Source organism: Arachis ipaensis, chromosome B9 (genome assembly GCF_059453495.1).
Source record: "Arachis ipaensis isolate K30076 ecotype BB chromosome B9, ASM5945349v1, whole genome shotgun sequence".
NCBI classification, from domain to species: domain Eukaryota; kingdom Viridiplantae; phylum Streptophyta; class Magnoliopsida; order Fabales; family Fabaceae; genus Arachis; species Arachis ipaensis.
Genome location: NC_142444.1, coordinates 127,556,931 through 127,629,019, shown reverse-complemented (window position 1 = coordinate 127,629,019; position 72,089 = coordinate 127,556,931). Strand labels below are relative to the sequence as shown.

Genomic DNA, 72,089 nt, shown 5'->3' with positions numbered 1-72,089 from the left:
AATCAAACCGAACTGAAAAGAAGGCAGAGGAAAAAGTATACCTTGCTGGGTTTGTCGTCCTCAACAAGAAGTGGGGTTGAGGAAAGTTGTCCTATTTCAGTGTCATCAAGGGTCGCTCTGGTTCTCGTTCTTTCTCTGCGAAATTTAACAGGGTGGTGATACTGATAGTTCGTTCCTCCGAGTCTGTGAGGAGCGGCGGCGGACGCAGGGAGCGGCGGCGTCTGATGCGTGTTGTGGCGGCAAGAATAGGCGAACCAGAGATACAGCAGAGGAAGAGGATGAGAAAATGGCATTGATTGAAATTGATTCTATAAACCCTAGCAAACCTCTCTTCTTCTTGAATCTGAAACTAAAAGATAAAGGGAAAAAGTGTAAATAACAAAAGTTAAAGGGATCAAAATCTATTTAATAAATTTTTCAAAAAAAAAAACGGAATACATTTTGTAATTATTTTTATGATGGTTAACGATAAACCTACAAAAAAGTAGGAGCAAGGAATCCATAGCCCAAAAACTAACCCTAAGTTTAACAATAACAGAATAGCCCTTTTTATTTTTATATTGAATAAATATACAAATTAATAAGACACACTTTGATTTTTGAGTAATTTCAACATTTCCAAACACGAGGACGGCCGAAATGTTAGCTTTCTATCTCCTCGGCAGAACTAAACAACCTAGCTTAGAGATGGTTGGAACCATTCTAAAAGGATAATGACAGCACTGACTTAGAACATAAGCAACAACACTAGAGAAGAGAATTATGCAGCAAAAAAGAACAGAAGAGATGAGTATTTTGCAGAGGAATAATATGGTGACTCTTGGAAACAAATCCTAAATTGTTATTAGAAAGTTATACACCTTAAATCACACTTGGCTAAAGCCTTATATATTTCCTCTAGTTCTAGAATGAAATCTGAAATCACTAAACAATCTAAAGATTAAACAAAGCTAACTAACACAACGGCCTTCTTGCAATCTTGTTCTTGATCATCTTGATTCTTTAAAGAAAAAGAGTTATTCCCTTTACACCCCCTTCAAACTCGAGTCTGGTCTCGAAATAACTCGAAGTTTGCTCTTCAACTTCTCAAACGTGGTAACAGTCAAAGGCTTGGTTAGAAGATCAGCCACTTAGTCAGCCCCTAGAATATGCATGACATGTAGCTGTTTCTAGTTTATTTTTTCTCGAATAAGCTGAACTTCAATATGAAAATGTTTGGTCTTGTCATGCAAAATTGGATTTGCCATAAAAAAAACTGTGCTTAAATTATCAAGTATATAATGGGGGCTGTTTGAAGCTGGACATCCAACTCTTCTAAGAGATTTCTTAGCCATTACAACTCTACCTCACAAGCTGCTAAACTTCTAAACTCAGCCTCTATGAAAGACCTACTGATAGTTGCTTGTTTTCTACAACACTAAGAAATCATATTAGCTCCAAAATAGACACAAAGACCTAACATAGACCTTCTATCTTCTAAATCTACAACTTAATCAGAATAAGAGAAACCATATAAGCTAAAGTCCTTGCTGCTGTGCAAAATTAAACCATGACTCTTTGTGCCTTTGATGTATCTCAACACTCTTTTGGTAGCCTTTCCAATGAGCCAATAAAGGAGAATGGATAAATTGACTAAGCTTGGCTACAACAAAAGAAATATTTGTCCGTGTAATACATAAATACTAAAGTGAACCAACAACCATTCGATACAGCTTTGCATCTTCAAATTTCTCTGAACTTATAGAGAATAAATGAAGAGAAGACACCATAGGAGTTGGCATTGGACTTGCTTGAGCCATGCCCAATTTTAACAATAAGTCTAAAACATAGCTTGAGAGAGATGAAGTTGGTTTGAGTTAGTTCTATGTACTTCTATTCCTAAAAAATAACTTAATTTCCCTAAATCCTTGAGTGAAAAACTAGTGTCAAGCTTCTTGATCATATCAGCAACAAGAGTGACATTATTCTCAGTTATAATGTTATCATTAACATAACATAACATATAAATAACAGAATTAATGAACAATGAAGTATCTAACTTTGCATTCACAAAACCAAAAGGTATGCAGTGTGTTACTGAGTTTACAAAACCACTCTCTAAGAGCTTGTTTCAAGCTATAGAGAGATTTATTTAATTTACAAACATGAATATCAATTTTATCTTTAAAGCATATTGGCTGTTAATCAGAATTTGATGTAAATCACCATTTAGAAATGCATTGTTAAAGTGAAATTGTCATATCGACCAACCTCTAGATAGAGCTAAAGTAAGGATTAATCTAACTATAGTAGGCCTAATTACAGGACTAAAGACTTGTTCAAAGTCAAAACCCTCTTGTTGATGGAATCCTTGTGCCACTAATCTAGCCTTATACTTCTGAATAATTCCATTTGGTTTCTTTTAATGGTGAAAACCCATTTACATCCTACCACTTTAGCATTTTCAGGTTTAGGCAGTAAAGTCCATGTATTAGTTTTTTTTAGAGCTTGAAACTCATCTATCATAGCCTATTTTTAATGTGGTATAGTTAAAGTTTGAGCATTCTTAGGAGGTTGTTCAACCTCAATATGAGTTATGATAGAAGAAAATAAAATTTTGGGTTTAGAAGAACCTGTCTTTAATCTTGTCAACATGGAATGAGTATTTTGATGAAGTTGATGTATCTGACTTGGATTAGAGGATGAAGAAGGATCAGATAAAGGACCCTGCTGCTGCCTTTGTGTAGAATTTACATTGTCTGCTATGGTGTTCTCTTGATGAGGAACAATATTGTCACTAGTAATGACATGTTGACTATTGTTGCTTAATGGTGAGGAAGAAGAAGTATTATCATGCTCTAAAGAGGTTTTGTCATGTAAAAAAAGAGGTATAGAGATCTGTCTTGGTAAGTCATTATTTAAATTAATACAATCTGTAGTAGAAGAAAGAGTATAGTATCTAGGCATAACAAAATCAGATGCAATATCTTTTTTAAGATCATCAAATTGAGCAAATGATGTATTAGTCAAAAATAAATCCCTATAGAAAAATTTATATTCATCAAACTGAACATGTTTCGAAATATATACCTTACCATTCGGGGACAGACACTTATATCCCTTATAGTTGGGTGCATAACCCAAAACGACACACTTTGTGTGATCTAAAGTCTAACTTATTGTGATTATAAGGTCTGTGAAGAGGGAAACAAACACTGCTAAAGGCTTTTGAAGAGAGATAATCAGGTTTATTGTGAAATAAGACTTCAAAAGGAGACTTATTTGACAAAATTGGTATTGGCAAACGATTAATCAAATAAGTTGCTGTAATAACAGCTTCATCCTAAAAAGTTATTGCCATTTCGACAGTTGATAGCATAGCTAGGCTCATCTCTATTAAGTGCCTATGTTTCCTCATTGCTCGACCATTTAGGTGAGGTATATATGGGCAAGAAAAATGATGTGAATTCCTTCTTGAGTAAAAAAAAAAAAAAGGCTTTAGAAGTGTACTCACATCCATTGTCTGATTGTAAAGTCTTCAATTTGCAATTTTTTTCATATAAGATTTATATTGAAGGAAAGCTCTAAAAATTGAGATTTATTGGTGATAAGCAAATAAATGCAAGTATATCTTGAATAAGCATCAATGAAGGTTACATAAAACCTATAACCAAGATAAGAAACTATGGTATCATGTCCCCAGACATCTGTATAGACTAACTGTAGAGGAGCAGTATAAATGGTTAAAGAATCATGAAAAGGTGTAGCATGCATTTTTGCCTCAGCACCATTTTCACAAAGTGGGACAATCTTATTATTAATTGAATCACTAACTGGCAGATTTCATTTGATAGAATGAGTTGTACAGTTTTAGTGGCTGAATGTCTTAATCTTCTATGCCACAAAGCAAAAGATGAAAAAGCAATAGAAAAAATATGTAGAGAAGAATCTAATTATTGACAAGAAAGAACAACAATATTGGAGAATTGATATAAGCCTTCCTTTCTAAAACCTTGTATCAGCACTTTCTTTGTGAAGTGGCATTTAACAAGGCAGTGATAAGTATGAAATTAAAAGTATATAAAGTTATCTTTAGCAAACTTAGATACACTAATCAAATTCTTAGTGATATTTGGACAGTGAATTCATTGCTATAAGAGAAATAATCTTTTAGAGTTTAAATCATATAAAAAAGAATGGCCAATATGTGAAATAGAAATACCTATACCATTACCAACTTGAACATGTTCTGGACCAGAATATTCAGAGGAAGAAATCATATTAGACTTTGATGAGGCCAGGTGACATGATGAGAAGCCTCAGTGTCTGGGTTCTAAGCTGGGTCAGAAACTGTAGAAGGTGCAGCCAAGAAAGTAATAGGATTGTGAAAAGAATTTGTAGGAGGAAGAGGAGGTGGTGAAATTATTGAACTTGCTGAAGAATTAGAAGATGTGGAAGATAGAGAATTATAGTTATGCATTCTTGTATCTGAATTTTGAGAGGGTGGAGAAATTTGTTGATCAAATCGATGGAATTGAAGCAATGCCAAACAATATGCCCAATTCAGCCACATACTTGACATTGAGGTCTTGGAGATTGATAAAAAGATCTACCACCTCTAAAAAATCTCCCTCCATTTCTTCCTCTTCCTTGAACAGAATTACCTCTCATGGGAGTAGGCATAGATGGAAAAGAAGTCTAAGCAATGTTAGCTTGAAAAATCATATTTTCAGTTTTCTGAAATTTGTTCAACATGTCATCATGTGTGAGTACCAAAGTCTAAACTTTACAAAGATTATACATATCAGGTTTAGCATTAATTATAGTTAACAAACTCTCATAATCTTTATTCAATTCTTCAAGTATAGCATCAACATGTTCTTTTGTGAAGAGAGGATAACCCAAAGCTGCTAAGGAATCAGAGACATTCTTGATTTTGGAGATGTATTCTTGAGCAGTGATCACATGTTTCTTGACAAGTTTCAGTTGAGCTTTGAATTGTTTAAAGATTGTAATTACTATAATATGAAAAGAAAATTCAACAAAATCACAATTGCAGATTGTACGATAACAATTTTTTGTGTGCAAAGATTTAATTCTGGAAATTTTATGCTATATTACTGGAAGAAGGTTTAAAATAAGAATTTACATAGTACTTGCATTCAATTTCTGATTATGTGGATATCAAAGGGGGCTTCATGGGTTGCAATTTTGTTGATTTTTTCATTATGATTCTATTGTTTGTAGAAGATGTTAATTACTTTATTGTGATTTTCCTCCTTTGTGTTAGAATAAATTGTAAATTTCTATGGTTACCTACCTACCTTGTTTCAATAGTTAAATCTGAACAGTCAAATATGACAGCAAAACTATTATGGTCAACTCCTTTGAGCCTTGCCATGGAAATTTGAAAGTCCACTACTCTTGAAATATATCCCCTCTGACCATTATGTCCCAAATGCTTCTTACTATTCAGAGAACTAGGAAAAATAACTAAATGCATGAACATTAAGCTTGGTTCAGTATTCTCTCATTTTGACTTATTGGCTTGTTTTTACTTTTGTGTGGTTTAGGTCTATTAAACTTCTAATTTGGTGAGTCTAAGTTAAGTCCATGACAATAAAGGCATCAGAATCAAGAGTGAAATTTCATTCACCAATGGAAATTGGGAGCAGGTGGTCATAAAACCTTTTAGCATATTTTTGTGTCATTCTACTAATAAATTTTTGGCACAGCTGGAGCCTGAATTCCAACCACCAATATCAGAAGTGGTTAAAGCCTTAGTACTTTTGGATCTGATCAAGGAGGATCCAATCGAGGGAGTGATGTACCCGCCATACATGATGATATGTGAATGGGAATATAATCCTTGTGTCATTCTTGAAAAGAAATGTAGTTATCACTATCTTCTGATGTACTAAGAAAATGGATGAAAGCATGTCTCAATTGTTATTTTATTGAATAATTTCATTTTATTTGAGCTAAGAGTTCAGTTTTGTTATTAGTGAACCTAGATGATTTTTTTGTTCCATTTTTTATTTTTTATTATATTAAATTGGTTGTTTATGATGTTATGTGTATAGCTGAATTCAATAAATTTGGATAACTTTTTTCTTTGGCCAAGAAACTTGCTCTTTTTCCTTGTCAAAATCATATTGGATTTCTTGCAACTTTGAGGTTGATATCTGAAGAATTATTACTTTCATGCATATTAATGACATCTTCCAAATTTTTTAGCTATATTCTTCAGGTTTTCATGTGGTTAGTAGCTTTGGTTTAGACGAATCTTTGACAGACATAAAACTTTCTTGTCATGAAATTGTACGTGAAAAGCTTTTGATTATTGCATAACTGATTTGAATGGCGATTTAGCATGGCATAAAGCTTCGGTGGCTGAATTGGAGGTAAAATATTAACCAAAGTTTTCTTGATATGGTGGCTGAATTGGAGGTAAAATATTAACCAAAGTTTTCTTGATATGGTGTAGGATGTAAGATCAAAATACAAAAAAATCATACAAAACTGTATATTGTAAGTATAAAAAGAATGGTTAAGTTTCTTCATCAATTTTTCATCATTTAGGCTCCACGAAGGATTCAATATAAAGCAATGTTGAAGACTTGCAATATGATTAACTAAAAGTCTAAAATAGATTATTCATTCAACGGTAACAACTTAATGTATAAAAAACTACTTAAAAGCAATTCGGAAAAGAAAATATCAATGATACATCATACTTCATCCAAACTATACCAGCATCAAATCTTATAAAAGAAGACAGCATGATCAAACAATGACTATATGCCAAACTGTTTCATAGGCAATGCCTTACTCTAAACTAAATAACACCACTAAAGCATGAATTCAATTGCAGGCCTATTAACAGGATCGTCAGCCAAATACAGCAATCTCTTGTGCATAAGAACATCCATGGCTCTCTCAACATTCACATCCAATGCTTACCTGCATTCAAATAGAAACCATCATAAGATTAAAAAAAATTCAAACATCATAGCCATGCATCCACATTATTCTATAGCCTTCTGAATGATTCCAGCTAGTGATGGGCTTATGCTATACCAACCAATAAAGGATCTTTTCTTGCCTCACAAAGTATGTTCAACATGCCAAAATATAAACTCTAGCAACAAAAAGTTATGTTCTTGCCATTAGTGTGCGATGTAGCTACTGAGAAGAATTTCAAAAGCTTCTATATTTTTTACCGATTCTACTTTCAGCCTGCTATTATACACAAATGTAAAATTAGATCTCACTGTAGAAAGATAGCTAGAAAAATGCAAAACTACAAAATAGGAGAGAAAATAAACATATTTAGCATAACCAGTAAAAAGCATTTTTCAATTTTGATCATCAAGTATCGGCCCCTTTTTAAATGTCATCTTCACATGAAGTCCTTCAACCAATAATGTCCTTCTTGCAGGCATGTATTTGTCAAGAGATAGCTTCCCACTGAATGATTCAAGTGGCTCTTCTAACAGAGGACCGCTGTAATGGTGCTGCATCTACAAACTCGTGTCCATGACCATGTCACCGTTTAGTATACGAAGAACCTTGAATAAACAAGCAGAAATAATTTTTGAAACAGTTAGGCACTTAGGCAGAAAACACAACCTCAAATGTCAGAGTTTCTATCCTGTCCTATAAATATTCTACCCTGTCAGAGATCCGACTACTATGGAAAGAAATCCATAGGAATAATCTAGTTCCAAATTACACATTTTGGTACACTGCTAACTTTGCTAACAAATTTTGAACTACAAAAAATTATTAAGAATATGTTTATTATATAAATCAAACACAAGATTGAGTCAGGCCAGTTCAAAATTATTCTGTTACATCTCAAACGGACCAGGCATAACTTTAAAGAAACTTAAACAAAGGAATTTAAAATCTTCTTTGATTGATGCAATGGATGGTTCTGCTCCGCCTCATCATCATCATTTGCCCCTAAGATTTAAGAGACATAAACACAAGAATTGAACTAGAACATCATGAACAGAAACATAAACACAAAAATTAAAATCAAAATCATAAAAACAAATACCAAAATTTTTTAACCCTCATAAACAGAACCCAAAAAAATTCAAACAACCAAATAATCAGAACAAAACAAATAATTGAATGAAATAAACTCATACAAAAAACCTTAACAAAAAAATAAGTATAACAAAAAAACAATTGAATGAATTCAACGAAACAGATTCATACAGCAAGAACATAAAAGGAAAAAAAAATGAAATCAATCAATGAAGCAAATTCATATATACCTAAGTCTGAGGCTCCATTGAAACTCTGAAAGTAGAGCACCACAGCGCTGACGAGGATGCTGACTCGCTGAGACCCACGCCACCACTCTGAGGCTGAAGACGAATGACGCGAAGAGAGAAGAGAGATACTGAGAATGAATGAGACAATGAGGTATTGGGATGAGGAGATACAGAAAAATATCACAGCTTCTTTCCACCATTTTTTTAATTGCTTTAAGTTCTTAATTGAAAAATTCTATGCAATTGACAAATCCAGGAACTCATTGATTAAACCCTAAATCAACTTCCAAACACAAATCACACTATTAACTCTACATTGACAAGTAAAAATATGATTTTTCTTTTCATAACATCGAAAAATCAAGTTAGAAATGAAGCACAATGTTGAGAGAGGAAACCTGAATTGTAACTCCAGTTGAACAGAGCAGAGCTTCAGGCGGCGGCGGCGGTGAAGAAAGACGCAGTCACGGTGGCAGAGGATGGAGAAAAATGTGGACTTAGGGTTGAATGGAGTGCGTACGAAAAGAAGAAAAAACAACAGAAACTTGTGGTAAATGTAAAAAAAAAATAATTACTATTAAAATTCCATATGAGGCATATTTATAAATTATTATTTGTGCACATTAAAAAAACTCAAAAGACTTGAGCTTATTACAGATACACCCGTGCTGGCAAAATCAAAAGAATTAACTTCTTGACACAACATTAAATAATATAGGAAATATTTCAAGTGCACTGGGAGTATCGGTGTTCCAGTTGTTTTAACCGTTGATGTGAATTATAAAAAATATATATAATATATATTAATTGAAATTAACGATTAAAATAACTGGTGTACCTCTCCGGTGCACTTGAAATGTTTCCAATAATATAAGAGCATAAACCTTAAAAATCATAGGAAGGAAAGGAGTTTCTGTCACTTTGTACGAAATGATATGATTGGTCAATCTTTTAAAATTAAAATCTTTCATCAATAATAATTAATAATGCACCCAACCGTGAATCATAAATAGTTTATTCTCAATTAATTTTGTGAAATTCGTATATAATCGCTTTCATTTCATTTGTGTCATTTTATTTTATTTTTTTATTACCTTTTTTGTGTGACTTCATCTGTGTCATATTGCCATAGTGTCACATAGCTATATTGCTCTTTTTTTTTTGTTTACTTTTTCATCATGAGAAGTCAGAACTCACAATAATAGAAACGTTTATCTTTTTTAACTTTATGTGGTGACTTTTTTCTTCCGGGTGAATGAACTTAGATATTAGCCTACAGTTTATCGTAGTTTAGGTGTTTTTTAAAGGGTACATAACTTAGAACCTTTAGTTCTATTTTAGCTAAAATTTATCTGACATGTTAATTAATTTAAAGTTAAAATTTGTGGAAGACAATAAACATTTGAATGAGCCATAATTTAATTAATACCCAGAAAGAGATTACATGCAACTAAGGTAGCAAACTCACACAGAGAACCCCTAACTTTTATTTCATCTGATCAGTGATCATCATATAGCAGTAACTCAAACCTCTATCATATAGTAGTTAACACCCACAAATCAAAACCACGCAATCATTATCTTGATGAGTCTCTTTCTCTCTTTCTCTCTATCTCTGACTCTCTCTAGTGAATAGCATTGGTAGTGGTATTCCCATTGTGGCAGCACTTATAACTGATGTAAATCTCCATAGTGTTGGGACAATCAGGGCACTTTATAGTCTCCGGCAACTTGCCGGCGACGTTAGGAATCTCAAGGTGGGAGCATCTATGAGTAGTGCGCACTATCTTCTCATGATACTCCTTAAACGAGAACTCAAACCCTTTCTTCACCACAACCTCCTTCCACTTCTCAAACTCCGCAACCGTCTTCAATATGGTGCTCCCGTGGCCACTGAGAACTACGGAGGACCCTTTGCTGAGTAGGGCCCACCCAGTCTCGTTCTTATAAGAGAGCATCTTCTGCACTTCTTTGGTTACCGCATCATCGACGGTCTTGTGAGCCTTGGTGACGAACAAGCTTTCTATGCCGCTCCAGAAGCGGCTTAGGAAGTTCTTGTCTTCTTTCTCAACGTTGAAGAGTTCGATGGTGATGTTTGCTTGCTTTATGGTGGCGTCGTTTGTGAGCGCGCTTGCGTATTTTGTGAACTCTTGGATCCACTCTTTGTCTTTGCCTCCATAGAAGAATATGTACTTTTGCTCTTTGATCTGCTTTTCATGAGAGTGTCTTTGTCATTAAAAAAAAGTATTATTAAAAAAATTAAGAATAAGTAACAAACTTTTAATTTTTTTATTATTAATTTAGTTTTAACTTTTAATTATAAAATTATTTTTTTAATTCTTATTTTGGGGAGGATTTAGAGTTTGAAGTTAATATTTAGGATTTAAAAATTAAAATTTAATTAAAGTAAGAAATAATTTTTAAAAAATTAAATTCTTAATTGAACTCAATTTAAAATTCTTCTATGATATTATTTTTAAAAAATACCTTTTTAAAGCCAATTTTAATGTCAAATAGTGTTTAGATTTAAAAGACAAAATAATGCATGGATAAAAGTCTTAATTAGTTAATAAAAAATACTATGTGAAAAAAATCATTAAATTAATTATTATATATTTATGTATAAATATATATATTATTTAATTTATTTTCAGTATATATTTTATAGGAATAACTAATGTGTTGGTTAATATATTATGTAAATACAGCATGATTTTTAATTAATTAACCAAATTGGAAATATTCTAATGGATTGTGTCTTGTGTGTATACATAAAGCATGTACACTTACCCAAGATTCTAGGACGGGGTTCCTAGTGTTGGAAACAACAGAGTTAACCCAATGAAGTTCGTTGTGAATCCTCTCTTCATCCGATTTTGTAAAGGGGAATGCTTTGATTCCATAAGCATGAATCAAATGGAATGCGTTTGTGTGAAGCACCTTTGATTGAGTGCTTAACACAACAACCATGGGCTTCTTCTTGAATTGCCACTCTTCTTTAATGTACTTGTACCCTGTTATGGTTCCAAATTGTTGCACCACTAACCATGGCATCTTGATTTTTAGAGAATCAAATTTCTTGCGTGCCTGCTCATTCCACTCCTCCACAATTGGAATCCACACAATCTTGTATTGGTCGTTGGTTTTGATTGAATAATCATAAACGGGTTTGAGTATTGAAATTTCTTCTTCGGTGATGTCTAGAGTGGAGATGAACAGGTACACGTTCTTCTTTTTTAGCACACTGATGTCAACCTATACATATCGCAACAAATTAATTATTATATTGATGAATAATAAAAATTAATTAAGGACCACAAAAGCAAGGAAATGCGCAATAATTGTGTCCACTGTGCTGGAGGAATTTACAGTTGTAATCTCTAGAAATATCTAGTCTTCTGGTCACTTCTGATGGTTATTTATTTTGCCTACACCGTATAGGATAATGAACTTTAACTATTTAGAGTATATGAGTGTATGACACAGGATATGGATATGTGTATATAATAAAGCCTATGTAATACAATGGTAAGGATATAAATATAAATAATAAGAAAGCATCAATTAAGAAAAGATATTATTAATTATCTAAAAAGCATGTATGTGAATATTTATTAAATTATTATACAATCATCACTGATATGCATATAAAAATTTAAAAAGACAATAAAGTAAGAAACTATAATAAGGAGGTACACCTCATATTTTCAGGAGTGAAAAAGTTGAGGAGACCAGCAAATTTTATTATTTTTAGTTATCAATTAATTATTAATAATATTTTTAATAATATAAAATTATATTTAATAATTTAAAAATATTCAATTTTTTTAATAATTAAATACCGACCAAAATTTATTAAAAATACTGAAGGTAACACTCCTCTTCGAAGGCAGGGGGCAGTAAAGAAATATATACTTTTGCTTTATACACACTCTATTGACTTTTTTGGCGTTATTGTTATCATGGCCACTTTATTCATAAGTGGGGTCAAACTCAATTTTAAGTGCGTTCATTTTAGAGTACGGGCATTAACCTAATAATTTTGGATCGAATAACTTTTGACCTAGTGACATCTAATCATCTATGGTCATTTTCACCGAGATGAAGCAACTCGTCCATCCACGTAGCTTGTCCATCGCATCAAAGAACTAAGGAAAAATTTTTTGCTATTATACTTAATTACTTATTAGTATCAGTTCAACTAAATATTTTTTAAATATTATTTTTTATTTAATTTTAAAAAAATAATAATAAATATTAAAAATAACTAAAAATTAAAAATTAAAAGACAACTAATATTTCTATGTACGTATACATATACATACACATAAACATAAAGCTGTCACACATTTTTTTAAGGAATATATGGTAGTAGATACTAGATATATACACACAACTAATACGACAAATTTAAACGCTTTTATGTGTAGGAGACTAGGAGTAAACAAGCCATAAGTAAGAATTAATGTTTACACTTTGTTCTGTAAATTACTTTTTATATTTTTTATCAATTACTTTTAATATTAAAAATAATAAAAATGCTAGAAATTAATATTTTAGTATAAAAAGTTTCGATATTAATTTAAATATAAGACAATAATAATAAGAACAACCACTTAACATTTTTTTTAAATATACATAAAGATTATATAACTACTAACCGTTGTCTTGGTGGCACCATCAAACAGTGGCTGTGGGGCATCGTTTGCGAAAATCAGGAACTTAATCACCTCTGTTATTTCAGTGGGGGTTTTGAACATTTTCCTCAGCGATTGGATGTATTTTGCCTCATCTGAAATTAAAGATACAAGCACAACATATAAATCACCTAATTTGCTTCTTATTCACAGCTCCAATAATAATCCTTTTTCCCTCTTAAAAAAAGTAAATTCAGCTTAAGATATTGTATGGAATTGGAATATTTTAAAAGATAATAAAAGAAATTTTACTTTTACTTTCAATTCTGAGAAAAATCTTTAAAAAATGAAAAATAATCGTTATATATGGTATTGGTATACTTACTTATCTGCTGTCTGCACAGCGTGATTTGCTTCCTCAATTTGCTGAGGATGATATTGATCTTTTGACCATAGTGGGACAGTTCTTGTTTGTGCTCTCTAAAGAAATCAACATATAAACCAATAGGAAAAAAATAAATCAAATCTTGTCCTATAAAGTGTGACCATCAGGTATTACCTATATTTATTTTATCATAAATTATATCCATATGCTAATTAAATTGCATGCAACTAGTCTTCTTGTCAATAGAATTAGAGTTTGGTGGGGTTTAGGTAATTAATTAAAATTAAATAATTACTTACGATTCAGTGGTGAGGCAATCAATCTGAGTAACAATTGCAACTATGGTGATGATGGCCCAATACACATCAACAGGAATTTGCTCAACGGCAGGCTCTAAATCAGGCACATCCTTGTGATCATAAGTGGAGAGCTTCTCCAACTCAAAGATTAACTCAATCACTTGCAATGTTGTTTTCACCAAATTGTTTAGCTCAATGATGGCTTGCCGGTGCTTTTGCACCGCAGCAGGCCTTGCCAATAGCGGTACTCTTTTCAGTACAGCTATTGACTTGGCCAAAAGATCTACTGGCTGCTGTTGAGCCAGCAGCCAGAACTCGCCGTATTCGAGCGAAAAGGCGGCGAGAGTGAGAACCGCTTTTGCATCCCACTCATAGTTTGAGAGCTTGTTGAGGATGGCAAGTGTAGTCTTGTGAGCAATTTCCTCACCCGGTGGCTTGCATGCCATCTGTTCCATGGTATATAATTATTATAGTAAGTCACTATATTTTCATATTTTTATATTTTAATCTAATTCCAACTAAGTAGTAACGATTTTAGCTTTTATTTTGCTGTTTATTTAATTAATACTGTAATTAAGCAGTTTAATTTTGGATTATGACCTCCGAAGAAATCTGCTTGAGGGTACAAAGTGGTGAGTTGAAATTGGGTTGGGGGGTTTTGTCATCTATGTTCTCCACGCTTGCTTGGGAACCCTGTAAAAATTTATTTACAAGCGTTTATAAAAATAACAAAATTAATATGAGAAGAGGACAATGGAAGAGAGAACATATATAAAACAAACAATAAAACAAATTAATAATAAATTATAATATATGAATATAAACCTGAACAACATTGTCAACAATTTGTGTTGAGCGTCTAAGGGTGTTTTCAACTAGGGTGAAAAGTGAGTCCACATCAAACTTGGTGTCAGTGTGGACATGGGTTGAGTAAATCTGCTCCAAGATTTGCTCATCGGACATGGTTAATGGGTTGTGCTCATTCTCACCACCACCAATTTGGAGGAGAGATTTTAGTGTGGCAGACATTTTAAGGTTTTTTGGGATTATCGGAGATATGATACGAATTGGTGTTTAGTTCTGCTGTTGTAGATGGGACTCCGAAATCCTATGGTATTTATAAGATGAAAATATGTTATTCTTTTTAAATTACTTTTAAGATAATTTTCAAGGGGGCCAATTCGGTGGAGACTTGTGTATTGAGGGGAAAAGTTCAAGAGGGGTTACTATGCGTGCCACATGCACTCTGTTCTGTGGACAAAAGCATATAGAACATTATCATAAGAGATCCCGTGTATTGTATTGTATCATGTTATATTCAAACTTATTCCTTTTTTATATATCATGGGTGCATATATAGTACATCAACGTGATAATATATGTTAGAAACAAAAGATTAAACTGGAAAAATGATGGTATATTATTGAGTTGTGTCTAAATTGTTTATTTAAGTTGTCTAGAATGATATAATATAAAGGATATTTATAGGTACTAAGAGAATCGTAATAATAAAGACGTAATCACCTATAATAAATATTCAGATATACTAAATAATACTAATTGATCCTAATTATATTCTAACATCCCCCTCAAACTCAAGTGACAACTTGAGTTTGAAACTTATTTAAAAATTAATACAACGAAATAAAAAAATGCATAAACTAATAGAACGGATGCAGACGGAACTGCTGGAAGAAAGCACAGACAAAACTGCCGCTGTCAGAATGAAGCGCAGATGGAACTGCTGCGGATGCAGACGGAACTGCCGAAAGAAAGCGCAGATGGAACTGCCGCTATCTGAAGGAACTAGGAAGCGCAGACGGAACTGACGCTTGTCGGAAGGAAGCGCATACGGAACTGCCCCTTGTCTGAAGGAAGCGCAGACGGAATTGTCACTATCTAAAGGAAGTGCACACGGAACTCCCAGAAAGAAACGCAGACGGAACTGCCACAAGGAAACACCGACGAAACACAGATGGAACTGCCACGGGAAAACACCGACGGAACTGCCACAAGAGAACACAAACGGAAGAACGCAGATGGAACTGCCATGAGAGAACGCAGACGAAACTGCCACGAGAGAACGCAGACAAGAGAACGCAGACGGAACTGCCGAAAGAGAGCGAAAACTATATGATTTCTTCATGAGAATAGGTAAGCAGCGGATGACAATGGTGTTTGATCATTCGACTCGAAAAAATACAAGACAGAGAAAATAAGCTAGTCTGTGAGGTGAAAAAACATCAAAGGGGTGACAAAAGGAAAAGAAGAATGGCATAGAAAAAAAATGCAAAAACTACGGTAATTTCACCGCAAGGAAAACAACTTATCCTCTTCAAGGAGGATACCATGGCTTTGATACCATGTTAGAAACAAAAGACTAAACTGAAAAAATGATGGTATATTATTGAGTTGTGTCTAAGTTGTCTATTCAAATTGTCTAAAATGATACAATATAAAGAGTATTTATAGGTACTAAGAGAATCGTAATAATAAAGACATAATCACCTATAATAAATATTCAGATATACTAAATAATACTAATTGATCCTAATTATATTATAACAATATTGGTGCACAAATTGTGAATCACACTTTTCACAACTCGTACCACTAACCAGCAAGTGCACTGGGTCGTCCAAGTAATACCTTACGTGAGTAAGGGTCGAATCCCATGGAGATTGTTGGTATGAAGCAAGCTATGGTCACCTTGTAAATCTCAGTCAGGCAGATATAAATGGATAATGGTGTTTTCGAATAATAATTAATAAGATAGGGATAGAGGTACTTATGTAAATCATTGGTAGGAATTTCAGATAAGCGAATGGAGATACTTTCGTTCCTCTGAACCTCTGCTTTCCTGATATCTTCATCCAATCAGTCTTACTCCTTTCGATGGCTGGCTTTATGCAAGGGCATCACCGTTGTCAGTGGCTACATCCCCTCCTCTCAGTGAATAATATGCTCACGCACCCTGTCACGGCACGGCTATTCATCTGTCGGTTCTCAATCATGCTGGAATAGGATTCACCCTCCTTTTGCGTCTGTCACTAACGCCCAGCACTCGCGAGTTTGAAGCTCGTCACAGTCATTCAATCATTGAATCCTACTCAGAATACCACAGACAAGGTTTAGACTTTCCGGATTCTCTTGAATGCCGCCATCATTCTAGCTTACGCCACGAAGATTCCGGTTAGGAGATCTAAGAGATATTCATTCTAGCTTATTTCATGTAGAACGGAAGTGTTTGTCAGGCACGTGTTCATAGGGAGATGGTGATGAGCGTCACACATAATCATCACCTTCATCACGTTCTTGGATGCGAATGGATATCTTAGAAGCGAAATAAGATGAATTGAATAGAAAACAGTAGTACTTGCATTAATCTTTGAGGAACAGCAGAGCTCCACACCTTAATCTATGGAGTGTAGAAACTCTACCGTTAAAAATACATAAGTGAAGGTCCAGGCATGGCCGAGATGGCCAGCCCCCTAAAACGTGATCAAAGGATCATAAGGTAATCCAAAGATGCCTAATACAATAGTAAGAGGTCCTATTTATAATAAACTAGCTACTAGGGTTTACATGAGTAAGTATTTGATGTATAAATCCACTTCCGGGGCCCACTTGGTGTGTGTTTGGGCTGAGCTTAAGTGTTGCACGTGCAGAGGCCATTTGTGGAGTTGAACGCCAGTTTTTGTGCCAGTTTGGGCGTTCAACTCTGGTTTTGGATCCTTTTCTGGCGCTGGACGCCAGATTTGGGTAGAAAGCTGGCGTTGAACGCCAGTTTACGTCGTCAATTCTTGGCCAAAGTATGGACTATTATATATTTCTGGAAAGCCCTGGATGTCTACTTTCCAACGCAATTGGAAGCGTGCCATTTTGAGTTCTGTAGCTCCAGAAAATCCACTTTGAGTGCAGGGAGGTCAGAATCCAACAGCATCAGCAGTCCTTTTTCAACCTCTGAATCTGATTTCTGCTCAAGTCCCTCAATTTCAGCCAGAAAATACCTGAAATCACAGAAAAACACACAAACTCATAGTAAAGTCCAGAAATGTGAATTTAACACAAAATCTATTAAAAACATCCCTAAAAGTAACTAGATCCTACTAAAAACATACTAAAAACAATGTCAAAAAGCGTAAAAATTATCCGCTCATCACAACACCAAACTTAAATTGTTGCTTGTCCCCAAGCAACTGAAAATCAAGATAGGATAAAAAGAATAGAATATACTATAAATTCCAAACTATCAATGAAACAGAGCTTCAATCATATGAGCGGGACTTATAGCTTTTTGCCTCTTGAATAGTTTTGGCATCTCACTTTATCCATTGAGGTTCAGAATGATTGGCATCTATAGGAACTTCAGATTTCGAATAGTGTTATTGACTCTCCTAGTTCAGTATGATGATTCTTGAACACAGCTTCTTTATGAGTCTTGGCCGTGGCCCTAAGCACTTTGTTTTCCAGTATTACCACCGGATACATAAATGCCACAGACACATAATTGTGTGAACCTTTTCAGATTGTGACTCAGCTTTGCTAAAATCCCCAATTAGAGGTGTCCAGGGTTCTTAAGCACACTCTTTTTTTGCTTTGGACCTTGACTTTAACCGCTCAGTCTCAAGTTTTCACTTGACACCTACACGCCACAAGCACATGGTTAGGGACAACTTGGTTTAGCTGCTTAGACCAGGATTTTATTCCTTTAGGCCCTCCTATCCACTGATGCTCAAAGCCTTGGGATCCTTTTTATTTGCCCTTGCCTTTTGGTTTTAAGGGTTATTGGCTTTTTCTGCTTGCTTTTTCTTTTTCTTTCTATTTTTTTCTATTTTTTTCGCCCCCTTTTTCTGCAAGCTTTGTTCTTTGCTGCTTTTTCTTGCTTCAAGAATCATTTTTATAATTTTTCAGATTATCAAATAACATGTCTCCTAGTCATCATTCTTTCAAGAGCCAACATATTTAACATTCTTAAACAACAACTTCAAAAGGCATATGCACTGTTCAATCATACATTCAGAAAACAAGAAGCATTGTCACCACATCAATATAATTAAACTAAGTTCAAGGATAAATTCGAAACTCATGTACTTCTTGTTCTTTTAAATTAAAACAGTTTTTATTTAAGAGAGGTGATGGATTCATAGGACATTCATATCTTTAAGACATAGTTACTAACTACTAATGATCATGTAATGAAGACACAAACATATATAAGCACATAACATATAAAAACGAAAAACAGAAGAAATAAGAGCAAGGAATGAATCCACCTTAGTGATGATGGCGTTTCAATGATGTTCTTGAGCTCTTCTATGTCATTTCCTTGCCTTTGTGGCTTGATTCCTAGTGATTTTTGGTATTTCTATCCTCAGTTGCTTCCCATAATTATGTGGAGGGAAGTGCATCTCCTGAGGTATCTCAGGGATCTCTTGATTTGCGGCCACATGTTCTACCACTGAGCTATAGATCCTTTACATAATTGTTTTACCACACCAAACTTAGAATGTTGCTTGCCCTCGAGCAAAAGAAGAAGGAATAGATGAAGAAGAAGATGTGGAAATAAAAACTAGGATTATGAGGAGGTAAAGTGGGGATCCTGTGGGGTCCACAGATCTTGAGATGATCCTGTGGTGTCCACAGATCCTGAGGTGTCAAGGATTTATATCCCTGCACCCATTAGGCATGTAAAATGCCTTTGCACACAACTCTGGGCGTTCAGCGCCAGGTTGGTGGCCATTTTGGGCGTTCAACGCCCATTTGTTTGCCATTTCTGGCGTTGAACGCCAGAACCATATCTGTTCTGGCATTCAGCGCCCAAAAGATGCCTATTTTGGGCGTTCAGCACCAGAACCATGCTCTGTTCTGGCGCTGAACGCCAGACAGATGCTCCTCTAGGGTGTGATTTTTCTTCTGTTGTTTTTGATTCTGTTTTCAATTTTTATATTTATTTTGTGACTCCACATGATCATGAACCTAAGAAAACATGAAAAACAAGAATGATAGGGTTAGATAAATAAACATTGGGTTGCCTCCTGATGAGCGGATAATTTATACGCTTTTTGGCATTGTTTTTAGTATGTGTTTAGTAGGATCTAGTTACTTTTAGGGATGTTTTAATTAGTTTTTATGTTAAATTCACATTTCTGGACTTTACTATGAGTTTGTGTGTTTTTCTGTGATTTCAGGTATTTTCTGGCTGAAATTGAGGGACTTGAGCAAAAATCTGATTCAGAGGTTGAAAAAGGACTGCTGATGCTGTTGGATTCTGACCTCCTTGCACTCAAAGTGGATTTTCTGGAGCTACAGAACTCAAAATGGTGCGCTTCCAATTGCGTTGGAAAGTAGACATCCAGGGCTTTCCCGAAATATATAATAGTCCATACTTTGGCCAAGAATTGACGACGTAAACTGGCGTTCAACGCCAGCCTTCTGCCCAAATCTGGCGTCCAGCGCCAGAAAAGGATCCAAAACCAGAGTTGAACGCCCAAACTGGCACAGAAACTGGCGTTCAACTCCACAAATGGCCTCTGCACGTGCAACGCTCAGGCTCAGCCCAAACATACACCAAGTGGGCCCAGAAAGTGGATTTATGCATCAATTACTTACTCATGTAAACCCTAGTGACTAGTTTATTATAAATAGGACCTCTTACTATTGTATTAGGCATCTTTGGTCTCAGTTTTATTCTATTATTCATCTTAGGAGACTATTGATCTCGTTTAGGGGGCTGGCCATCTCGGCCATGCCTGGACCTTTCACTTATGTATTTTCAACAGTAGAGTTTCTACACTCCATAGATTAAGGTGTGGAGCTCTGCTGTTCCTCAAAGATTAATGCAAAGTACTACTGTTTTCTATTCAATTCTTCTTACTTCTCTTCTAAGATATCCATTCGCACCCAAGAACGTGATGAAGGTGATGATTATGTGTGACGCTCATCATCCTTCTCCCTTATGAACGCGTGCCTGACAAACACTTCTGTTCTACATGAATTAAGCAAGAATGAGTATCTCTTAGATCTCCTAACCAGAATCTTCGTGGCGTAAGCTAGAATGATGGCGGCATTCAAGAGAATCCGGAAAGTCTAAACCTTGTCCGTGGTATTCCGAGTAGGATTCAATGATTGAATGACTGTGACGAGCTCCTAACTCGCGATTGCAGGGCGTTAGTGACAGACGCAAAATGATAGTAAATCCTATTCCAGCATGATCGAGAACCGACAGATGAATAGCCGTGCCGTGACAGGGTGCGTGAGCATATTATTCACTGAGAGGATAAGATGAAGCCATTGACAAGGGTGATGCCTCCAGACGATTAGCCGTGCCGTGACAGGGCATTGGATCATTTTCCCGAGAGATGACTGAAAGTAGCCATTGACAGTGGTGATGTATCACATAAAGCCAGCCATGGAAAGGAGTAAGACTGATTGGATGAAGATAGCAGGAAGGCAGAGGTCCAGAGGAACGACAAGCATCTCCATTCGCTTATCTGAAATTCCTGCCAATGAATCTACATAAGTATCTCTATCCCTTTTATTGTTTATTTGAATCTAATAAAATATCATGTTTAAATCCGCCTGACTGAGATTTGCAAGGTGACCATAGCTTGCTTCATACCAACAATCTCCGTGGGATTCGACCCTTACTCACGTAAGGTATTACTTGGACGACCCAGTGCACTTGCTGGTTAGTTGTATCGAAGTTGTGACAATTATGAATTAAGATCAGAGCACCAAGCTCTGGAGCCATTACCAGGATTTGTTCGAGCCTGGAGATCACAATTTCGTGCACCAAGTTTTTGGCGCCGTTGCCGGGGATTGTTCGTGTATGGACAACTGACGGTTCATCTTGTTGCTCAGATTAGGTAATTTTCTTTTTATTTTATTTTCAAAAATTTTTCAAAAATATTTTCAAAAAAAAAAATTTCTCTGGTTTTCGAAAAAAAAAAAAATTTATAAAAATGTTTTCAAAAATAAATTATTCTATGGCTTCAAAAATTTTTAAGAATGAATTCTAGTGTTTCATGAAATATGTTGAATCATATCTGGCTGTAAAGCCATACCCAAACTACTTTGGGATTGGTATTCAACTAATCACTCCAGCCCATGTAATTATATGTTGTAGCCTGGCTGGCTGTAAAGCCATGTCTAATTTTTGGACTGGGGTTTCAACTTACCATCACAAATGAAGAGATTCTCACACACTTAGTTGTTCTATACTTGAAAAGTATCCATACCTGCTGAAGCTTGGCTGGCCATTGGCCATGTCTAGTGTTTTGGACCGGAGCTTTCATTGAAAGCTTGGCTGGCTAGTGAGCCATGTCTAATTCCTGGACTGAAGCTTTAGACTAAGAATGCAAGATTCCTGGAATTCATATTAAAAATTTTGGAATCCTTATTTTTTCTTTTAAATTTTCGAAAAATATAAATAAAAATCCAAAAAAATTAGAAAATCATAAAAATCAAAAATATTTTGTGTTTCTTATTTGAGTCTTGAGTCATATCATAAGTTTGGTGTCACTTGCATATGCATCTTGCATTTCTTTCGAAAATATCATGCATTCATAGTGTTCTTCATGATCTTCAAGTTGTTCTTGGTAAGTCTTCTTGTTTGATCTTGATGATTTTTTGTTTTGTTTCTTTTCATGTTTATCATATGCATTCTTGAATTCTTAGTGTCTAAGCATTAAAGAATTCTAAGTTTGGTGTCTTGTATGTTTTCTTTGCATTAAAAATTTTTCAAAAATATGTTCTTGATGTTCATCATGACATTCAAAGTGTTCTTGGTGTTCATCTTGACATTCATAGCATTCTTGCATGCATCACATGTTTTGATCTAAAAATTTCATGCATTGCATTTTTTTTTGTTTTTCTCTCTCAGCATAAAAATTCAAAAATCAAAAAAATATCTTTCCATGTTCCTCTCATCAAAATTCGAAAATTTGAATTGACTTTTTCAAAAATTTTTAAAAATCAAGTTGTTGCCAATGAGTCAAATCAAATTTTCAATTTGAAAATCTTATCTTTTTCAAAATCTTTTTCAAAAATCAAATCTTTTTCAAAATTATTAGTTATTTTCGAAAATTTCAAAAATAGTTTTCAAAAATCTTTTTCTTATTTTTATACCAAATTTTCGAAAATAACATAATCAATTAATGTTTTGATTCAAAAATTTGAAGTTTGTTACTTGCTTGTTAAGAAAGATTCAAACTTTGAGTTCTAGAATCATATCTTGTGATTTCTTATGAATCAAGTCATTAATTGAGATTTTAAAAATCAAATCTTTTTCAAAAACTAATTTCTATCATATCTTTTCAAAAATATCTTCTTATCTTATCTTTTTCAAAAATATCTTTTCAAAATATCTTTTCTAACTTCCTAACTTCTTATCTTTTCAAAATTTGTTTCAACTAACTAACTAACTTTTTGTTTGTTTCTTAACTTTTTCAAAACCACCTAACTAACTCTCTCTCAATTTTCGAAAATATCTTCCATCTTTTTTCAAAAATTTCTTTTTAATTAACTAATTATTTTTATTTTTTATTTTTGAATTCAAAAATTTTCGAAAAATACTAACTAATTTTCAAAAACCAATTTTCAAAAATCACTAACTCTTTTTCAAAATAATTTTCGAAAATTATTCCTCCCCCATCTCATTCTATTTATTCATTCATGTCCTAACATCTCATCTCACATTCCAATCCTCACAGTTGTGTTTCTTCCTTTACATCACATCCTTTATCTCCCCCTCTTCTTCTACTTACAAAGGGATCCCTATACTGTGGTATAAAGGATCTCTATTATTATTATCATTTTTCTGGCCATTCTTCCTTGTCATATAAGCAGGAGCAAGGATAAGAACATTCTTGTGGAAGCAGATCCAGAACCTGAAAGAACTCTGAAGAGAAAATTAAGAGAAGCTAAAATACAACAATCCAGAGATAACCTTTCAGAAATTTTCGAACAGGCAGAGGAGATGGCAGGCGAAAATAATAATAATGAAAGGAGGATGCTTGGTGACTTTACTGCACCTAATTCCAATTTACATGGAAGAAGCATCTCCATTCCTGCCATTGGAGCAAACAACTTTGAGCTGAAACCTCAGTTAGTTTCTCTGATGCAGCAGAACTGCAAGTTTCATGGACTTCCATCTGAAGATCCTTTTCAGTTCTTAACTGAATTCTTGCAGATATGTGATACTGTTAAGACTAATGGCGTAAATTCTGAAGTCTACAGGCTCATGCTTTTCCCTTTTGCTGTAAGAGACAGAGCTAGATTATGGTTGGATTCTCAACCTAAAGACAGCCTGAACTCTTGGGATAAGCTGGTCACGGCTTTCTTAGCCAAGTACTTTCCTCCTCAAAAGCTGAGCAAGCTTAGAGCTGATGTTCAAACCTTTAGACAGAAAGAAGGTGAATCTCTCTATGAAGCTTGGGAAAGATACAAACAGTTGACCAAAAAGTGTCCTTCTGACATGCTTTCAGAATGGACCATCCTGGATATATTCTATGATGGTCTATCTGAGCTATCAAAGATGTCACTGGACACTTCTGCAGGTGGATCCATTCACCTAAAGAAAATGCCTGCAGAAGCTCAAGAACTCATTGACATGGTTACTAATAACCAGTTCATGTACACTTCTGAAAGGAATCCTGTGAATAATGGGACGCCTATGAAGAAGGGAGTTCTTGAAGTTGATACTCTGAATGCCATATTGGCTCAGAATAAAATATTGACTCAGCAAGTCATTATGATCTCTCAGAGTCTGCATGGAATGCAAGCTGCATCCAACAGTACTTAAGAGGCATCTTCTGAAGAAGAAGCCTATGATCCTGAGAACCCTGCAATAGCAGAGGTAAATTACTTAGGTGAACCTTATGGAAACACCTATAACTCAACATGGAGAAATCATCCAAATTTCTCATGGAAGGATCAAAAGCCTCAACAAGGCTTTAATAATGGTGGAAGAAACAGGTTTAGCAATAGCAAACCTTTTCCATCATCAACTCAGCAACAGACAGAGAACTCTGGACAAAACGCTTCTAATTTAGCAAATCTAGTCTCTGATCTATCTAAGGCCACTGTAAGTTTCATGAATGAAACAAGGTCTTCCATTAGAAATTTGGAAGCACAAGTAGGCCAGCTGAGTAAAAGGATCACTGAAATCCCTCCTAGTACTCTCCCAAGCAATACAGAAGAGAACCCAAAAGGAGAGTGCAAGGCCATTGACATAAGTGCCATGGCCGAACCTGTGAGGAAAGGAGAGGACGTGAATCCCAAGGAGGAAGACCTCCTGGGACGTCCAGTGATCAATAAGGAGCTTCCCTCTGGGGAATCAAAGGACTCTGAGGCTCATCTAGAGACTATAGAGATCCCATTGAACCTCCTTATGCCCTTCATGAGCTCTGATGAGTATTCCTCTTCTGAAGAGAATGAGGATGTCACTGAAGAGCAAACTGCCAAGTTTCTTGGTGCAATCATGAAGCTGAATGGCAAATTATTTGGCATTGATACATGGGAAGTTGAACCTCCCTTGTTCATCAATGAACTAAGTGATCTGGATCAACTGACATTGCCTCAGAAGAGACAGGATCCTGGAAAGTTCATAATACCCTGTACCATAGGCACCATGATCTTTAAGGCTCTGTGTGACCTTGGTTCAGGAATAAACCTCATGCCCCTCTCTGTAATAGAGAAACTGGGAATCTATGGGGTGCAAGCTGCTAAAATCTCACTAGAGATGGCAGACAGCTCAAGAAAACAGGCTTATGGACAAGTAGAAGATGTATTCGTAAAGGTTGAGGGCCTTTACATACCTACTGATTTCATAGTCCTGGATACTGGAAAGGAAGAGGATGAATCCATCATCCTAGGAAGACCTTTCCTGGCCACAGCAAGAGCTGTGATTGATGTTGACAGAGGTGAAATAGTCCTTCAATGGAATGAGAACTCCCTTGTATTCAAAACTCAAGGATCTCCCTCTGCAACCATGAGGAGGAAGCAGGAAAAGCTTCTCTCCAAGCAGAGTCAACCAGAGCCCCCACAGTCAAACTCTAAGTTTGGTGTTGGAGAGTCTCAACAAAGCTCTGCACATCTGTGAGGCTCCATGAGAGCCCACTGTCAAGCTATTGACATTAAAGAAGCGCTTGTTGGGAGGCAACCCAATGTTTATCTAATTCTTATTTTTCATGTTTTCTTAGGTTCATGATCATGTGGAGTCACAAAATAACTAGAAAAATCGAAAACGGAATCAAAAACAGTAGAAGAAAAATCACACCCTGGAGGAGCATCTGTCTGGCGTTCAGCGCCAGAATAGAGCATGGTTCTGGCGCTGAACGCCCAAAATGGGCAGCTTCTGGGCGCTGAACGCCATAACAGGCATGGTTCTGGCGTTCAACGCCAAAAATGGCACACAGATGGGCGTTGAACGCCCAAAATGGCCACCAACCTGGCGCTGAACGCCCAAAGTTGGATACAAAGGCATTTTTACATGCCTAATGGGTGCAGGGATGTAAATCCTTGAACACCTCAGGATCTGTGGACCCCACAGGATCCACTCAGGATCTGTGGACCCCACAGGATCCCCACCTACCTCCACTCACTTCTTCTCACCGCTCTCTTTCACACAACCCCATAAACACTCTTCCCTAAAAAGCCCTTCACCAATCACCTCAATCTCTCTTCCCCATTAAACCTTCACCACTCACATCCACCCACTCTTCCCAATAAACCCACCTCATAAACTCCACCTACCTTCAAAATTCAAAACCAATTTCCCACCCAAACCCACCCATATGGCCGAAACCTTCCCCCCTCCCTTCCCTATATAAAGACCTCCTTTCTTCATCAAATTCACACAACATAACCCCTCTATACCCTTCTTGGCCGAAACCTCATCTCCCTCTCCCTCTCCATATTTCTTCTTCTTCATCATCTATTCTTTTGTTTATTGCTCGAGGGTGAGCAATATTCTAAGTTTGGTGTGGTAAAAGTATAGCTTTTTTGTTTTTCCATTACCATTGATGGCATCTAAGACCGGAAAATCCTCTAGAAGAGGGAAAGGGAAGACAAAAGCTTCCACATCCGAGTCATGGGAGATGGAAAGGTTCATCTCCAAAGCCCATCAAGACCACTTCTATGATGTTGTGGCCAAGAAGAAGGTGATCCCTGAGGTCCCTTTTAAACTCAAAAGAAATGAGTATCCGGAGATCCGACATGAAATTCAAAGAAGAGGTTGGGAAGTTCTAACAAATCCCATCCAACAAGTCGGCATCCTAATGGTTCAAGAGTTCTATGCCAATGCATGGATCACCAAGAACCATGATCAAAGTAAGAACCCGGATCCAAAGAACTATGTTACAATGGTTCGAGGGAAATACTTAGATTTTAGTCCGGAAAATGTGAGGTTGGCGTTCAACTTGCCATACATGGAAGAGAACGCACGCCCCTACACAAGGAGAGTCAACTTTGATCAAAGGTTGGACCAAGTCCTTATGGACATATGTGTAGAAGGAGCTTAATGGAAGATTGACTCCAAAGGCAAGCCGGTTCAACTAAGAAGATTGGACCTCAAGCCTATAGCTAGAGGATGGTTGGAGTTTATTCAATGCTCAATCATTCCCACTAGCAACCGGTCTGAAGTTACTATAGACCGGGCCATCATGATCCATAGCATCATGATTGGAGAAGAGGTGGAAGTTCATGAGATTATACCTCAAGAACTCTACAAGGTGGCTGACAAGTCCTCCACCACGGCAAGGTTAGCCTTTCCTCACCTCATTTGCCACCTATGCAATTCAGCTGGAATTGACATAGAGGGAGATATCCTCATTAAAGAGGACAAGCCCATCACTAAGAAAAAGATGGAGCAAGCAAGAGAGCCCAGTCATGGAGCTCAAGAGGTGCAAGAAGCTCATCACCATGAGATTCCGGAAATGCCTCAAATGCACTTTCCTCCACAAAACTATTGGGAGCACATCAACACCTCCCTAGAAGAATTGAGTTCCAATATGGGACAACTAAGGGTGGAACATCAAGAGCACTCCATCATGCTGCATGAAATAAGAGAAGATCAAAAAGCAATGAGGGAGGAGCAACAAAGACAAGGAAGAGACATAGAAGAGCTCAAGGACATCATTGGTTCCTCAAGAAGGAAACGCCACCATCACTAAGGTGGATTCATTCCTTGTTCTTGCTTTCTCTGTTTTTCTTTTTCTGTATTATGTGCTTATCTATGTTTGTGCCTCCATTACATGATCATTAGTAGTTAGTAACTTTGTCTTAAAGATATGAATGTCCTATGAATCCATCACCTCTCTTAAATGAAAAATGTTTTAATTCAAAAGAACAAGAAGTACATGAGTTTCGAATTTATCCTTGAACTTAGTTTAATTATATTGATGTGGTGACAATGCTTCTTGTTTTCTGAATGTATGCTTGAACAGTGCATATGTCTTTTGAAGTTGTTGTTTAAGAATGTTAAATATGTTGGCTCTTGAAAGAATGATGACTAGGAGACATGTTATTCGATAATCTAAAAAATCAAAAAAATGATTCTTGAAGCAAGAAAAAGCAGCAAAAAAAAAAAAAAACAAAGCTTGCAGAAAAAAAAAAGAAAGAGAAAAAAATAGGCGAAAAAAAAAATTAGAAAGAAAAAGAAAAAGCAAGCAGAAAAAGCCAATAACCCTTAAAACCAAAAGGCAAGGGCAAATAAAAAGGATCCCAAGGCTTTGAGCATCAGTGGATAGGAGGGCCTAAAGGAATAAAATCCTGGTCTAAGCGGCTAAACCAAGCTGTCCCTAACCATGTGCTTGTGGCGTGTAGGTGTCAAGTGAAAACTTGAGACTGAGCGGTTAAAGTCAAGGTCCAAAGCAAAAACAAAGAGTGTGCTTAAGAACCCTGGACACCTCTAATTGGGGACTCTAGCAAAGCTGAGTCACAATCTGAAAAGGTTCACCCAATTATGTGTCTGTGGCATTTATGTATCTGGTGGTAACACTGGAAAACAAAGTGCTTAGGGCCACGGCCAAGACTCATAAAGAAGCTGTGTTCAAGAATCATCATACTGAACTAGGAGAATCAATAATTCTATCTGAACTCTGAGTTCCTATAGATGCCAATCATTCTGAACCTCAATGGATAAAGTGAGATGCCAAAACTATTCAAGAGGCAAAAAGCTATAAGTCCCGCTCATATGATTGAAGCTCTGCTTCATTGATAGTTTGGAATTTATAGTATATTCTCTTCTTTTTATCCTATTTGATTTTCAGTTGCTGGGGGACAAGCAACAATTTAAGTTTGGTGTTGTGATGAGCGGATAATTTATACGCTTTTTGGCATTGTTTTTAGTATGTGTTTAGTAGGATCTAGTTACTTTTAGGGATGTTTTCATTAGTTTTTATGTTAAATTCATATTTCTGGACTTTACTATGAGTTTGTGTGTTTTTCTGTGATTTCAGGTATTTTCTGGCTGAAATTGAGGGACTTGAGCAAAAATCTGATTCAGAGGTTGAAAAAGGACTGCTGATGCTGTTGGATTCTGACCTCCCTGCACTCAAAGTGGATTTTCTGGAGCTACAGAACTCGAAATGGCGCGCTTCCAATTGCGTTGGAAAGTAGACATCCAGGGCTTTCCCGAAATATATAATAGTCCATACTTTGGCCAATAATTGACGACGTAAACTGGCGTTCAACGCCAGCCTTCTGCCCAAATCTGGCGTCCAGCGCCAGAAAAGGATCCAAAACCAGAGTTGAACGCCCAAACTGGCACAGAAACTGGCGTTCAACTCCACAAATGGCCTCTGCACGTGCAACACTCAGGCTCAGCCCAAACATACACCAAGTGGGCCCAGGAAGTGGATTTATGCATCAATTACTTACTCATGTAAACCCTAGTGACTAGTTTATTATAAATAGGACCTCTTACTATTGTATTAGGCATCTTTGGTCTCAGTTTTATTCTATTATTCATCTTAGGAGACTATTGATCTCGTTTAGGGGGCTGGCCATCTCGGCCATGCCTGGACCTTTCACTTATGTATTTTCAACAGTAGAGTTTCTACACTCCATAGATTAAGGTGTGGAGCTCTGCTGTTCCTCAAAGATTAATGCAAAGTACTACTGTTTTCTATTCAATTCTTCTTACTTCTCTTCTAAGATATCCATTCGCACCCAAGAACGTGATGAAGGTGATGATTATGTGTGACGCTCATCATCCTTCTCCCTTATGAACGCGTGCCTGACAAACACTTCTGTTCTACATGAATTAAGCAAGAATGAGTATCTCTTAGATCTCCTAACCAGAATCTTCGTGGCGTAAGCTAGAATGATGGCGGCATTCAAGAGAATCCGGAAAGTCTAAACCTTGTCCGTGGTATTCCGAGTAGGATTCAATGATTGAATGACTGTGACGAGCTCCTAACTCGCGATTGCAGGGCGTTAGTGACAGACGCAAAATGATAGTAAATCCTATTCCAGCATGATCGAGAACCGACAGATGAATAGCCGTGCCGTGACAGGGTGCGTGAGCATATTATTCACTGAGAGGATAAGATGAAGCCATTGACAAGGGTGATGCCTCCAGACGATTAGCCGTGCCGTGACAGGGCATTGGATCATTTTCCCGAGAGATGACTGAAAGTAGCCATTGACAGTGGTGTATCACATAAAGCCAGCCATGGAAAGGAGTAAGACTGATTGGATGAAGATAGCAGGAAAGCAGAGGTCCAGAGGAACGACAAGCATCTCCATTCGCTTATCTGAAATTCCTGCCAATGAATCTACATAAGTATCTCTATCCCTTTTATTGTTTATTTGAATCTAATAAAATATCATGTTTAAATCCGCCTGACTGAGATTTGCAAGGTGACCATAGCTTGCTTCATACCAACAATCTCCGTGGGATTCGACCCTTACTCACGTAAGGTATTACTTGGACGACCCAGTGCACTTGCTGGTTAGTTGTATCGAAGTTGTGACAATTATGAATTAAGATCAGAGCACCAAGCTCTGGAGCCATTACCAGGATTTGTTCGAGCCTGGAGATCACAATTTCGTGCACCAAGTTTTTGGCGCCGTTGCCGGGGATTGTTCGTGTATGGACAACTGACGGTTCATCTTGTTGCTCAGATTAGGTAATTTTATTTTTATTTTATTTTCAAAAATTTTTCAAAAATATTTTCAAAAAAAAAAATTTCTCTGGTTTTCGAAAAAAAAAAATTTATAAAAATGTTTTCAAAAATAAATTATTCTATGGCTTCAAAAATTTTTAAGAATGAATTCTAGTGTTTCATGAAATATGTTGAATCATATCTGGCTGTAAAGCCATACCCAAACTACTTTGGGATTGGTATTCAACTAATCACTCCAGCCCATGTAATTATATATTGTAGCCTGGCTGGCTGTAAAGCCATGTCTAATTTTTGGACTGGGGTTTCAACTTACCATCACAAATGAAGAGATTCTCACACACTTAGTTGTTCTATACTTGAAAAGTATCCATACCTGCTGAAGCTTGGCTGGCCATTGGCCATGTCTAGTGTTTTGGACCGGAGCTTTCATTGAAAGCTTGGCTGGCTAGTGAGCCATGTCTAATTCCTGGACTGAAGCTTTAGACTAAGAATGCAAGATTCCTGGAATTCATATTAAAAATTTTGGAATCCTTATTTTTTCTTTTAAATTTTCGAAAAATATAAATAAAAATCCAAAAAAATTAGAAAATCATAAAAATCAAAAATATTTTGTGTTTCTTATTTGAGTCTTGAGTCATATCATAAGTTTGGTGTCACTTGCATATGCATCTTGCATTTCTTTCGAAAATATCATGCATTCATAGTGTTCTTCATGATCTTCAAGTTGTTCTTGGTAAGTCTTCTTGTTTGATCTTGATGATTTTTTGTTTTGTTTCTTTTCATGTTTATCATATGCATTCTTGAATTCTTAGTGTCTAAGCATTAAAGAATTCTAAGTTTGGTGTCTTGCATGTTTTCTTTGCATTAAAAATTTTTCAAAAATATGTTCTTGATGTTCATCATGACATTCAAAGTGTTCTTGGTGTTCATCTTGACATTCATAACATTCTTGCATGCATCACATGTTTTGATCTAAAAATTTCATGCATTGCATTTTTTTTTGTTTTTCTCTCTCAGCATAAAAATTCAAAAATCAAAAAAATATCTTTCCATGTTCCTCTCATCAAAATTCGAAAATTTGAATTGACTTTTTCAAAAATTTTTAAAAATCAAGTTGTTGCCAATGAGTCAAATCAAATTTTCAATTTGAAAATCTTATCTTTTTCAAAATCTTTTTCAAAAATCAAATCTTTTTCAAAATTATTAGTTATTTTCGAAAATTTCAAAAATAGTTTTCAAAAATCTTTTTCTTATTTTTATACCAAATTTTCGAAAATAACATAATCAATTAATGTTTTGATTCAAAAATTTGAAGTTTGTTACTTGCTTGTTAAGAAAGATTCAAACTTTGAGTTCTAGAATCATATCTTGTGATTTCTTATGAATCAAGTCATTAATTGAGATTTTAAAAATCAAATCTTTTTCAAAAACTAATTTCTATCATATCTTTTTCAAAAATATCTTTTCAAAATATCTTTTCTAACTTCCTAACTTCTTATCTTTTCAAAATTTGTTTCAACTAACTAACTAACTTTTTGTTTGTTTCTTAACTTTTTCAAAACCACCTAACTAACTCTCTCTCAATTTTCGAAAATATCTTCCATCTTTTTTCAAAAATTTCTTTTTAATTAACTAATTATTTTTATTTTTTATTTTTGAATTCAAAAATTTTCGAAAAATACTAACTAATTTTCAAAAACCAATTTTCAAAAATCACTAACTCTTTTTCAAAATAATTTTCGAAAATTATTCCTCCCCCATCTCATTCTATTTATTCATTCATGTCCTAACATCTCATCTCACATTCCAATCCTCACAGTTGTGTTTCTTCCTTTACATCACATCCTTTATCTCCCCCTCTTCTTCTACTTACAAAGGGATCCCTATACTGTGGTATAAAGGATCTCTATTATTATTATCATTTTTCTGGCCATTCTTCCTTGTCATATAAGCAGGAGCAAGGATAAGAACATTCTTGTGGAAGCAGATCCAGAACCTGAAAGAACTCTGAAGAGAAAATTAAGAGAAGCTAAAATACAACAATCCAGAGATAACCTTTCAGAAATTTTCGAACAGGCAGAGGAGATGGCAGGCGAAAATAATAATAATGAAAGGAGGATGCTTGGTGACTTTACTGCACCTAATTCCAATTTACATGGAAGAAGCATCTCCATTCCTGCCATTGGAGCAAACAACTTTGAGCTGAAACCTCAGTTAGTTTCTCTGATGCAGCAGAACTGCAAGTTTCATGGACTTCCATCTGAAGATCCTTTTCAGTTCTTAACTGAATTCTTGCAGATATGTGATACTGTTAAGACTAATGGCGTAAATTCTGAAGTCTACAGGCTCATGCTTTTCCCTTTTGCTGTAAGAGACAGAGCTAGATTATGGTTGGATTCTCAACCTAAAGACAGCCTGAACTCTTGGGATAAGCTGGTCACGGCTTTCTTAGCCAAGTACTTTCCTCCTCAAAAGCTGAGCAAGCTTAGAGCTGATGTTCAAACCTTCAGACAGAAAGAAGGTGAATCTCTCTATGAAGCTTGGGAAAGATACAAACAGTTGACCAAAAAGTGTCCTTCTGACATGCTTTCAGAATGGACCATCCTGGATATATTCTATGATGGTCTATCTGAGCTATCAAAGATGTCACTGGACACTTCTGCAGGTGGATCCATTCACCTAAAGAAAATGCCTGCAGAAGCTCAAGAACTCATTGACATGGTTACTAATAACCAGTTCATGTACACTTCTGAAAGGAATCCTGTGAATAATGGGACGCCTATGAAGAAGGGAGTTCTTGAAGTTGATACTCTGAATGCCATATTGGCTCAGAATAAAATATTGACTCAGCAAGTCATTATGATCTCTCAGAGTCTGCATGGAATGCAAGCTGCATCCAACAGTACTTAAGAGGCATCTTCTGAAGAAGAAGCCTATGATCCTGAGAACCCTGCAATAGCAGAGGTAAATTACTTAGGTGAACCTTATGGAAACACCTATAACTCAACATGGAGAAATCATCCAAATTTCTCATGGAAGGATCAAAAGCCTCAACAAGGCTTTAATAATGGTGGAAGAAACAGGTTTAGCAATAGCAAACCTTTTCCATCATCAACTCAGCAACAGACAGAGAACTCTGGACAAAACGCTTCTAATTTAGCAAATCTAGTCTCTGATCTATCTAAGGCCACTGTAAGTTTCATGAATGAAACAAGGTCTTCCATTAGAAATTTGGAAGCACAAGTAGGCCAGCTGAGTAAAAGGATCACTGAAATCCCTCCTAGTACTCTCCCAAGCAATACAGAAGAGAACCCAAAAGGAGAGTGCAAGGCCATTGACATAAGTGCCATGGCCGAACCTGTGAGGAAAGGAGAGGACGTGAATCCCAAGGAGGAAGACCTCCTGGGACGTCCAGTGATCAATAAGGAGCTTCCCTCTGGGGAATCAAAGGACTCTGAGGCTCATCTAGAGACTATAGAGATCCCATTGAACCTCCTTATGCCCTTCATGAGCTCTGATGAGTATTCCTCTTCTGAAGAGAATGAGGATGTCACTGAAGAGCAAACTGCCAAGTTTCTTGGTGCAATCATGAAGCTGAATGGCAAATTATTTGGCATTGATACATGGGAAGTTGAACTTCCCTTGTTCATCAATGAACTAAGTGATCTGGATCAACTGACATTGCCTCAGAAGAGACAGGATCCTGGAAAGTTCATAATACCCTGTACCATAGGCACCATGATCTTTAAGGCTCTGTGTGACCTTGGTTCAGGAATAAACCTCATGCCCCTCTCTGTAATAGAGAAACTAGGAATCTATGGGGTGCAAGCTGCTAAAATCTCACTAGAGATGGCAGACAGCTCAAGAAAACAGGCTTATGGACAAGTAGAAGATGTATTCGTAAAGGTTGAGGGCCTTTACATACCTACTGATTTCATAGTCCTGGATACTGGAAAGGAAGAGGATGAATCCATCATCCTAGGAAGACCTTTCCTGGCCACAGCAAGAGCTGTGATTGATGTTGACAGAGGTGAAATAGTCCTTCAATGGAATGAGAACTCCCTTGTATTCAAAACTCAAGGATCTCCCTCTGCAACCATGAGGAGGAAGCAGGAAAAGCTTCTCTCCAAGCAGAGTCAACCAGAGCCCCCACAGTCAAACTCTAAATTTGGTGTTGGAGAGTCTCAACAAAGCTCTGCACATCTGTGAGGCTCCATGAGAGCCCACTGTCAAGCTATTGACATTAAAGAAGCGCTTGTTGGGAGGCAACCCAATGTTTATCTAATTCTTATTTTTCATGTTTTCTTAGGTTCATGATCATGTGGAGTCACAAAATAACTAGAAAAATCGAAAACGGAATCAAAAACAGCAGAAGAAAAATCACACCCTGGAGGAGCATCTGTCTGGCGTTCAGCGCCAGAATAGAGCATGGTTCTGGCGCTGAACGCCCAAAATGGGCAGCTTCTGGGCGCTGAACGCCAGAACAGGCATGGTTCTGGCGTTCAACGCCAGAAAAGGCACACAGATGGGCGTTGAACGCCCAAAATGGCCACCAACCTGGCGCTGAACGCCCAAAGTTGGATACAAAGGCATTTTTACATGCCTAATGGGTGCAGGGATGTAAATCCTTGAACACCTCAGGATCTGTGGACCCCACAGGATCCACTCAGGATCTTGGACCCCACAGGATCCCCACCTACCTCCACTCACTTCTTCTCACCACTCTCTTTCACACAACCCCATAAACACTCTTCCCTAAAAAGCCCTTCACCAATCACCTCAATCTCTCTTCCCCATTAAACCTTCACCACTCACATCCACCCACTCTTCCCAATAAACCCACCTCATAAACTTCACCTACCTTCAAAATTCAAAACCAATTTCCCACCCAAACCCACCCATATGGCCGAAAACTTCCCCCCCTCCCTTCCCTATATAAAGACCTCCTTTCTTCATCAAATTCACACAACATAACCCCTCTATACCCTTCTTGGCCGAAACCTCATCTCCCTCTCCCTCTCCATATTTCTTCTTCTTCATCATCTATTCTTTTGTTTATTGCTCGAGGGCGAGCAATATTCTAAGTTTGGTGTGGTAAAAGTATAGCTTTTTTGTTTTTCCATTACCATTGATGGCATCTAAGACCGGAGAATCCTCTAGAAGAGGGAAAGGGAAGACAAAAGCTTCCACATCCGAGTCATGGGAGATGGAAAGGTTCATCTCCAAAGCCCATCAAGACCACTTCTATGATGTTGTGGCCAAGAAGAAGGTGATCCCTGAGGTCCCTTTTAAACTCAAAAGAAATGAGTATCCGGAGATCCGACATGAAATTCAAAGAAGAGGTTGGGAAGTTCTAACAAATCCCATCCAACAAGTCGGCATCCTAATGGTTCAAGAGTTCTATGCCAATGCATGGATCACCAAGAACCATGATCAAAGTAAGAACCCGGATCCAAAGAACTATGTTACAATGGTTCGGGGGAAATACTTAGATTTTAGTCCGGAAAATGTGAGGTTGGCGTTCAACTTGCCATACATGGAAGAGAACGCACGCCCCTACACAAGGAGAGTCAACTTTGATCAAAGGTTGGACCAAGTCCTTATGGACATATGTGTAGAAGGAGCTCAATGGAAGATTGACTCCAAAGGCAAGCCGGTTCAACTAAGAAGATTGGACCTCAAGCCTATAGCTAGAAGATGGTTGGAGTTTATTCAATGCTCAATCATTCCCACTAGCAACCGGTCTGAAGTTACTATAGATCGGGCCATCATGATCCATAGCATCATGATTGGAGAAGAGGTGGAAGTTCATGAGATTATACCTCAAGAACTCTACAAGGTGGCTGACAAGTCCTCCACCACGGCAAGGTTAGCCTTTCCTCACCTCATTTGCCACCTATGCAATTCAGCTGGAATTGACATAGCGGGAGATATCCTCATTAAAGAGGACAAGCCCATCACTAAGAAAAAGATGGAGCAAGCAAGAGAGCCCAGTCATGGAGCTCAAGAGGCGCAAGAAGCTCATCACCATGAGATTCCGGAAATGCCTCAAATGCACTTTCCTCCACAAAACTATTGGGAGCACATCAACACCTCCCTAGAAGAATTGAGTTCCAATATGGGACAACTAAGGGTGGAACATCAAGAGCACTCCATCATGCTGCATGAAATAAGAGAAGATCAAAAAGCAATGAGGGAGGAGCAACAAAGACAAGGAAGAGACATAGAAGAGCTCAAGGACATCATTGGTTCCTCAAGAAGGAAACGCCACCATCACTAAGGTGGATTCATTCCTTGTTCTTGCTTTCTCTGTTTTTCTTTTTCTGTATTATGTGCTTATCTATGTTTGTGCCTCCATTACATGATCATTAGTAGTTAGTAACTTTGTCTTAAAGATATGAATGTCCTATGAATCCATCACCTCTCTTAAATGAAAAATGTTTTAATTCAAAAGAACAAGAAGTACATGAGTTTCGAATTTATCCTTGAACTTAGTTTAATTATATTGATGTGGTGACAATGCTTCTTGTTTTCTGAATGTATGCTTGAACAGTGCATATGTCTTTTGAAGTTGTTGTTTAAGAATGTTAAATATGTTGGCTCTTGAAAGAATGATGACTAGGAGACATGTTATTCGATAATCTGAAAAATCAAAAAAATGATTCTTGAAGCAAGAAAAAGCAGCAAAAAAAACAAAAAAACAAAGCTTGCAGAAAAAAAAAAAAGAAAGAGAAAAAAATAGGCGAAAAAAAAAATTAGAAAGAAAAAGAAAAAGCAAGCAGAAAAAGCCAATAACCCTTAAAACCAAAAGGCAAGGGCAAATAAAAAGGATCCCAAGGCTTTGAGCATCAGTGGATAGGAGGGCCTAAAGGAATAAAATCCTGGTCTAAGCGGCTAAACCAAGCTGTCCCTAACCATGTGCTTGTGGCGTGTAGGTGTCAAGTGAAAACTTGAGACTGAGCGGTTAAAGTCAAGGTCCAAAGCAAAAACAAAGAGTGTGCTTAAGAACCCTGGACACCTCTAATTGGGGACTCTAGCAAAGCTGAGTCACAATCTGAAAAGGTTCACCCAATTATGTGTCTGTGGCATTTATGTATCTGGTGGTAACACTGGAAAACAAAGTGCTTAGGGCCACGGCCAAGACTCATAAAGAAGCTGTGTTCAAGAATCATCATACTGAACTAGGAGAATCAATAATACTATCTGAACTCTGAGTTCCTATAGATGCCAATCATTCTGAACCTCAATGGATAAAGTGAGATGCCAAAACTATTCAAGAGGCAAAAAGCTATAAGTCCCGCTCATATGATTGAAGCTCTGCTTCATTGATAGTTTGGAATTTATAGTATATTCTCTTCTTTTTATCCTATTTGATTTTCAGTTGCTGGGGGACAAGCAACAATTTAAGTTTGGTGTTGTGATGAGCGGATAATTTATACGCTTTTTGGCATTGTTTTTAGTATGTGTTTAGTAGGATCTAGTTACTTTTAGGGATGTTTTCATTAGTTTTTATGTTAAATTCACATTTCTGGACTTTACTATGAGTTTGTGTGTTTTTCTGTGATTTCAGGTATTTTCTGGCTGAAATTGAGGGACTTGAGCAAAAATCTGATTCAGAGGTTGAAAAAGGACTGCTGATGCTGTTGGATTCTGACCTCCCTGCACTCAAAGTGGATTTTCTGGAGCTACAGAACTCGAAATGGCGCGCTTCCAATTGCGTTGGAAAGTAGACATCCAGGGCTTTCCCGAAATATATAATAGTCCATACTTTGGCCAAGAATTGACGACGTAAACTGGCGTTCAACGCCAGCCTTCTGCCCAAATCTGGCGTCCAGCGCCAGAAAAGGATCCAAAACCAGAGTTGAACGCCCAAACTGGCACAGAAACTGGCGTTCAACTCCACAAATGGCCTCTGCACGTGCAACACTCAGGCTCAGCCCAAACATACACCAAGTGGGCCCAGGAAGTGGATTTATGCATCAATTACTTACTCATGTAAACCCTAGTGACTAGTTTATTATAAATAGGACCTCTTACTATTGTATTAGGCATCTTTGGTCTCAGTTTTATTCTATTATTCATCTTAGGAGACTATTGATCTCATTTAGGGGGCTGGCCATCTCGGCCATGCCTGGACCTTTCACTTATGTATTTTCAACAGTAGAGTTTCTACACTCCATAGATTAAGGTGTGGAGCTCTGCTGTTCCTCAAAGATTAATGCAAAGTACTACTGTTTTCTATTCAATTCTTCTTACTTCTCTTCTAAGATATCCATTCGCACCCAAGAACGTGATGAAGGTGATGATTATGTGTGACGCTCATCATCCTTCTCCCTTATGAACGCGTGCCTGACAAACACTTCTGTTCTACATGAATTAAGCAAGAATGAGTATCTCTTAGATCTCCTAACCAGAATCTTCGTGGCGTAAGCTAGAATGATGGCGGCATTCAAGAGAATCCGGAAAGTCTAAACCTTGTCCGTGGTATTCCGAGTAGGATTCAATGATTGAATGACTGTGACGAGCTCCTAACTCGCGATTGCAGGGCGTTAGTGACAGACGCAAAATGATAGTAAATCCTATTCCAGCATGATCGAGAACCGACAGATGAATAGCCGTGCCGTGACAGGGTGCGTGAGCATATTATTCACTGAGAGGATAAGATGAAGCCATTGACAAGGGTGATGCCTCCAGACGATTAGCCGTGCTGTGACAGGGCATTGGATCATTTTCCCGAGAGATGACCGAAAGTAGCCATTGACAGTGGTGATGTATCACATAAAGCCAGCCATGGAAAGGAGTAAGACTGATTGGATGAAGATAGCAGGAAAGCAGAGGTCCAGAGGAACGACAAGCATCTCCATTCGCTTATCTGAAATTCCTGCCAATGAATCTACATAAGTATCTCTATCCCTTTTATTGTTTATTTGAATCTAATAAAATATCATGTTTAAATCTGCCTGACTGAGATTTGCAAGGTGACCATAGCTTGCTTCATACCAACAATCTCCGTGGGATTCGACCCTTACTCACGTAAGGTATTACTTGGACGACCCAGTGCACTTGCTGGTTAGTTGTATCGAAGTTGTGACAATTATGAATTAAGATCAGAGCACCAAGCTCTGGAGCCATTACCAGGATTTGTTCGAGCCTGGAGATCACAATTTCGTGCACCACCTCCCAACAAGCGCTTCTTTAATGTCAATAGCTTGACAGTGGGCTCTCATGGAGCCTTACAGATGTTCAGAGCATTGTTGAGATTCTCCAACACCAAACTTAGAGTTCAGATATGGGAGTTCAACACCAAACTTAGAGTTTGGTTGTGGCCTCCCAACACCAAACTTAGAGTTTGACTGTGGGGGCTCTGGTTGACTCTGCTTTGAGAGAAGCTTTTTCTGCTTCCTCTCCATGGTTGCAGAGGGAGATCCTTGAGTTTTAAACACAAGGGAGTCCTCATTCCATTGAAGGACTATTTCACCTCTGTCAACATCAATCACAGCTCTTGCTGTGGCCAGGAAAGGTCGTCCTAGGATGATGGATTCATCCTCTTCCTTTCCAGTATCCAGGACTATGAAATCAGTAGGTATGTAAAGGCCCTCAACCTTTACTAATACATCTTCTACTTGTCCATAAGCCTGTTTTCTTGAGCTGTCTGCCATCTCCAGTGAGATTTTAGCAACTTGCACCCCATAGATTCCCAGTTTCTCTATTACAGAGAGGGGCATGAGGTTTATTCCTGAACCAAGGTCACACAGAGCCTTAAAGATCATGGTGCCTATGGTACAGGGTATTATGAACTTTCCAGGATCCTGTCTCTTCTGAGGCAATGTCAGTTGATCCAGATCACTTAGTTCATTGATGAACAAGGGAGGTTCAACTTCCCAAGCATCAATGCCAAATAATTTAGCATTCAGCTTCATGATTGCACCAAGAAACTTGGCAGTTTGCTCTTCAGTGACATCCTCATTCTCTTCAGAAGAGGAATACTCATCAGAGCTCATGAAGGGTATAAGGAGGTTCAATGGAATCTCTATGGTCTCTAGATGAGCCTCAGAGTCCTTTGGTTCCTCAGAGGGAAGCTCCTTATTGATCACTGGATGTCCCAGGAGGTCTTCCTCCTTGGGATTCACGTCCTCTCTTCTCCTCACAGGTTCGGCCATGGTGCTTATGTCAATGGCCTTGCACTCTCCTTTTGGGTTCTCTTTTGTATTGCTTGGGAGAGTACTAGGAGGGATTTCAGTAATCCTTTTACTCAGCTTATCCCATGAGTTCAGGCTATTCTTAGGTTGAGAATCCAACCAGAGTCTAGCTCTGTCTCTTATAGCAAAAAGGGAAAAGCATGAGCCTGTAGACTTTAGGATCTACTCCATTAGTCTTTACAGTATCACATATCTGCAAGAATTCAGTTAAGAACTGAAAAGGGTCTTCAGATGGAAGTCCATGAAACTTGCAGTTCTGCTGCATCAGAGAAACTAATTGAGGTTTCAGCTCAAAGTTGTTTGCTCCAATGGCAGGAATGGAGATGCTTCTTCCATGTAAATTGGAATTAGGTGCAGTAAAGTCACCAAGCATTTTCCTTGCATTATTATTATTTTCAGCTGCCATTTTCTTTTCTTGTTTGATAATTTCTGACAGGTGCTTGCTGGTTTGTTGTAATTCAGCTTCTCTTAGTTTCCTCTTTAGAGTCCTTTCAGGTTCTGGATCTGCTTCAACAAGAATGTTCTTGTCCTTGCTCCTGCTCATATGACAAAGAAGAGGGCGCAGAAAAATAATAATAATAGAGATCCTCTTTTTTTTTTTTTTTTTTTTGAGTGAGGGAGAGATGTTAGTGGATGAATAAACAAATAGAATAAGGTGAGAGAGGGGAAATTTAGAAAATAATTTTTTTGAAAAAGAGTTAGTGATTTTTGAAAATAGTTTTTGAAAAAGGTTAGTAATTTTTCGAAAAAATTTTTAAAATGAAAAAATAAAAATAAAAATAATTAGTTAAAAAGAAATTTTTTTTGAAAAGGAGGGAAGATATTTTCGAAAATTAGAGAGAGAGAGTTAGTTAGGTAGTTTTGAAAAAGTTAAGAAACAAACAAAAAGTTAGTTAGTTAGTTGAAACAAATTTTGAAAAGATAAGAAGTTAGGAAGTTAGAAAAGATATTTTGAAAAAGATAAGATGAGAAGATATTTTTGAAAAGATATGATAGAAATTAGTTTTGAAAAAGATTTGATTTTTAAAATCACAATTAATGACTTGATTCACAAGAAATCACAAGATATGATTCTAGGACTTAAAGTTTGAATCTTTCTTAACAAGCAAGTAACAAACTTAAAATTTTTGAATCAAAATATTGATTGATTATGGTATTTTCGAAAATTTGATATAAAAATGAAAAAAAAGATTTTTGAAAATTATTTTTGGAATTTTCGAAAATAACCAAGAATTTTGAAAAAGATTTGATTTTTGAAAAAGATTTTGAAAAAGATAAGATTTTCAAATTGAAAATTTGATTTGACTCATGAGAAACAATTTGATTTTAAAAATTTTTGAAAAAGTCAACTCAAATTTTCGAATTTGATGAGAGAAAAAGGGAAAGATATTTTTTTGATTTTTGAATTTTTATGATGAGAGAGAAAAACAAGAAAAATGATGCAATGCATGGCAATTTTAGATCAAAATTATGAATGTGTGCAAGAAATGCTATGAATGTCAAGATGAACACCAAGAACACTGTGAATATCATGATGAACATCAAGAACATATTTTTGAAAAATTTTATATGCAAAGAAAACATGCAAGACACCAAACTTAGAAATCTTTCATGTTTAGACTCTAATAAATAAAAAATGTACATGTAAAACAAGAAAAGACACAAAACAAGAAAAACATCACGATCAAACAAGAAGACTGACAAAGAACAACTTGAAGATCATGAAGAACACTATGAATGCATGAAATTTTCGAAAAATGCAAGATGCACATGCAATTGACACCAAACTTATAACATGACTCAAGACTCAAACAAGAAAACATGAAATATTTTTTATTTTTGTGATTTTCTAAAATTTTTTTTTTGAATTTTTATTTTATATTTTTCGAAAAATTATATTTGAAAAAGAAAAATAAGGATTCAAAATTTTTAATATGAATTCCAGGAATCTTATGCTCTAAAGCTCCAATCAAAGGGTCAGGCACGGCTTGATAGCCAGCCAAGCTTTAGTATGTAACTCAGACATGACACGCCTGACATTCCTTACATTCAACAGCCAATTGGCTAAGAAAGATAAAGAAGCTCTTCTCTTGAGTATAAGAATTGAGACATGGCTTTACAGCCAGCCAGGCTTTAACATGCTTCATGAAACACTAGAATTCATTCTTAAAAATTCTGAAGGAAAATATATTTTTGAAAATATTTTTATTTTAAAATATTTTTTTTTTCGAAAACAAAAGAAAAATTTTTGAAAGATTTTTGAAAAATTTTTGAAAACAAAACAAAAAGAAAATTACCTAATCTGAGCAACAAGATGAACCGTCAGTTGTCCAAACTCGAACAATCCCCGGCAACGGCGCCAAAAACTTGACGTTGTTGCCGGATCAAACTTGGCACTGATGTTACCGGACCAAAAGCTTGCCGAAAACTCAAACAATCCCCGGCAACGGCGCCAAAAACTTGATGCACGAAATTGTGATGTCCAGGCTCGAACAATCCCTGGCAACGTGAGCAACTTGGTGCGCGTAATCATGATTACACACTCATAATTTGTCACAACTTCGATACAACTAACCAGCAAGTGCACTGGGTCGTCCAAGTAATACCTTACGTGAGTAAGGGTCGAATCCCACGGAGATTGTTGGTATGAAGCAAGCTATGGTCACCTTGTAAATCTCAGTCAGGCAGATATAAATGGATAATGGTGTTTTCGAATAATAATTAATAAGATAGGGATAGAGGTACTTATGTAAATCATTGGTAGGAATTTCAGATAAGCGAATGGAGATACTTTCGTTCCTCTGAACCTCTGCTTTCCTGCTATCTTCATCCAATCAGTCTTACTCCTTTCGATGGCTGGCTTTATACAAGGGCATCACCGTTGTCAGTGGCTACATCCCCTCCTCTCAGTGAATAATATGCTCACGCACCCTGTCACGGCACGGCTATTCATCTGTCGGTTCTCGATCATGCTGGAATAGGATTCACCCTCCTTTTGCGTCTGTCACTAACGCCCAGCACTCGCGAGTTTGAAGCTCGTTACAGTCATTCAATCATTGAATCTTACTCAGAATACCACAGACAAGGTTTAGACTTTCCGGATTCTCTTGAATGCCGCCATCATTCTAGCTTACGCCACGAAGATTCCGGTTAGGAGATCTAAGAGATATTCATTCTAGCTTATTTCATGTAGAACGGAAGTGTTTGTCAGGCACGTGTTCATAGGGGAGATGGTGATGAGCGTCACACATAATCATCACCTTCATCACGTTCTTGGATGCGAATGGATATCTTAGAAGCGAAATAAGATGAATTGAATAGAAAACAGTAGTACTTGCATTAATCTTTGAGGAACAGCAGAGCTCCACACCTTAATCTATGGAGTGTAGAAACTCTACCGTTAAAAATACATAAGTGAAGGTCCAGGCATGGCCGAGATGGCCAGCCCCCTAAAACGTGATCAAAGGATCATAAGGTAATCCAAAGATGCCTAATACAATAGTAAGATGTCCTATTTATAATAAACTAGCTACTAGGGTTTACATGAGTAAGTATTTGATGTATAAATCCACTTCCGGAGCCCACTTGGTGTGTGTTTGGGCTGAGCTTAAGTGTTGCACGTGCAGAGGCCATTTGTCGAGTTGAACGCCAGTTTACGTCGTCAATTCTTGGCCAAAGTATGGACTATTATATATTTCTGGAAAGCCCTGGATGTCTACTTTCCAACGCAATTAGAAGCGCGCCATTTCGAGTTCTGTAGCTCCAGAAAATCTACTTTGAGTGCAGGGAGGTCAGAATCCAACAGCATCAGCAGTCCTTTTTCAACCTCTGAATCTGATTTCTGCTCAAGTCCCTCAATTTCAGCTAGAAAATACCTGAAATCACAGAAAAACACACAAACTCATAGTAAAGTCCAGAAATGTGAATTTAACACAAAATCTATTAAAAACATCCCTAAAAGTAACTAGATCCTACTAAAAACATACTAAAAACAATGTCAAAAAGCGTATAAATTATCCGCTCATCAAATATATACAGAGAATAATAAAATATTTGATAATTAATAATTAATAAATATTAAATAAAATAAATTTTAGCTATTTTTTTATTTTTTAAATATTATCGTATAAAATAATACTATATGTTAATCATTTGTAATCTTCTCTCTTATTTTCAGTTTAGGTATTAATGTTTTACAATGTGTGACTTCATTTTACCTGTAAAATTTATATTGTACTTGATATTTTTTCCGTATTTAAATCTGCAAATTATTTTCATATGATAGAATGGTGATGTACTCTAAAACGAGTTTGTGATATGATTTATTAAAATATGATAGAAATAATCTATATATAAATCAAGAATAAGAATTTCTGATAAATTAAAATAGCTAATAGCTAGCAATTTATTATAAATTCACACTACCCAGGCATAAACCTCCTAAAAGGCATCGCTGATCCAACATATCCGTGAGGTTAAAGAATTTTAATATAGAATAAAGAGGTGTGTTTTTGCGAAAGTTTTTTGTGTATATACAAATGGATAGATATACAGAGGTGCAAGCACAACACGTAAGTAACGTACTAACTCAGCATGCAATCAATATGTTAGACACTTGTCCAAATTTAACGCAACACACATCATTCGTGTTTGACACGTGGCGCACATTCGTTCAACACGCATCATGCGTGATTTACACGTAGAAGCACGACAGGCAACACGCAGCCTGCGTGTTGTACACGTGGCAGACGCTGGTTGGAAGACATTGTAACTCGTAACCTGTGAGGCGCGTCTTTTACTTATAAAAACTGAAACTCATAACCATTTTGCTTCATTGTGAAAGAGGTGTTTTCCTCCAAGGTTGGTGTGATGGAGAGCACTGCAAATATAGTGGTTTACCACAACGGTGAAGTCATACGAAATATATAGGAGGGAGTGAACTTTGCGTTCGAAAATATATTTTTGTTTGTGGTTCCGTGCACTATAACGTTCGCAGAACTATAGTACGTGCTCTGTCAAAGTATAGAAGCTGATATTTTAAAGAGGTGACAAACATTCTCTACAAGAGTCCGGTTGTCATATTTAGCGGCCTGATAAGGTTTGAGGTTATGCCAATCGTCGACGAAACAAGTATTCAGCGGATGTTTCATATTCACCAGCAAACTCAGGTGCAACGCCCAATGATTAAGTTATATATTGAGTTTGAGCATATAGCTGTGGATGAGGTTCAACGTAACACAGATGTGCAAGATGATAGAGCTGAAGCGTAATTAGGAATGAGCAATGATAGCGATGAGGAGTTTGAAGTTACGTACGAAGCCAGTGATGAGAACGAGGTCGGTGATAGGGGAGATGAAGTAGTGGCGGAAATGGTAGTGGTTCCAGCCATAGTTAGTTAACCGATGGACGTTCCACCTTTTATGTGTAGCTTGGATCTTGATGCCATGCATGCACCGGAGTTTCTTGAATATTCAAACATAAGTATGTGAGCAGTGGGTAGTATGTTTACTTGATTTTGTTTTAATAGATCTATGAGCGACAAATTTGTTTTCTTATAGGTGTTGCTGATCCTGAGGATGGGGATTTTAGAATCGGAATGGAATACGGTTCAAGAAAATCATTCATTGCGGTAATTCGGAGTTACACTATCTTTAGAGGAGTCGATTATGTTGTTTACGAATTTGAGCCACAGACGTTCTATGCAAAGTGCAAGAATTATGGACATGGGTGCGGCTGACTTATCCGAGCCAGCTTGATACAGAAGAAAGCCTGTTGGGAGATTCGGAGATACAATGGGAGTCACACGTGTTACATGGGAACGATCTCACAGGATCACTCCAAGTTAGACTCGGACACGATTGCTGAGGCTATGAGCCATTAGTTGAATTCGACCTATCCATAAAGGTCAAATCTATAATTGTGAAAGTTCAGGAAAGATTCAACAACATTATTAGTTAACGAAAGGCTTGGTTGGCAAAACAGAAGTCGATAGCCAAGGTTTTCGATAGATGGGAAGCATCTTACCAAGCTTTGTCATTGTGGTTCTTGGCAATGGTTCAGAAGATGCTTGGTTCACAAGTCTAAATAGAACCACGACCCCTGTATAACGGGAGTCAAAAGGTAGACGGTGTTAGGATACTTCATTGGGTATTCTGGAGTTTCAATCTATTCATAAGAGCTTTCAAATATTGTAAGCCGCTGGTTCATATTGACAGGACCCAACTATACGGAAAATATAAAGGTTGCCTGTTGGTTGCAGTTGCTTAAGATGGAAATCAAAACATTGTACCGATTGTTTTTGCCATTGTAGAGGGTGAGACTGTGATGCATGGCACTTTTTCCTCATTAATTTGTGAACGCATGTTGTAAGAAGAGATGGCGTGGGTATAATCTCCGATCGTTATGAGTTAATCCAAGCTGCAGTAAGTCGTAGCAGAGGTGATTGGAAACCTTCGAGAGCATGGTGGATGTTTTGTATTCGGCACATTGGTAGCAACTTTTTAAGGGAATTCAAGGTCCTGTACTTGCAAAAGCTTGTGGTCAATATTGGGTATTCAAGGACAGTGGATGATTAAAACGTCAACTACAAGAGGTTGCAAGAACGAGGTGAGGCATATGTTCGTTGGTGCGACAACATCAAATGTCCTCAGTGGGTGTTGGCATTTGACGAGGGATATCGATGGGTTCACATGACGAAGAACCTTGTCTAGTGCATTAATTTGGTGTTGAAGGTGTGCTCGAAATCTTCCCATCTTGGCGCTCGTTCGAGAAATATATTATTAGTTGAACGTGTTGTTTATGCGAAAGAGTACTGAGGCTTACCAGTGCAAGCGTGCTAGATTTACTTCCTCTGAGTTTGCCACTCAGCGGATAGAGGCAAACATGCAGCATGAAGAAAACATCAGAGTATACCGATTTGATAGAAGAAACAAGGTGTTTGAGGTGCGCGAAATATCAAGTGAAAAAGTTAGTCATTGATCTTGCGCGACGAAGATACGACTATGGACATTTTCAGGTGGAGTGACTTCCATGTTGCCATGCTATTGCTTGCTGTGCTAACCACCGGATGCCACGTCTCTGACTGGTCAAGCTTACGGGGCAGAAGATTGCTATTAACCTAGTAAAGTTCAACCACAAAAGAAATTAATTTAATAAATAACAAACAAAATAAATTAATAAATTCCTTTAACAGAAAACAAAATAAATAATATTATTAAAAATTCGAATTTCTTATTATTCATATTTATATTCTTTATTAGTTTCACTATTGACATCATTTTATTAATTAAAACATAAAATAAAGTAAAAATAATATTAAAACATAAAACAATATATAATTATATATTATGCACTAGCAAAGTATATGTTTATAATCATATTGATTATTAATTTTAATGAATACCAATTACAATAAAATACTAATGTCGAAACAAAAAATAAAATAAATAACAACAATATAAAATTTGAATTTATGTATAAATGTTTTTATTGTTTATTAATTTAATAATTAAAATTTACATAACATAACAATAACCACAATATTATCACAGAAAATTAAAAAAAAAAACTGTGTCTTATTTATTAATTTAAAAATTAACAAAAATATAATATTATTCATTAATTTTAATAATTATTAAAAATATAAAATATTATATTCTAATAAATAATAAAAAGAATAATATATACATACTAACAACATAAGAATAGAAAAAAACAACAACATAAGATTAATTTAAAAAAAATTGTTATTAATTATATTTTTTAGGTTTAATTACTCTGTTGGTCCCTATAGTTTTACCAAATTTTTAATTAGGTCCCTATACTTTTTTTCCTTTCAATTGGATCCCTACACTACTATAATTTTGTAATTAAGTCCTTCCTAGTGTAAAAAATATTAGAGTTAACTGAATATTTATTCGCAAATTGAAGGTATTTATAATTAAAGACTTAATTAAATCTTTGACCGCATGCATTCCGGTAAAAATATTATGTTAATTTTAACATTTTTAACATGAAAAGGACGTAATTACAAAATTAAAAGCAGTGTAGGGACCCAATTGAATGGAAAAAAAGTATAGGGACCTAATTAAAAATTTGGTGAAACTATAGGGACCAACAGAGTAATTAAACCTATTTTTTATTCATATTAACATTTAATAATACATTTAAATTAATATTATCCAAATAAATAATAAAAAATTATTAAAGTAATGTTAACCAAATAAATATTAATAAATTAATCAAAAATAATAAACTTACATAATTAGAATGTCCTAAATAATTGATAATATAATCTTCTGAAGACGTATAATTATGCACCATTTTAAATGTTCTAATCTCACTCTCAACCCTAAAACTAACTTATCACTCTCAACCCAATGAATGAAATAAAATAAACACCAACCCTGCGTTTTAAGCTTTTCCTCTCAACTATGGGGTACTACATGAAATGAACATGAAGCCCCAAGCCCCACCCCTCAGATTTTATACACCGCGGTACAAACCCTCACAACCCTTACCATAAATGATGCTTGTTCCCGGAGCACGGCCTGTCTCTTGCATGAAGACTAGGGGTATAATTGGTTCGATTTGGTTCGGTTTTGGACCGAAAACCAACCGAACCAACCTGATCAGTTCTACAATGATGCCAACCATTCGGTTGGCTGCTGTTTGAACAACCGAACCGAACCAAACCGAACCAACAGCGATTTGGTTCGGTCGGTTTTTTCGGTTTTTTTTACACCTAATGATCAGAATTTAAATTATCATAAAATAAAGTTTAAAACCTTCAATAAACTATAATAACAAAAGTATATCACATTCAAATTCAATATAAATTCAACTTAATTAAACATAAAACAAAGACAACTAAAAATGCTAGCAAAACAACAAAAATAAACACATTTTAAACCGAAACAGTCACTTTAAAACAAATAAAAACCAAACAGCCACCATGCTTAATCTGAATCCACACTAGACTCATCATCATCTTCTTCGGTTGGTGCAATTTCTACAAAAATAAAACAAAAAATCAATATAGATTATAAACATAATATATATTATAAATTATAAATATAAACCATGAAAGGAACTACAAATTTCTTTTTTGCATACCTAATTCAAGTTTCTCAAACTCTTCAATAAGCTCCTCAACAGCATTTTATATAAACATAACAATAAAAAATTAGCATTTTAACTCATCAATAGCACCAAAAGTATTGTTTCCAGCAACAAATTTAGCATTCAAACTTGTGAAATATATTCATTATATGCAGCCATATTATATGCTGACATATAAAATCAACCATCAAGCATACACTGAACATGTTTTCTATATATATATATATATATATATATATATATATTGGCTCATTTGCTATACTGCCCTGGCATTGTGTGAAATTCCTAAATCTATATAAATTCCACCCACTACAAGAAACGTCGTTAAAATTGACGGCCAAATCGGCGGCTTAGCCATCGATAATATTGAAATTCGACGGCAAAATAGACAGTGCAGTTGGTCGCTATAAAGCCTGTCGATTTTTCAAAATGCTAATAAAATCGACGGCTTTCATGGCCGTCGATAATAATTTAATAAAATCGACGTTAGTTCCGTCTGTAATATGGGTGTGAGAATTTTACATTCTTAATAAAATCGACAACATTGCCGTCGATATTTCTATTTAAAATCGACGTCCTCTTTGTCGATAATTGATTCAATAAAATCGATAGCCTTTGTGTCGATATTTAACTCAATAAAATCAACAACACTTTTGTCTATAATATGTTTAATAAAATCGACATCAGAGCCGTCGATATGTGCTTGAATAAAATCGACATCTTTGTCGTCGATTTAATTATTTAGATTTGTCTATTTTAACTAATAAAAGCGACGGCAAAGCTGTCGATATGTGCTTGAATAAAATCGACATCTTTGTCGTCGATTTAATTTTGTCTATTTTAACTTTTAAAAGCGACAACTTTGCCGTCGATTTTAATAGTTATATATTTTATTTTTTTTTCTATTTGAAAAATAGTAAACCGTTAATACAAATAAACTTTTAAATATAAAAATAAAATTTAAACAGAATATTAGATAACAAAACAAATAAACTTTTAAATATAAAAATAAAATTTATACTAAATATAGATAATGAGTTTACAAACTTATCAAAATAATAAATAACCCTCTAACATAAAGACTCAAGACAAGATAAATAACTAAACTTAGAGTTATATTCGTTTAAATTGCAATCTACTAATAATATAAAATATTCAAAGTAAAGTAATTAAATAACCTACTCATACTCGTCTAAATAATCATCTGAGTCATCAAAATTGTCAGAATCATCCTCCCTTTGAGAACTCTGTGGTTGTCCTGGTCGCTGCAGAATAGGTGGGAGTTTTCTACCTGGGGCTGGGGCTGTGCTTTTCTGAGAGCTTGGGAAAGTAAAAGGAGGAGGTGGGGGAACACGTGATCCAGAACTACTAGGACCCATGGCTCTCACATACTCAGTCAAACTGCTCAACTGATGACTAAATTGATCCATCTGTGAGTTACTGGTGTTGAGATCCTCACGCAAGGATTCAACAGTCTGTTGCCACTCTCTTTTCTCCCTTTGGTAGCGGTCTTCAAGCTCTCTATATTTAGCGGCATGTTGTTCAACTTCCCTATTGAGTATTATGATTCGTTCTCTAAGATCCAAAACATCAGCGCTGGTGGTCGTGGTTGGCCCATCAACTCGAGGCCGCACCATGGAAGAGTCCCTTACCTCACCCATGCCATATACCCTACCTCTTCGTTTTCCACCCACTGTCTCAATCCATATGCTTTCTTCAGAGACAGGCGGTGGATCAATTACACCAGCCTCTATAGCAGTCTGCCGCTCTTGCTCAGCCTGAAACATACGCTCTTGAAATATATCCTATAATGAACAAAAATGATTGATAAATTACTATAAGTATCAATAATGCATAACAATTAGATAACAAAATAGTTACAATTAATAAAGGTAAGTTACCTTTGTCTTTCGGGAGTGTTCATCAACCCATTGAGTCCTATCCTCTTTGCGAGTATGAGTGTGCTCAAAAAACTCATCCATACGTGATGGTCTTCCAAGTGAATGATTCTACATAATGTAACCAAATTATCAACAAATATGGGATGTGGCTGAAAATTTAGTATGAAAGTATATTCTTTAAAATTAAAGTTATTCAATTGATTCCTTACTTTTTTATGAATAACCTAACATAGGTAGCCTTATATTCTATATTTTTATCAACAAATATGGGATGTGGCTGAAAAATTAGTATGAGTGTTGGCTGCCATCATGTTCCTTATCCTTTTCTAGTTTTTTTGGTAAATTGTATCCTTTTATAATGTTTGGCAAATAATTGTGCTGTACCTGATGTTGGCAAATTATAATATAAAAAATGTCAGACTGCATTGAGCACTATGGTTGATCTGCATATGTAAGGTTGTTATGGAGTATCTTATTCCTAATTAGTGACAAATCTTATAAAGACATGGAACATATATATAATAAATTAAATAAAATATAACAAAATACAAGTGTATGTGTACCTGTGTTGAACATGATAATATTGTCTTATATTTTTATCTACTCATTATATTTAATTAGTGATCACTATCCAGGTGGTTGTTATAGATTTTTTGTGTGTGTATGTGTGAAACATAAAAGCAGTGTAGTATTAGAATTTAACGAATTTGATTCAACTGAAAGAAATTATGATAATTAAGGAATATGTGTAAATGAAAATTCTAATACACTACTATGCACCTTTTCACATTTATATATAATATATTATTTGAAGATGAACTTATTAAGGTGAATGGGATGAGACAAGTTGGAATCAAAACAGATTATAAATTGAATTCATAATTTCATATTATTACTACTAGGATGTACTTTCATAATAAAATGAAAATTCTAATAAACTATTATTTTGGGATGTACTTTTATTCTAAATTATTATCATTCTGATTTAATGATTGGTTTTATCTATCGTTAATGTTCAAATTATATGTGTATATGAACAACTCTAAAAAGGAAAAAAGATTAATTTAGTGTACTACTACTACTTTTGCATAGCTAGCAAGGTCAACCAGCTACTTTTCTTCTCCAAAACCTAAAGAAGGGCTCAATATTTGATCTTTAGAAGCTCTCCAATGGCAGTATATTAAGAAACCAGTCAAAAGAAGCCACACATAGACAATCAAAACTTCACAAATATTGAAAATGCACATAAAATTTTGAATCTGTATAAAATTCTATATTTTTGCAATTGTCACCATTCACAGAACAGCAAATATCATAGTAAAGATTGTCTATAAACAAATTACCAAGCGTAACCTTGCTTCTGGAAAGGTGGTGCCTCCTGCAGTGTGAAGGGAAGTACCTCGAGTCGATTTCCTGGCAGCTGTATTTCTCGCCTGTAATTGTCTATAGGCATCAGTGTCCCAACGTCTCATCAATTCACCGATAACTTCTGGTGGGATCCAATATGGACGGGCACCTTTTTTGCGAATGGCATGGAGCATACCTCACAAGCGCTTGGCAGCCCTAAACCTCCAAGCTTGATAGATATCATCCTCTTCCGTATCAATAATGTCAAAGCATTTCTATTTTAAAAAAATCCCCTTCCGTATCAATAATGAGACTTAGGTATGGTAGTTTTAATCATTGGAATAAAAAAAAATCACATTTTACAATATCACTTAAAATAAATGTTAAAATTGTTGAGACAAAAACACTGCCAAAGTAACTAGTAAGTATACTACTAGTAGTATATCACATACCATAAAAGCTAAGATTACTTTTTTAGTGATAGAAGAAGAAAAGCTCTATATATATATATATATATATATATATATATATATATATATATATATATATATATATATCTTGCTATCACAATTCAAATCTCTCTGACAATCCAATCCTTAAGGACATAGCCAATTCAAGACACAAGAGTGTGCCTCAGGTGCTTGCATTCCAATCATGTAATATTTATCGGATACACAAACCGTTGAAACAAAGTAATATTTAGCACATAGTACTATTAAATATTAAAGTGAAATTAAGCTTTCAAAAAAGAGAATATTATTAAGATGATGAGATGAGATGAGATGAGTTTCATCACATCAAATAATTATTAAATATGTATAATTATTATTATTAATTTCTCCTCTGCATGTGTCATTTAATAAGAAAGATAGATGCAGATAGATGGTTAAATATGAATGGCAGATGAGATCAGATGAGAGTAGTGTGATAAAGCTACAAAATTAGAGAGAATATAAGACCCATAGTTTCAAGACTCATTACTGGTTATCAACTCATACTCCATAACCTGATTAATCATTAAGTAACTGAGAGAATAACTAATCAACAAAAACAGAATTAGAAAGTTTTACAGACCTGTAAGTGTTAGCATCAAGAGATTCAAATGTTTGCAACGCCCTCATGTTCAACACGGCCGCAATACCACTAGGCTGCCTTAGAAATTCGCTTATGTGGTATTTCTTACCTCCAACGCCATCATTATAATCAGGCAGCTTAATTCTCTCCGATTTCGCGGCTGATAAATTTGCTCTCTTTACATTTGAACCAGAGGAATCCTCTGCAATTACTTTGATAATAGTTTTCTTCCTAGAAGCCCTTTTTTAACACAAAAATATTAACAACCATTAACAAAGATCACACAGTTTATGGAACAAAATTTATCAGAAAAAAGGGGAAATAACGATGCTATAATAACAAAAAATGCATGGTAGCACTAAAATAACGATGCTATAATAACAAAACCCTTCTCACGTAGTCACCTTCGACATATACAAAAAATGCATACCTATTTAATAAAATTAAACAAGAAAGGAAGACAAATTGAAATCAAATAGAGAAGCTACGCAGAAGTAATACATGGTAGCACTGAAATAAAGATATGTAAAGCGCATATAATTAGTGCTTGTTACTTGTTAGAGGGACACGTGACAGAGGCAGAGACTGGCCTATTATTCTTGCTTCTCCATGCGAATTTAATGTTACTGATATGAAGAAAACACTTCCCCCATATACAGACCTGTGGTATGAGAAAGAAAGTTAAAATTCTTTGCTTTAAACTAAAAAAAACAAGCAGGGTGAGTTTCTTATTAAACATCCACTAACTTTGATGGTTAGCTAGTATAATGGTATTGTTACATAGTCTTAGAATTTGCATCAAAATATTGAGAATTTCATTTTTTTTTATCTTAAGAATAGGAGTTGCATTTTGTGGCATCTATTGCATCTTTTGGTATGCTACAAACTTCTGAATGTTAAAAGTAAAGAGAACAAAAAGTAAAATAGACTTTTATCAGCATTCAACAACATGGTGTGTAATAATTATGTTTTTGAATAAGAAAAAAAAAAAGAAAAAAAAGCAAAAAATTTGAATCATTACTGCACACAAATCAGGAAGTTAAGCAAATTTTGACCATCTTATAGCATTCAACATTCTGCACAAAGCATTGGAGATGATTGGAATATTTGCAAAGAAGACAACATTATATCTCAACTATGTAACAGACTTGAAAGCATAAAAATTGATATGTTTCCAATAGCAACGGAAAGCGACCTTTTTCTTTCTCAACAAACATCAGAAAGATTGAAATAATTTAATGATAAAATGCCAGGATCTAGTAACAAGACACCTAAAAAAAACTATATAAAAACAGTTTCCCATTTTCTATCATTAACTATTTCTAATGGCAATAAGCTCAACAACCTGAGTTGTTCATGCTATTAGCCTAGATAAATTGTAACAAATACACCCATGATGAAGTGCAGCAGTGCAGCAGAGTATTATACTAATATTTCTGAAGCTGAAACACCACAACTTCGCAAGACAAGGACACATCTGTGTTCATCCATCCTAATTTGTTTTCCACACAGATTACAGAAAGTGAAAACCACATCGTAGTGTATAACCATCAATCCTGTACCCTCTATAGAGTAGTAGCATTTCATAATTTCATTAATTATTAGGCTGTGTTTGGTTTAGTTTGGTGTTTCCAAATCATAAAAACAGAATTTGATATAGGAGATATAAAATGATTAAATATATAATATTTAATCATTAAAACAGTAAGTAAATTCCAAATGAGAATATATTCTCCCCGACTTTCTCCTTTATCTGTGTTTCTTAGCCTCTATATCCCTGTAGCAAATACAGAATCTAAACACACGTTGTTGTTGTAAGTTTTTCAAACACATCACATCAAAAGCAACACAAAATCTACCTACATACACAGATAGATACAGAGAGAGAATCAAAGAATATTTGCTAACCAAATTGAAAACTTAAACTTAATCAAGAGAGAGCTATTAGCCTACTAATATTTAGTATTTACTAGTGGATCTAACTACTGTGCATGCTAGTTTTTGGGTCAAAATCTTAAATTCCTAGCACATTTTTAGCAAAATATCAACAACTGAGATAACTGCAACAATTATTGGGTGTTCAGTTCAGCATTACAAATTCCCTCCCTCCATATGTTTTGTTAATCAATAAACAAACTAAATTAAAAATCTAAATTTAAAACCTAATTACTAAATCATCCATTAAAAACCAATCAACAAACTAATTATCTAAAATATGAAACCTCAAATCAACAAATTAATTAGCTAAGTAGGGGAGCAGGGGAGTAGGGAAGAATCCAAACACAAGCAGGGGAGCAGGTAACTCACCCTCACCAGGCCATTGGATAAGCACAAGCTAGCAGCGACAGTAAGTAGAACCAGCGACAATGGCGAAGGGAACTTCGGAACCAGCGACGATAAGGGTTTTCAAATTACATGCTCCTGCCTGTCATCCTTGACAACATTCAATTCTTATCAAATGCATGTTCAATCGAATAACTTATGAATAAACCCTAAACAAAGAAGAAAGAATGGAAACTGACCCTCGCTGGAGTTCTACCTCGCTGAAAACCCTTGGTTTGAGTAAGGTGTCGGAGTAGGGTTTATGGTTGAGAGAGAGTGTGTGTTGAGGAGCGCCGGCGAAGCAACCGTGACAGAGCGGCGATGGCAGTGGAGAATGACGCGGGTTGGTGCTGAAATGGGGGTTTTGGGGTAAAAGGAAATTGTGTTTCTGAATTCTCTGGACGCGGGAAGTGTTTTGGGTAAGTGTTTTTTAATGATAAAAATCGACGGCAGATTTGTCGATTTTAAATTAAAAACAATCGACACTCCATGCATCTATTTTATATATTAAATCTATACCGTTTCCTTGGTTTTAGAAAATGATCTAGACCGTTAAAATTTATCGACGGCAATTGTTGTCGATATTTTAATTAATAAAATCGACACCGCTTTCGTCGATTTTAAAATAAAATTATTTTCAGCCCCAAGTTCGTCGATAATGTGACGATAATATTATGTATCATAATATTATCGACGACCTGGCCGTCGATTTTAATATTTTATTTTTAATTATTTTTTTCTAGCAATATCGACAGCAAGCCGTCGATAAATATCGACGGCAGAAATAGCCGTCGATTTTTAGCGTCGAAAAAAACGTTTTTTCTAGTAGTGACCTAAGCCCGTGGTACTTGAGTTAGACATAGTTACAAACAATTAAATTTGACAAGCAAGCTATGCTTCCTAACTAGTATATTCGGATGGTACAAAGGAACATTCAAGAATTATTACATAAAACTGGTGTTTACTGCCAAGATCAATGCAAAGACAGTAGGATGTTGTTATTTGCATCCTTGTTGCTATTCACTATACATCTTCAATATAAACATTTAGTAAGCTTGCTAGGAACCTACAAACTACCAACATTTACCTTGAGAATTACAAGTAAAACATGGTATTTGCAATATACTATAGATTGTACCTAGTAAAATACTAGTTAACCTCCAACTCAAACAAAGACAGCTAATATGGTAAACTCATCAACAATCAATTAATTATCAGTTGTGACGCTACTCAAAACCCACAAATCAGACCCCACAAAGATGCTAACCTTAACCCATCTCAATCATATTCTAAAGCAAGATTTCAATATTTCATGGGATTTCAATCACTCACAAGCTACTTTCTCCGTTTTTAATTAAATGTGCACTTTTGAAATACTTTCCTTCCCTTTTTCTAGTCCTATACCTTATTAATAAACTCCAATCATCCTCAATAACAGGGTCAAGCCACCAAGACAGGGTAAGTGTGTAAAGTAAATAACTTGCAACAAGAACATCTAATAAGTAATAACTTGCAACAAATTGTGAAAAAACCGAATTACCAACCTCAGAAGACGACATTGTGAGTTGCAGGAGAAGGCTCGGACCAAGGGTTTTCTCGCCAACGAAGAGGAACTGCTCAGCAACTGCGACTACTAGACGGCGACGACGACTACTGTTCGGCGACGGGGAAGAACAGCTCAGACGGAGATCGATGACGGCGAGACGATGGCGTGAAGACAGCTCTCTGCAACGCCTGTGATGGAGATCGACGACGTCCTTTACGGTGACTCGACGACGGCGCTCTCAGCTCTCTGGCTCTCTCAAGCTCTCATTCTCTCAGGGTCTCAGGCAATCAGGCATAGAGGAGAGAAAGATGGACCTCGATTTACTGATGCATTGTGTTGTGGGGTTGTGACTTGTGGCTGCGCTGAGTAGGGATTGGGAGGTTAGAGGTTTCATATTAGGTTAAAGGGCAAATGTGTAAAAACTTACATTTCTGAACCAATATTTCGGTTCGGTTTGGTTCGGTTCGGTTCTCACTAAGCCAACTGAAAACCGAACCGAACCGATCAGTTTAATTCGAAAAAAACAAAAAAAAATCGGTTTTTTCGGTTTTTCATTTGGTTGTTGTAAATTTCAGTTCGGTTTTGCGGTAAATTTCGGTCCGGTTCGGTAACTTACACCCCTAACGAAGACACTAGTTAACACGCAGCCTGCGTGCTGCTTGGATGAAGACACGTGGCCTTCGCGTGTTTGGAGCCACTGTTCAATGTACCTTGGAAACATGCGAAAAATCTCTACAAAAGAAATCACGCACCCTGCGTGTTGCTCTTCAGTTGCCACGTGGCGAATCTCTGTTGGAAATCTCTAATAAAGTTGCCTAAAAAATTTATGCAAAATCTCTGCTAAAGTAACACAGAACCCGCGTGTTGCCTAGAAATACGACACATGGCGAATCTCTGCTGAGTTCATTTTCTAAAAAGTTAACACAGAACCTGTGTTTTGAACTGTATTTCTAACCCTCCACATTTCTGTAAAGCGACACAAATACCAATATTTAACAAAAACATTACTTTCTTTTCCATATCTAAAATAATTTCTATATCCGTGAAACAAGAATGCTTTGTGTTTTACTTTTTACTCTTCACTACTCATCATATTCGCTGTACTACTTCAACCTTTTGTCCTTCTAGATATATATATAACCATATTATCTATACACAAAAAATTAACTACTAAATGAATTATTTATATAAAATACATATTAAAATAAAAAATATATTAAAAAATTTAAATAACATATATTTATACATAAATTTATAATATATAAATAATTAGTATTGATTTTATAATTAATTTTTATATACACATCACTTTTTTGAACAATACAAGAACTTCAATTCTAATAAATGTATGATAGCAATATATCCTCCCAAAATGACTAACAACGATTTTATTCCATATTAAAAAAAATTCTCTCTTTATATTATTTTGTAAAATTTTACTAATTTAAGAGTCATACTAAAATTTTTGATCCAAAAGAAAAATTTTCTTTTCATAAACCTAAGATAGGACAACCCATTATGGAAGTTAAAAATTTTCTGTGAGCAAACGTTATATCTGTTGCCTTAATGCCATTTTGCTTTGTAGCTTATTGCCACTTTAACTACCACTTTACTTTGTGAACGCCTATTCTGTAAAAACTTGCCCTCTATTGTGTTTTTCCAATTTTGATAAAGTCTTGAGACCATATAACCTTTTTATTGAGCCTTTTTATATCTTCTGCCTTGTACTATACCTTACCTTTATATTTAAGTCTCATGGTTATATGGTATTTGAACATTTATATCTGTATATACTAAGATTTCTTACATTTCAAAAAGGTATTTAAAAGTAGAATACTAAGACTATGTATTATCTCATGTATTACTTTAATTTTTGAGGACGAAAATTTTTATACGGTGGGTGAAATGTAAGACCCAGAACTTTTGAAAAGTTTTATTATAAATAAATTTCAAACCATATATTTATTTACAGTTTTAATTTCAGAAATTTCGTTATTAAAGAATATTTAAAGCAAGTTTTGATTAATTGAATTTAAAATAAATTAAGATTATTATCCAATTTTACAATTATTAAATTATTTTCTATATTTAAATTATAAAGTTGATAGTTATGAAATAATAAGAATTTTATATGATTCGGGTTAAATAATTAATATTTTATAATTTAATATTTATGTTTTGGGAAATAAAGAAGATTAATTATATTATTTCTAATTCTTGGATTTGAGCATTTAATTAAAAATAATTTGTAATATTGATGAACAAATAGTATTTTATACATAATTATTGTTGGATTAAAATTTATTTCTAATTACTATATTATCCCTATTTTTATTTGAAATTACAAAACTACCCTTAAACCTAATTTTACCTAAACCCTAATTCCCAAATTGGGAAAACCCTAACCCAGTTACCCTTCCCCAAACCCAGCAGTAACACACACACACAGTTTCCCTTCACCCATGGAAGAGAGGGAATAGAGTGAAAGAGAGGGAGCTGTGGCAGGGAGAAGAAGAAGAGAAGGAGACGCACCGGGGCCGCGAGGCCTCGCCGCCGCCGTCGCGCTGTGCCGCCGTGTTCCACGCCATTGCCGTCGCCATTGCACACCAGAGAGAGAGAGAGAGAGAGAGAGAGAGAGAGATCGAGATCGGGCAGAAAGAGGAGACCGAGGGTGAGGGAGCGCGCAGGGGAGAAAAAGGAGGCTCTGCTTGGCCGCCACACATTGTCGCCGTCGCTGGAGATCTGGGAGTCGCTGTCGATCGTCATTGAGTCGCGTCGGAAACAGAACCGCAAACGAGAAGGAGCTGTAGTAGTCGCCGTCGAGCATGAAGGGTGGAGGAGAGAGAGAGAGAGCTCGTGTCTGAGACTGGAGAGGAGATGTGGTCTGCACTGCTGCCTCCATCACGACTGGTCTGCCGCCGCCACCGCTGGGAGTCGTCGTCGGTCTACGCACCGCCGCTGTGCTCCTTGCTACCGTTGCCGTCAGAAGCTGCCGCCATGGCCGCCAGCCTCCTAGTTGCTGCAATGGTTGTGGTCTGCTGTGTATGGTCACTGGGGAAGTCGTTGTGGCTGCTGAAACCACCGCTGAAGCTTCTGGCCGCTTCTGCCGCCGAAAATCCCGTTGCCGTCGCTGGAAAACTCTACTGGTAAGGGTTTTTGAGTTTGGTTTTCATTCGTTTAAAGATTCCGGAAACTTTATCGTCTCTGTATGTGGGTTTCAGTCACCATCGCCGGAGTCCGGTCGCCGCTGCCGCTCAAGGTGGCTACCGGGGCCGCTGCCTAACTAGTTCAGAGCCCGCCGCTGTTTCGTTTCGCTAGTTCAGTAAGTATTTCTATTTCGAAAGCCCTGTGATAATGTTCTGTTTTGTGTAATAAATTATTTGCGACGTTAATGGGTTTAGGAGTTAGAATCCGAGTTTGCTTGTGGCGTTTGAAGCTGTTTCTGCTTTTGAGAAAGCAAGCGGAGCTGAGATTTTGGTTGCCGTCGATTCGGGTTGAGGCGAAAGGAACTCTGTGAGGCGTTTGGGTTATGGTTTTGCAAATCGAGGTAGGGGCTTTTCTAAAATCTAAATTTTATTGATGGTTATCAGTGGCTAAGAGAAGGGGGGGTTGAATCTTTGCCCATTTTTTGCTTAGTAACACTTGCTGTCTTTTAAAACACTTGAGGAGATATTTCTTGTTTTTGTCTCGTGCCTAGTCAAGAGACTTTTTCTTTTTGTCTCGTAAGCAGCCAAGAGATATTTTTCAGTTTTGTCTCCTACGCAGCAGAATTAGAAATGGAGTAGAAGAGAGAGAGAGAGAGAGAGAATCACACCAAGATGTATCCTGGTTCAGCTGCTAAGTGCAATGCAGCCTACATCCAGTCTCCATCACAACAATGATGGAATTTCACTATAATCATCATGATTACATACACTAATTCTCCCTAGGAACTACCCTTCCTATCTGAGACAAGTCCATAATCTAACCCAATCCTGAACTTGACTTGGTAACCCACCAAGCTTTCAACTGCTAAGTGCTAACCCAACTTGCAAAGGGATTCTCACAGAATCATGAAACACAACACAGATGTACAAAGGACCTCTAAGGACATCTATGGCTTTTTCTTTTAATTTTGTATACTCTGCCTTTTTTCGCTCTATGGCTTTTTTATACAAACCTCACTGTTTGTCTTTTTCCATGAGACTCAAGATAGACAAAATTAAATAGAAAAATTACAAAATGAAGAACATTAAAGGAGAAGAACTTCTGTTAGCTTAGGTAGCTATGAGAACATTGTGCTTTCACTATTTTCCTTGCTTCAAGCCCTGGTTGTTCTCCCTTATTTATAGAAGGGGAAGCCTTCACGTTTGAAACTGTTAAACCAAGATAAACTTCTTCTTGTTCAAACCAAAACTGGCTCAGCTAGAGAGAGAGAGGAGAGGAAACCAAATGTAAAACCCAACATGTAATTACCTCTGTGTCTTCCCTTCACACCAAGCTTCATCAATCCGGGCCTTCCATCTTGAATTGATCCCCAAGACGGATTCCTAGCCCTTGATGCGTCCTTGATGCTTGACAACTTCTCCTGCTTTAATCTTCTGCCTCCTCCTCCACGTAGCTACAGTAGCTACCTCCTGTGGTGGTTGATCAAAAGTAGAAACGAGCCATGCTTCCAAGGGATCTTCTTCCTCTGACCGAAGTAGATCTCTTCCATTTTTGGGTATGGAGAGCTTGAGATTACTTCATCACATCTTACCTTTAGTGGCAAAGATCTCAGCCACTCCATACTTCAGATTTTCTTTTTCTTGATGCCATCATCACAATGGCTTCATGCTTGTGCCTAGCTTCATCTTGCTTCTTTTGATAACTTATTCTTTCTTCCATATTTCATGTGAAGTAAAATAAATTAAGAAAGGAAATAAAATGAATTAAGTTTCAAAACCCATGCCTAGTAACGTGTAATACATTAAAGGCTATCAAATCAATTTTCACTTTCTCTTTCCTATTTCCAATGTCTGCATTAAATGCATTTAATCAAAATTTGAAATCCATCAAATGATGAATGTGGATATCTGTTGCAAGCATGCAATCTTTGCTTTCTCTCTTTTTCAATTCGGACCAACCCTTTTGGTCTTGTAGCAAATATTAATTTTGAGCTTGTTTAAATAAATCTGGCCCAATAATTATAGCAATAATTCAGCCATAACAATTAAGACCTTTTTTGTAACCAAGGCTGAATTTTAATTTCACATGGGGCTTGTTATTTTGGCCCAAAACAAAATCTGCAAGTAACAAAATTACTAATTAGCAAATATGAAATAAAATTTAAATTAATAATTTTGTAATTAAATATTTTAATAATGTTTAATCATCAACAAATTAATTTGGAGTTTTTCAAACTCATCAATCTCCCCCTTGATGACAAACATTATTAAAAATTAAAGTGGAAAGAGATTAGAAATTTGAGTACTCCCTTTGAAGATTAGGATTCCTCCCCCTTTCCAATTGTTACATAGCTCCCCCTTAATACAAGCCATTTTATCAAGGGAAGCTTTACCTGTAACTTTTAGAATCAAGCTTAAATCCACAATGTATTCAACATATGGAATATTTGAAATGTTGAATAGCTTGATTTATGAGCAGAAGTAGAGTGATAAACAACACTAATTTGTTATCATATAAATGATTTTCTGCTCAATAATAAATAAAATGCTTGAGTATATGGTACATCAAAAACACATTTGATAAATCCCAAAAAAATTGCTGCAAAAATATTTGATTAAATAAACAACATTTTCCAGCCATCATATCAGATTTCAGCAACCATTCAATAAAAAAAATGTTAATCAAACAAAACTTATCCAGCATATATTCAACATATCAAAGCATAACGGGATTATCAAAACATAACTAAGTTCCAAGAATGATAATGCAACAAATATTTGAACAAATCATAAAGCATGACCATTGGAACATAGAACATATGTACAGGGGTGATCATGAATCAAAGTGATTTCAGCCCCTGTTTTTTCAATTTTTTTACTTTTTCTCCCCCTTTTGTCATCAATAGGGAACCTGCAAAAAAAAAAAAATAGATGACAATGGAACGCAAACAAATATAACCAGAACCAGAATATCCAAGAGTTTAACATAATAACAGTGGTCCAGAGTATCCAACAGCATACAAAATACCAAAATATCAAAACAGAACTAGAGTTCAACAAGTGACAAATAGATCAATCATCAGAAAGGTTATACTCAGAGCCAGATTCAGCATCCTCATCAGCAGCCCCCATTTCTTTTTCAAGATTCTGAATCATCAGATTCACTCTTTCTTTGCACTTGGTCCAGGCTTTTTCATTCTCATACGCCTGTTTTCGAGCAGCCTTGTAGGATTGCACCATTAATTTTGACATATTGGAGAACTCAGTGAGGACTTCCTTGATGGATTCTGCAACCTTTGCTGGCTCGGCTGGATGGCTTTCGAGATCACTATCAGAGTCTGCAGTTGGCATAGAGCGTTTTCCTTTGTTGCCTTTCATAGAACCTGAAACTCCTCCTCCCTTAATTGTGAAAACTTTATTTTCTACATCCTCATTTGTTATATCAACATTAAAATATTCAAAGATGCATGTAAGAAAGATTCCATAGGGAAGATTAGCCTTTTTGTTACTTCTAACACACTCCTACATATGTCTCACCATGAGATATGAAAAAGAGATATGAGATGAAGTAATAATAGCAAAAGCACTAAAGTATTAGAAACAATTACTCTGTGGTATGAACCGCTCTGAGGCATCAAAATGTGAGTGATGATTCTGTGAAGAAGCGCTCTTTCAGGACCAAGAGCTTTGTGGGTTAGAACCGTGCCATCTAAAGCAGAGAAGTTGTCACAAGTTTAATTCAAAGCAATCTGGTACGTGACCCCCACTTGCGAGTCCCATTTTTCTGTCATATAAGCAGCTACACCTTCATCAACATATCCCAAGGCAGCACTGATTGTTTCTCTGTTCAGAGACATGTGAACCCGCTTGACATATGAATGGATGGCGCCTTCAATAAACCTCATGTTCGCATAGAACTCGCAAACCAGGGCAGGGTACACAGGTTTCTGAATTCTGAACAAGGGAGTCCATTTCAGATTTTCAAAGAGAGTGACCAAGTTGATTCCTTTTGCAGCAAGGGATTCCAAGTTCACTATGTGGGATGCACATAAGTGACACTTCTTCAGGACTTCATTATGAAATTCATATGAAGAACATGAATTAAATCTGCCTGGATCAAAGTATGAGTGACCTTTGTTGAACTTATTCTTGAAGTCAAGTGATTCCAGATTTGGTGGTTCCCTGGTGTTACGAAGCACGTAGTCTTTGGTATGCTGAGAGCTATGGCCAGAAGCATGAGGGGTTGCTTTCTTTGGTGGTGAATGAGGCAGAGATGATTGAGACTCCTCTTCTTCTTCCACAATTGGTTCTTTATCCTTTTCAATCTTTTTTTGAGATGAAGTTCTCTAGGCAATAACCTTTCTTCTCATGGTTTCGGTTGAGTAGGAGGAAGGGGATGAGGAGGACGTAGAGTGTATGTGGATGTGGGTATGTATTTGAGGGGTAGAGGATAATGGAGGATTTTTGGTGAGAGGGGTTCGGCTACTTCTCTTTGGTGCAACCTTCTTTTTCATGTTATGAAAAATGGAGAATGGAGAGGGAAGATGAAGAGAGGCCGAAGTGAGTGGAGAGAGGTGGGAGGTTATGAGGGCATTTAATGCTGAGTGGAGAGAGAAGATTAAGTGAGTAATGGGCATTAAGTGGCGCGGTTATCCAAGGAAAGAATTTTTAAAATTAAACATGAGAGGTTAGCTCCTAGAATCAAGGGATGAGGGAAGGAAAAAGGTTTTGATGTGACAACAACTCCTTCTTACAAGATTTGATATGACAACTTCCCAAAAGTATGATTAAAAAATTTGAGGAACTCAAAAAGGACAAGAACGGTCCAGAGTTATGGATGGTCAACGAAGATTTGGTTGGGCCCAAGATCATTAATATCAAAATGAGTCTCCCTCTGTATCAATGCCAGTTCATCACGTCCTCAATTTTGTCTCCTGATTTCCTACGAGACAAAAACACACAGAATTAGAAAATTCACAATTTTTCAACAGCATTTAAATCTATCATTCTCAAGCTGTTCCTTAATGAACAGAATCTGTCCTCACACAGAGGTTTTGTGAAAATATCAGCAAGTTGTTCTTCGGATTTCACAAATTGGATGTCAATAGTACCCCTTTTGCACATGTTCTCTAATAAAATGATATCTAATTTCAATGTGCTTAGTTCTAGAGTGCAGCACATGATTTTTAGATATGTTTATCGCACTCATATTATCAGAAAACAAAGGAATACTGTTGATTTTCAATTTATAATCCTCCAACTGAGTTTTCAACCAAATTAATTGTGAACAACAAGCAGAGGTAGATATATATTCAGCTTCGGCTGTAGATAGAGCTACTGTGCCTTGTTTCTTGCTTGACCACATATTTAGTAAGCTTCCAAGGAAGCAACACATGTCGGAAGTGCTCCTTCTATCCACCCGGTCTCTCGCATAATCTGCATCACAGAAACCTACTGCACAAAAGTCATCAGATTTTGGATACCATAAGCCATAATCACAAGTTTCCTTAATATATCTAATGATTCTTTTGACGGCTGAAAGGTGGGATTCTTTTGGGTGTGATTGAAACCTTGAACATACACCCACACTTTGAACAATGTCCGGTCTAGAGGAGGTAAGATATATGAGTGAACCTATCATTCCTCTATACTGTGTTTCATCCACATCTTTGCCATCATCATCTTTTTCAAGCTTAGTGTTTGGGTGCATTGGTGTTCCCATAGGTTTGGAATTTTCTAGGCCAAATTTCTTGATTAATTCTTTAGCATACTTTCCTTGGTGAATAAAGGTACCACTAGGAGTTTATTTAATTTAGAGACCAAGAAAGAATGTTAGTTCTCCCATTAAACTCATTTCAAACTCACTAGTCATGAGTTTTCCAAACTCTTCACACAAGGATTCATTGGCCGATCCAAACACTATATCATCCACATAAACTTGAACAAGAAGAATATCATCATTAGATGCTTTAATAAATAAAGTAGTATCGGTGGTACACCTTTGAAAGTGATTTTCCAATAGGAAGGCACTAAGCCTTTCATACCAAGCTCTTGGAGCTTGCCTAAGGCCATAAAGAGCCTTTGAAAGTTTAAAAACATGATTTGGAAATTCCTTATTTTCAAAGCCGGGGGTTGTGCCACAAACACTTCTCTTTCTATAAAGCCATTAAGGAAAGCACATTTGACATCCATTTGGAACATTTTAAAACCTTTATGGGCAGCATAGGCAAGAAGCAACCTAATTGCTTCCATTCTTGCTACCGGAGCAAAAGACTCATCAAAATCAATACCCTCTTCTTGGTCGTAACCTTGGGCCACTAGTCTAGCCTTTTTACGAACAACTTCACCATCCTCACCCAATTTAGTTTTGAAAACCCACTTAGTACCCGTTACCTTCTTACCATCCAGATGAGGTACTAGTGTCCAAACCTCATTCTTGTCAAATTGAGCTAGTTCTTCTTGCATGGCTTTGACCCAAGATGGATCTTCAAGAGCTTGCTTCACATTATTAGGCTCCATTTGTGACAAGAAAGAAAAATTGCTTGGTTCGGATTAGTTCTTTGTTGAGGATCTTGTTGTTACACCTTGGGAGGGATCACCAATGATAAAATCATGAGGGTAACCCTTCATGGACTTCCATTCTCTTGGTTTTCAGAGTGAGGTTGAGCATTGATGAGCTTCAGTGGTTTGGTCTGTTCTGGATTCTCTTACTGGCTCAGGAGACAAAACTGAAATGTCTCTTCCATCCTGATGAGACAAAACTGGACGAACTGGTTCTTCACTTGGGACAGTGTTGGGACTTTCTTGACTTGGTTGATGGCTTGTTTCTGCTTCACTACCTGTATCATCATCTAAAGGGGCGCTGGGAATTGAATTATATCACAAAAAGACACATGTATGGATTCCTCTATGGTCCTATGTTCTTTGAGGTAAATTCTATATGCTTTGCTAGTGGTAGAGTATCGAACAAACATTCCTTCATAGGATTTTGGATCAAATTTACCAAGATTCTCTTTATTGTTAAGTACAAAGCATTTGCATCAAAAAATGTGAAAATACTTAAGATTTGGTGGGGTTCCTTTCCATAGCTCATAAGAAGTTTTCTTTAAACCTTTTCTAATGATGGTCCTATTCAAAATATAACATGCTGTATTTACAGCTTCAGCCCACAAAAATTTTGGAACATTATTTTCACAAAGCATAGCCCTAGTTATCTCTTGAAGGCTTCTATTCCTTCTTTCAACTACCCCATTTTGTTGAGGAGTTCTAGGGCATGAAAAGTTATGTCCAATTCCAAAATCTTCACAAAATTTTTCAAAGTCTTGATTTTCAAATTCTTTTCCATGATCACTTCTCAAGTGGGCAATTTTCAAATCTTTTTCATTTTGAATTCTTTTACAAAGGGTTGAAAAGCATGGAAAGCATCATTTTTATGAGCAAGGAAAAGTACCCAACCAAATCTAGAGTAATCATCTACCACTACCAAACCATAGTGTTTACCTCCTAGACTTTGAGTTCTTGTGGGACCAAAAAGATCAATGTGCAACATTTCTAATGGCCTTTTGGTAGAGATTCCATCTTTTGGTTTAAAAGAGGATCTTACTTGTTTGCCTAATTGACAAGAATCACAATTAATATCCTTGTCAAATTTAATATTTGGAATTCCTCTTACCAAATTTTTCTTAACAAGTTTAGAATTTTGGTACATGCTAGCATGTTCCAATTTCTTATGCCATAGCCATTTTTCATATTCAAGTGAGGTAAAATATGTCACTTTTTGATCTTTTAAGTCCTCAAGAGTCAATCATACACATTGTTACATCTTTTAGCTTCAAACAAAATATCCCCAGATTTTTCACAAATAACTAAACAAACCAATTTTCTAAAAATGACTTCATATCCAAGATCACATAATTGGCTAATGCTTAGTAAATTGTGTTTCAGCCCATCAACAAGTAGTACATCATTTATGAAAGAAGAAAAACTTTTACCAACTTTGCCTATTGCCACTATCTTTCCTTTTCCATTATCACCGAAAGTAACAAACCCTCCATCATATTCATCATGCTTAATGAAGAAGGTTGCCTTTCCGGTCATATGCCTAGAGTATCCACTATCCATGTACCACATGTTGTCCTTCCTCTTGGATGCTAGGCACACCTACAAAATGAGCTCAAGTGACCTTAGGTATCCAGATCTTTTTGGATCCTTTAACGTTAAACCATCTCCTTTGTCCCAAGCCATTGTAATCACAAACAACTTTACAAACTTTGTTTCCAATCATTCTTTCAATAAAAAAACATTGAATGGGAAAGTGACCATTTCGGTTGCATAATCTACAGAAGCTTGGAGTTGCCCTTTTGTTAAAGCTTGTTGGGTTTTGAAACCTTGTATCATTAGAAGATGAAGCTATGTTTGCAAAAGAAGGTTTCTTAACAAAATTTTCAGCTCTATGAAATTCCAACCCAGCTTTATCATAAAGAGGTTTTTGACTAGCCAATAATTGATTTAAATTTTTTGAACTTTGAGCAAAGGTGGCTAAGTCCTCTTTGAGCCTTTTTATCTCTTTAAGCAACTTTTCATTTTCTTCAAAATAGTTTAGATATGCAACCACAGAATGTTAATTTTCACACCCTTTAATTTCATCTTTCAACCGCTTGTTTTCTTCAACAAGATCAACAGCGGTTTCGGCTTTTCTTAGTTTTTCTTTTAGAAAACTATTTTCAGCTTTAAGAATAGTAATTTGTGTTTCAAGATCTTGGTTTTCCAGCAAGAAGCATCTAATTTTTTCAGAAAGATGATCAATCATAAGATGAAGATCTTCAGTGTCAGGGTTATGAAATACTACCTGTTCAACGTGATCTGCCATGAGACATGGTTGGGACTTGGTTTCTGATTCTTCATCATCTTCTGAGTCGTTTTCCAAGTCCTCCCAAGAAGTCATCAGACCTTTCTTCTTTCCCTTCTTTGGCTTCTCCTCCTTCTTCAACTTAGGGCAATCTGATTTGAATATGCCCAGTCTCTTTGCAGTTGTAGCATATCACCTTGCTGAAGTCTTTCTTTTGTTTCCTTGAGCTGCTTCCCTTACTTCTTTCCTTGAGCTTCACCATTTTCCTGAATTTTTTGGCAAACAAAACAAATTCATTTTTAGAGGAGTTATCACTGGATTTATCATCTAGGGGGTTAGAAACAGATGTAAGAGCTATTGCTTTTCTTTTTGAATTTTTTTTCAAATAAGTGTTTTCAAAAGCAAGTAGATTTCCTCTCAAATCATCATATGTCATAGAATCAAGACCACTACTCTCAGATATTATTAATGCCTTAGTTTTTCACTCTTTTGTGAGACATTTCAACACTCTTCTCACAAGCACAGATTCAGGATACTTGATCCCCATAACATCCAAGCCAACAATGATGGTGTTGAATCTTTCAAACAATTCATCAATTGATTCTCCTTCCTTCATTGTGAACATTTCATACTCTCTGTTCAGCATATCTATCCTGGTCTTTTTCACAATAGTGGTTCCTTCATGAGTGACTTGAAGTTTGTCCCAGATTTCCTTTACCGTTGTGCATCGTGATGCACGTCGGTATTCCTCGAAGCTGATTGCATAGTTGAGCAAGTTGATAGCCTTGGCATTGAGCTCCACCTTCTTTCTGTCTTCTTTGGTCCAACTGGCTTCGGCTTTAAGAGAGACTACTCCTTCAGCACTTGTGGTGGTTGGAAATTGAGGACCCTCTAGGATGATCTTCCACAGTCTATAATCTACTGCTTGCACAAAAATCTTCATTCTCTCCTTCCAATAGGTGTAGTTTTTTCCATTGAAAAGAAGAGGTCTGTTGCTTGATTATCCTTCTGTCAGATTGTAGGACACAATGTTTGAGCCACTGTTCTCTGCCATCTGGATCTTTTCTCCAAGTTACAAAGCTTGATCTCTTTGAGACCAAGCTCTGATACCAATTGATGGTTATCAGTGGCTAAGAGAAGGGGGAGTTGAATCTTAGCCCCTTTTTTGCTTAGTAACACTTGCTGTCTTTTAAAATACTTGAGGAGATATTTCTTGTTTTTGTCTCGTGCCTAGTCAAGAGACTTTTTCTTTTTGTCTCGTAACCAGCCAAGAGATATTTTTCAGTTTTGTCTCCTACGCAGCAGAATCAGAAATGGAGTAGAAGAGAGAGAGAGAGAGAGAGAGAGAGAGAGAGAGAGAGAGAGAATCACACCAAGATGTATCCTGGTTCAGCTGCTAAGTGCAATGTAGCCTACATCCAGTCTCCATCACAACAATGATGGAATTTCACTATAATCATCATGATTACATACACCAATTCTCCCTAGGAACTACCCTTCCTATCTGGGACAAGTCCAGAATCTAACCCAATCCTGAACTTGACTTGGTAACCCACCAAGCTTTCAACTGCTAAGTGCTAACCCAACTTGCAAGGGAATTCCCACAGAATCATGAAACACAACACAGATGTACAAAGGACCTCTAAGGACATCTATGGATTTTTCTTTTAATTTTGTATACTCTGCCTTTTTTCGCTCTATGGCTTTTTCATATAAATCTCACTGTTTGTCTTTTTTCATGAGACTCAAGACAGACAAAATTAAACAAAAAAATTACAAAATGACGAACATTGAAGGAGAAGAACTTATGTTAGCTTAGGTAGCTATGAGAACACAGTGCTTTCACTCTTTTTCTTGCTTCAAGCC

The 72,089-nt window shown here is 36.3% G+C and overlaps 2 protein-coding genes and 2 non-coding genes across 4 annotated transcripts; all 4 read right to left on the bottom strand.

Moving 5' to 3' along the window:
* Positions 1-9,668: 9,668 nt before the first annotated feature.
* On the bottom strand, positions 9,669-14,698 carry LOC107618103 (protein SIEVE ELEMENT OCCLUSION B). The gene is made up of 7 exons (XM_016320040.3): positions 14,414-14,698; positions 14,189-14,281; positions 13,589-14,034; positions 13,290-13,384; positions 12,929-13,059; positions 11,058-11,522; positions 9,669-10,474 (listed from the first exon to the last, which is right to left on the bottom strand). Exons 1-7 carry the CDS (start codon positions 14,615-14,617, stop codon positions 9,893-9,895), a joined length of 2,016 nt encoding a protein of 671 aa, XP_016175526.1. The 5' UTR covers positions 14,618-14,698; the 3' UTR covers positions 9,669-9,892.
* A 9,265-nt stretch (positions 14,699-23,963) lies between these two features.
* Positions 23,964-24,071, bottom strand: LOC148546262 (small nucleolar RNA R71). The gene has a single exon (XR_015901190.1). It is a non-coding gene; the product is annotated as a small nucleolar RNA R71 (small nucleolar RNA).
* A 9,130-nt stretch (positions 24,072-33,201) lies between these two features.
* On the bottom strand, positions 33,202-33,309 carry LOC148546261 (small nucleolar RNA R71). Its single transcript, XR_015901627.1, has one exon. It is a non-coding gene; the product is annotated as a small nucleolar RNA R71 (small nucleolar RNA).
* Positions 33,310-51,217: 17,908 nt separating this feature from the next.
* On the bottom strand, positions 51,218-53,481 carry LOC107613395 (uncharacterized). The gene is made up of 3 exons (XM_088500449.1): positions 53,284-53,481; positions 51,941-52,048; positions 51,218-51,844 (listed from the first exon to the last, which is right to left on the bottom strand). Exons 1-3 carry the CDS (start codon positions 53,479-53,481, stop codon positions 51,218-51,220), a joined length of 933 nt encoding a protein of 310 aa, XP_088356575.1.
* Between the last annotated feature and the right edge of the window lie 18,608 nt (positions 53,482-72,089).

Bases quoted from the DNA above. Each gene is read 5' to 3' on its own strand.
- LOC107618103 (XM_016320040.3), bottom strand. From the start codon at position 14,617: ATGTCTGCCACACTAAAATCTCTCCTCCAAATTGGTGGTGGTGAGAAT. The intron at 11,523-12,928 runs GTTAGTAGTTAT...CGATATGTATAG, and splicing joins ATGGTGCCACCAAGACAACG to GTTGACATCAGTGTGCTAAA. The intron at 10,475-11,057 runs GTAAGTGTACAT...CATGAAAAGCAG, and splicing joins ACCCCGTCCTAGAATCTTGG to ATCAAAGAGCAAAAGTACAT.
- LOC107613395 (XM_088500449.1), bottom strand. From the start codon at position 53,481: ATGCTCCATGCCATTCGCAAAAAAGGTGCCCGTCCATATTGGATCCCA. The intron at 52,049-53,283 runs GTAATTTGTTTA...TACATTATGTAG, and splicing joins CAGAAGCAAGGTTACGCTTG to AATCATTCACTTGGAAGACC. The intron at 51,845-51,940 runs GTAACTTACCTT...TGTTCATTATAG, and splicing joins AACACTCCCGAAAGACAAAG to GATATATTTCAAGAGCGTAT.